The following is a 72,089-nucleotide window of genomic DNA, read 5'->3' as shown; positions in this document are numbered from 1 at the left end:
GTCTACGGAACCCAATAGTCACCAACAGATGACATTAGGTTTGCAGTCTCTAAACATGCTGGACCTTACTCTGTCGAGTTACCATGGGTGACCGCACAGTTCATTAACTGACCCCCTGCCAGTGCACACAGTTCCCCATACTCTGGGTTACCTTGCAGGAGCTCCTGCTTCACATGCTGACTCCTGTCAGTACTCTCTCTCCAAGGGAAGCTGCCGAACTGGGATCTCCATCCCGGACAATGCCTTGCTCACTAGGCCACCTTACAGTTCCAGATCTTCAGACGGACAGTAGCTCCCCAATGCAGTGTCATGCCATGTGCTCTTCAGGAAGTCCATCCCCACCTGGGACTTTCCAACACATAGACCTTCCAGGACCTGACACTCTCCCCCATGTGACCAGACCTCAGTCACATTATATAGCTGAAACTACACCCATGGGGTATATGTGTGGTTAGTCATTCCTGCCCAGCTCTCTGACTAACCCTATAAGCCCCCCTTTTATAGACTAAGCAAAACTGCTGGAACTACAAGTCCCAGCACAACAATCTTATTTGGGGCTAACAGTGCAGAGGACCTCTGCAACACATACTGTTCAAGCCATTTACAATCCTGCCAGTCACTGTCTCACTATCACAGTTATGCCTGCAACTGCCATGCACCCCCATGGCCTCAATGAGCCTCCGTGCATATCCCAGGGAGAACATACGAGCACCCCCTAGCTGTAACAGGGGTCACTGCCTCACCGGGTGATTATAGTAATGATATAATTTTTGAAGTATTGGGGTCACTGTTTATACTGCAGGTGCACACAGGATGGAGAGTTTGTATAGGTTGTGAGAAGTCAAACGTGTCTCTCATATAAATTCTGCAGATGAGCTAAGTTGGGAAAAAGTCATCATTTCAGTTTGGTCCAGAAGAAAAATGACATAAGTGAACAACTCCATCAAAAAGAATGTAATCTGTAAGTCGCTATACTGTACATAGAACAGGTATTTACAACTAGCCAACTATATGGATGTAATAGCTTTCTCCTTAACCCATTACTTGCCAAATTAAAATTTTTACAAGTACGGATTTTTCAGAAAAGGGCGTCCCAATATTCAATTAAAAATGACAATGACATGATTTCCTATTTTGAAAACATTCATTTTACAAACACAACAGAAAAATTTGGACCTAATTATAAAAATTATAAAATCTTAGTTGCTAGAAGCTAAAGATTAGGCGTCCCAAAAAAGGACATTGGTGGATAATGGGTTAAAAGTGTGGGTTTCTTTTTTTCATTTTTAGGAACAGTTTGGTGCAGTTTATTCTTTATTTAGTGATAGGTATTATTGGTAATATAGGTCTTTATAGAGTGTGTTTTGCTCTGGAGAGTTATTGAAATGTTATTTATTCACTCTAGTGGTAAGGATAGTGGTTATACTTTAGTGATATTTTTTGGCCTTATATAGTAGTATCATTGGTCTTTGTATAATGTGTTTTCTTCTGTAGAGTTATGGTAATTATATTTACTCACTATGTAGTGGTAATGATATTTGCCATCATGTAGTGACATTTTATGGGTCTTGTACAGTGTGTAAGGTGGCTGTCAGACACCTAGTGGTTGGGAGATAAGCATTGAGTAATGGTTCAGTACATATACAACCTCTGGCAAAAATTATGTTATCACTGGCCTTGGAGGATGTTCATTCAGTTGTTTAATTTTGTAGAAAAAAAGCAGATCCCAGATATGGCACAAAACTAAAGTAATTTCAAATGGCAACTTTCTGGCTTTAAGAAACACTAAAAGAAATCAAGAACAAAAAATGTGGTAGTCAGTAATGGTTACTTTTTTTAACCAAGCATAGGGGAAAAATTATGGAGTCACTCAATTATGAGGGAAAAAATTATGGAATCACCCTGCAAATTTTCATCCCCAAAACTAATACCTGCATCAAATTAGAACTGATGGTTAGTCTGCATCTATAAATGAGTGATCACACCTTGGAGAGCTGTTGCACCAAGTGGACTGACATGAATCATGGCTCCAACATGAGAGATGACAATTGAAACAAAAGAGAGGATTATCAAACTCTTAAAAGGGGGTAAATCATCACGCAATGTTGTAAAAGATGTTAGTTGTTCACAGTCAGCTGTGTCTAAAATCTGGACAAAATACAAACAACATGGGAAGGTTGTTAAAGGCAAACATACTGGTAGACCAAGGAAGACATCAAATCGTCAAGACCGGAAATTTAAAGCAATATGTCTCCAAAACAGGAAATGTACAACAAAACAAATGAGGAACGAATGGGTGGAAACTGAAGTCAACGTCTGTGACCAAACTGTAAGAAAACGCCTAAAGGAAGTGGGATTTACATTCAGAAAAGCTAAACGAAAGCCATCATTAACACCTAAACAGTAAAAAGCAAGGTTACAACGGGCTTAGGAAAAGCAATCGTGGGCTGTGGATGACTGGATGAAAGTCATATTCAGTGATGAATCGCAAATCTGCATTGGGCAAGGTGATGATGCTGGAACTTTTGTTTAGTGCCGTTCCAATGAGATTTATAAAGAAGACTGCCTGAAGAGAACATGCAAATTTCCACCATCATTGATGATATGGGGCTGCATGCCAGGTAAAAGCACTGGGGAGATGGCTGTCATTATATCTTCAATAAATGCACAAGTTTATGTTGATATTTTGGACACTTTTCTTATCCCATCAATTGAAAGGATGTTTGGGGATGATGTAATTATTTTTCAACACGATAATGCATCCTGCCATAGAGCAAAAACTGTGAAAACATTTCTTGAAAATAGACACATAAGGTCAATGTCATGACATCTCAGTACAGTCTGATTTCGTTAGACCGACACAATGGAGAAGATTGAGAATTTTGTTTCTCCATATCAGAGAGAACCAGATCACACTCTGATCACAGTTTGATCAGAGTATCATTTGCATAATCGACTTAGATGAGAGAATCTATGGTCGTCTGCACCTGCCGTTAGTCTGCAAATGCGGTATTAATCTGCAGGTTAATAGCATCATAGAGGTGCCTGACCTGTACAGAAAGTACAGCACATGGGAAACAATGAACTTTATTCCCCCCAGGAGCCCCCGGCTTTCAGTCATGCATGTGTGGCAGCGCAGCTACAGTTACTACTCACAAAACTGTGAGTGTTAGCTATAAGTTAGCCCTGGCACTGTGACTGACAGCCAGCTCTACAGTGCATCAGTCGAAAGTAGACTGTCAAAGTGTCGGGGCATAATTACAGCTGCCACTGTAAGTCTGCATGATTGAAAGGTGATGGCTTCCTGGAAAAATGATGTACATTTTTTTCCCCAGGTGCTGCACTTTCAGTACATCGGTCAGGCACCTCTATGATTCTATTAATCTGCAGATTAATCCTATATATATGATTAACCCCTTCCCGACCTCCATCATACTATTACTGCGGAGGTCGGGTCCTCTGCTTTGATGTAGGCTCCGGCGCTGAGCCCACCTCAAAGCCGGGAAATGTCAGCTGTTTTGAACAGCTGACATGTGCCTGTGATAGCAGTGGGTGAAATCACGATTCACCCACCGCTATTAACCAGTTAAATGCCGCTGTGAAACGCTGACAGTGGAATTAAAACTGGTGCTTCCGGCTGCGCGGCTGGAAATGATCGCATCACCAACCCCCGTCACATGATCGGGGGTCGGCGATGCATCAGGATGGTAACCATAGAGGTCCTTGTGGTCAGCGCTCATAGCACACCTGCATTTCAGCTGCATAGCAGCGATCTGATTATCGCTGCTATGTAGCAGAGCTGATCGAGTGGTGCCAGCTTCTAGCCTCCCATGAAGGCTATTGAAGCATGGCAAAAGTTTAAAAAAACTGTTTTAAAAAATATGAAAAAAAATATATAAAAGTTTAAATCACCCCCCCCTTTCGCCCCATCCAAAATAAAACAATAAAAAAAAAAATCAAACCTACACATATTTGGTACCGCCGCTTTCAGAATCGCCTGATCTATCAATTAAAAAGCATTACCCTGATCGCTAAACCGCGTAGCGTGAAAAAAATTAGAAACTCCAGAATTATGTTTTTTTGGTCGCCGCGTCATTGCATTAAATTAAAATGTAATAATGGGCGATTAACAGAACGTATCTGCACCAATATGGTATCATTAAAAACGCCAGCTCAGAACGCAAAAAATAAGCCTTCACCTGACCCCAGATCACGAAAAATGGAGACGCTACGGGTAACGGAAAATTAAACACTTTTTTTTAGCAAAGTTTGGAATTTTTTTTACCACTTAGATAAAACGTAACCCAGTCATGTTTGGTGTCTATGAACTCATAATGACTTGGAGAATCAAAATGGCTTGGCAGTTTTAGCATTTAGTGAACCTAGCAAAAAGCCAAATAAAAAACAAGTGTGGGATTGCACTTTTTTGCAATTTCACCGCACTTGGAATTTTTTTCCCATTTTCCAGAATACGCCATGCTAAAACCAATGATGTTCTTGAAAAGTAACTCGTCCCGCAAAAAACAAGCCCTCACATGGCCATATTGACGGAAAAATAAAATAGTTATGGCTCTGGGAAGGAGGGGAGCGAAAAACGAGAATGCAAAAATGGAAAAGGGAAAGGTCGTGAAGGGGTTAATAACATGAAACTAAATGCAATAAATGAAACTTAACAGATTCCCTCTAGGAATATCTTATTTTCTAGTTGCTATCCTTCACCATCACAATTTCACAATACATTTTGTGTCTTCATAACTCAAACAACTTCAATAATTTCTAAACATGCTTAGGATCCAGGCTTGATATCCCAGAAGAAAAATGATAATATTTCAGATTCTACATTGTTCATTAGTTGCATAATAAAAGATCATCAAAACCGAAACCATAATACTAAATACTAAAGACAGACCTAATCCTACATATCAGGATTGTTACAGGCAATAGCCATGGATACTCCTATCAAGGATGCATACAAAATAAATGGAGAATATAATCCAAAGTAGAATACAAAGAAAACTTTAACTGATAATTAAATACTGTAAATAAAAGGCAATACATAGTAAAAAACAGAGTTGTTTAAAGCAGAGATCGGTGTGAAAGACATAATGTTGTGTAGCACCACAGATATAGTGTGATCTGGGAAAGCCTAGTAATAGAATTCATCTCTATGTAAAGTGACAGTGCTATAAATTCTCAATTATACTGCTGTAAATGCATGAAACCATATCAATGAAAACCAATCATAATGCATATAGTCAAGTCACAGGTCTCATAAATAACTTTGATGATGGTAACATAAATCCAAAATTTAATGGCTCTTACCCATATTCCTATCTGTAGTGCCACACACACAGCCCCAAAGTCAGAATAATGGGAGAGAGAGAATGCTTAAGGCATTTTTATTATTTACTGCAAAGTCAAAGGTTTACATACATTTCATTAGTATTTAGTACCACTGCCCTTGAACTGAATGAATTGGGTCAACATTTGGGTATCCTCCACAAGCTTCTCACAATACTTGGTCAGAATTTGGGCCCATTCCTCCTGACAAAACTGGTGTAACTCATCCGGGTTTGTACGTCGCCTTACTCGCACCAGCCTTTTCAGCTTTGCCCATAAATTTTCAATAGGATTGAGTTCAGGGTCTTGTGATAGACACTCCAAAACATTGACTTTGTTATCCTTAAGCCACTTTGTTACCATTTTTGCAGTATGCTTTAGGTCATTGTCCATTTGGAAGACCCATTTCCGCCCAATCTTTAACTTCCTGGCTGATGTCTTGAGATGTTGCTTTAGTATTGCCACATAATATTCTTTTCTCATGATACCATCTACTTTCTGAAGTGCATCAGTCCCTCCTGCAGCAAAACAACCCCACAACAAGATACTGCCGCCCCGTGTTTCACATTTGGGATGGTATTCTTAGGCTTCCAAGCAACTCCCTCTTCCCTCCAAACGTATCGATGGTCACTATGCCCAAAAAGTTCAATTTTAGTTTCAACTGTCAGGGCAGCTACTGGTATACTGGGACTTACAGACACTAAGAAGAGCTTTGCAGCTGTTGTTAAACAGGGACCTACAGACATTAGCAGATTTTCCCCTGAGCTGCAGTGGACTACTGTTTCAGTCAGATGACACAGCCTGGATTGGATGAGGAGCGTCTTGGAGGGAGGAGCTGGGCAGAAAGTGAAAGCAAGAATTCAGAGAAAGAAAAGTGTGTGGCAACTTGCTGTGAGAGACTGAGCATGGCGGATTTGCATCCCTCTACGCTGCAGTGTTGCTGTCCCCTCGGACATACCCGCGCTGCTGGAGAGAGTGCGGCTTTTGTTTACCCTCTGAAGCAAGTTACATCAAGAACTTGGAGAGTTCTGCTGCCACTCCCACCGTATAAAGAACTGAACCCGGCCGCTCCTAGCTGGTGTCCAGAGACCCATCCGACCGTTGGAGACGCGCAGTGAGTGCCCTTCTGAGACTTGTGGTTCTACCAGCGCTATTTACAGTGAGTACACTACAGCCGAGACTATTGCCATTATTATCCATCTAAGTGCACAAACTGTTCTAATTTGCTAACATCTGCAGCAACAGGGCCCCAATTTTTGGACTGATTTAAACCAGAAGAGACAAAAAACCCTGCTATGTTATACTTGCAGGGTGGAAGTAGAATTAGAGTGTGATGTGTATATGACTTTGACAGAGCACAGTTACTTGTATTGCATGTTATTCTTTTAAATCCATCTCATTTATGCTTGAGCAATAAATCCTGTTAAACTGTTTTACTCCTGATCCCTGTGAGTGTGTACTGAGTGTGGCAGGGGCTTCCCGAGTCAGCCCCTGGCAGAAGATAATAGTCCTTCTGCAGTCCCAGAGAGAGAGCTCCAATCAAGATTCGGGTGGAGGCACTGCGCCCTGGAGACGTGAGACCCCCCATAACACCCAGTGTACCGTGGTAGCCCTAAAGGGGTGTTACATCTCCAAAAATTAAGGTCTTTGTTCCTGTGTGCATTTGCAAACATTAATCTGGCTTTTCTATGTTTCTTTTGGAGTAATGGCTTCTTCTCGGCAGAGTGGCCTTTCAGCCCATGTTGATACAGTACTTATTTCTCTGTGGATATTAACACAATCTTACCATCTTCTGCCATCATCTTCACAGGGTCTTTTACTTTTCTCCTTGGGTTGACATGCACGTGGGACCAAAATGCGTTCATCTCTGGGACATAGAACCTGTCTCCTCCAGAGCGGTATGATGGCTGAACATTCCCATCTTGTTTGTAATTGCGTATAATTGTTTGTACATGTGGAAAAAAGGGAATCCAGCTCTAAGAGATAAAATCACTTAACTTTAATAATATTCATTTAAAATATAAATAGGCTATAAGGCATACAAAAAACGGATATACCAAAAGGAGAGTGCATGTGTAAACTGTACACGTTTCGAACACACAAGTGCTCTTAGTCTCAGTTAGCTCTGGCATTAGCATTTCCCTCTTTGTTAAAAATACCCAGTCATCAGGGCCTGGATACTGAGAGGGTGCCATGAAATGGGCCCAGGCTTTGGACAGTGTAACCCTGCCTCTGCTAAATCTGGTGTGTTACCCTACATCCTTGTTTGGGCATGAAAGCTTGACCCCTGCCGCTAGTGTTTTCTGATAGGAATTTTTTGTAACTTAATTCAACATATTTTACACAATGGCCTTCTGGTATATCACCATTTTAGTAGACCTCTACTCCTCAGGAAGGAGAGTTGCAAGGCTCTCCTTGTAACATGGGTCTATCAGGGTGAACAAACAAGAACCTTTTTTGGCTAAGATGAATGGAACGCTGGGATCACGGGAAATGCAGTGGTACATAAAGTCTGTCAAATGTTGCAAGGACCCTACCATCAACACTTCCCTGTCTCCACCATGATGACTATTCTCCATCTCCTCCTCCTCCACTTTTCCTCCTCATCCCCCTCGTCAACCCATCCACTTAGGTTTGTGTGGCTACTAGCTTCTGTTGCTCCTGTCCAGCCATCTCCTGTTCCACCTCCTCTTCCTTCTCCTCAACCTCCACCATCTAAATATAATGCAATCTGCACTGAGCAGATGAGATTAGGATGGGCAGGGTAATATCTCTGTGTCTCATGTTTTCCTTCATCTCCACCTGGTCCGCATGCAAAGCTTCCTGTTTACTTGTCAGCATTGACTGTTTAAGAAGGCACAGAAGCAGGATCGTTGTGCTAATGATGGCATTATCACCGCTCATCATCTTTGTGGAGTCCTCAAAGTCTTTAAGAACCAAACAAATGTCAAGACATCCATGTCAACTGTTATGTACGGAGGCTGACCAGAACACTGAGGGGTGTGTTGGAGCTGGTATTCCACAACTGGCATGTGCTGCTCACAAAGTCTTGCCAGCTTGTTCAGTGTGGAGTTCCAGTGTGTCATCATGTTGCACACCAGTCAGGGAGCTAGCACTTGCATGCACTGCTGCAGCACTGCCTGGGTGGCGGCAGTTGTAGCTGACTTGCGAAAATGGGCACTAATGCGGCATATCTTGACCAGAAGCTCTGGCTAATCTGAGTAAATTTTCAGAAACCATTGAATTACTAACATGAGCACGTGAGCAAAGCATGGTATGTGTGTGAGCTTGCCAAGCTTTACAGCCACCACCAGGTTACAGCCATTACCACACACAACCATGGCTGGTTGTAGGTTCAGCGGCAAGAGCCACAAATCTGCTGATCTGTTATTCCTTTCAATAACTTTCCGCATTGTGCGGTCTGTATCCAAGAAAAAATAGCTTAAATAGAGTCTGTTGCTGCTTCAATAAGGCAGTGCTGAAGAGCTTTCAGCTTTCGGCTGATATGGACGACATGCTCTGAGATAGCACATCAGAGATGGAGGATGAGGAGGAGCAATATGTGGTGCAGGAACTGGTGTAGGAGGTGGAGGAAACCTTCATAGAAGTAGTTCTAGCAATCCTTGGCGTCGGTAGCACACGTGTCGTGCCAGAGTGAGACTCTGCTGCACCTCCACAATGTTCTCCAAGTATCCCATCAAGGAAATGTAACTTCCCTGGCCACAAGTATTTGTACATGTGTCTGTCATTAAGAGGAAAATCTCAGTAATCGCATTGTTAAGTGCAACAGTGATGTCCCTGGGCACATGCTGGTACAAGGCGGGAATGTCACACCAGGAAAAATAGTGGCAGCTGGTGAGTACCGAGAGACCAAATATGTATACCTGTAGCAAGCCAATTTTTGTTTTGTTTCAAACCAATGAAGTTTCACACAAACCAAGTTCTACAGTATATATGACAATAGTCAATTTTTTAACAATCAAATTTGTACACCTGTAGCTGGCCAGTTTGGAGTTTTATTTCAAACCAATGAATTTTCACACAAAGGAGGTTCTACAGTATATATGACAATAGTCAATTTATGTACAACCAACTTTTTACACCTGTTACAAGCCAGTTTGGGTTTTTATTTCAAAATGAATTTTCACACAGACGAGGTCCTACAGTATGTTTCAAATCACCAAACAAATTTAAATAATAGACACAGATAACACAAGTAAACACAAAATGCAGTTTTACTTTGAAGGTCTTAATTAGTAAGGGAAAAAATAAATCCAAACCTACAGGACCCTGTGTGGAAAAGTGATTGCCCCTTAAATCTAATAACTGGTTTGGACCACCCTTACCAGCAACAACTGCAATAAAGCGTGAATCTAGAAAATCCTGAAATGTAAAGCAAAACACGTAATACTCTATGAATGACTAATTGAATCCAGAAACATTTTTCAACTCTTTTTTTGAATGTTATATGCAAATTATATACCACCAAAATTTTACAGAAAGCATATAATAATGCACCCATAAACGATATGAAAAAACGCAATTAACCTAATTTAAAGTAATAAGTGCAGAAATGTTGCAGAAGATCTGCAACATGAAAAGCTGGTAAAACCTTATCGTGGGAATGTAGCCAAAAACTAATTTAAAAAATGCACTAAAAATAACTTGAAAAAAAAAAGCTGAAGTAACCTTATTTAGCTAATAGGTGCAGAAATACTTCAGAAAATCTGCAACATCAAAAAGTCATCAAATACTCTTCATGGCAATTAGACTCACACAGCCAGCATAGTCATTAGGCCTGATTGCTGTTTTTAACCCTTTTCTTGACAATGTTAATCTCTGACAGTGGCATTTAAGACACATGATCCTGTGGGTGTTCTGTTTCAGATGTTAAGCTCTTCATTCCACAAGATGATCATAGGGTGCTGATGGGCTACAGACCACTGTTCACCTTGATAAATTTTTTATTTTGAACTGTGGTGAATTCACTAAGCTCAGCACTGAACCATGAGACTTTTTATCATGGAGCCAGTGGTGATCTCACTTTGGTCATCTCAGTTCATCAGCTCAGCTCACAGCAAAGTGAGCTGGGAACTCAACCTCATTGACCTGTGGTAACCTTGATGACGTTACAGTGCTGTGCAAATTAATTGGGACAAAGCAAAAAAATAAAATGTTATAATGCACAATTACATACTAATTCTGAAAATTACCTTTTTCCACTGGCTAGTTAACCAAGATTTATTTATTATATATCAAAACTGGTTTGAATCACTAACTGGTAACCAACATACGATTTTACTTCAAAAATGCTTGGTCCCAATTAATTTGCACAACACTGTACCTCTAGTTACTGATGCTGTGCTCACAGCAGCTCATTCTCCCATGGTTTTAAACCTAGATGGTTACATCTTGGCACCGTCCAGGTTGAAAACCACTTATCACATACATGTATTAAGGCATGGGACAGTTTTTTTAAATTTTTATATGAGACGAGGGCTTCAATGGAATGGGAGTAAGGTGAGTATGACTATTTTTATTTGTAAATAAAAAAGTAAAATCGTGTATTTTTATTTCAAATAATTGACTTTATTCTGGTTGTGTGTTTATTGCCATAATGTTTTGCAAAAATTGGAGATTTGGCACCAAGTATAGGAGTGGACAGGGCATGTGTCAAGGGCGACGCTGAATCCGAGGTGACAGATCGTGAGACAAGGCCTGATGCAGAGTGTTGTAGCACGCCTGGAAGCAAAACCCAGGTGGTGCCAGACAAGTCCCAGAATCCAGACAATACCAGTCAAGACTCAAGGATCCGATCCACGCCAGGCAAGACCTGGATCCCAGGTTATGCCATTTAAGGCCCAAAACCCAGACCTGCGCTAGTCAAGACCTGAAGTCCAGACTACACCAGTCAAGAGCTGAGGCCCAGCCCTCATCTCACCAGGTATGAGAGACATCTGCCATAGGTCAAGCAATAAAGATCTGTGAGGAGACTCTGATCAGGGGTAGACGCCAGCCATAGTGAAACTGAGGCGCGAGTGAGCCGGGTCGTTCCTTTCAGCAGTGACGTATGTACAGGGGTTGGTATGGGCTAGTACATCTGACAGGACAGGGGCCAGTTGAACTGAAGGCTGCCCAGCAAGCCTTGATAGACTTTGTCAACAGGACTTGCAGCCTAGCAAGAAGAAATGGAGAACTCCGCCAGGGCCTGTGCTAGAAGCAGAGGTAGTACAGTGATTTTTATGGCTCCAGGATTATCATCCATGTCAGAAGTTATAAGAACATATAATAAGAGACGATTATAACAGAGTCAGTCTCTGACTGGCCCACAGGAGAATCCTTGTGCAGGAGAGGGCCACAACCCATTTATATGAGCAGTTCTTTGCAAAACCCTTCTAATTCACTATGTACAGACAAAAGCAGCATCTTTTTTTATTCAACAATCTACTCAGTTCATTGCTATAGAAATTTGTGAGTGAGGATAAAGTCATATTAGCATGTAGCAGAAAAGTGGCGCCTGGTGTTGATTACTGGTGTGCCCTTGGCACCCCAGTCCAACACTGGTTAGAGTGAACCTGAGAATTTATTATATATCTGAAACTGTCTATTTCATGCAGTAATTACCTTGTTTTGCATTATTACCATTGCTATAGTTACTGCAATTTCCTGCCACATAAGGGAAATAAATAGTTTCATTGGTTACTTCCGCTCTGACTTTGGGCATCTGCGAGTTGCATCTAGTCAGCTGCTTATAAATCCACAACACCTCTTCTTCCTATTTCCATGTAAATGCATAGCATTAATCATATTATTTTATTTTAATCTGCTCCGAGTCCTAATAGTTCTTTTCATAGATCTTCACATGTATCATAGAAAGAAGCTTTGGCTTATTATTGGAGCAGCTGCTGTTATAACGGCCATTATCTTTATTCTGAACAATAACAGAAATTAAGGGATGAACATGCACTGTGACTCATAGTCAGCCTGCTGCTACTACTGCGACTGCCAATGGCATCATGCTTTTAATGGCACAGCTTGAAAAAATAGTAATTTTCTTTTTTATTTAATGCATGCCACAATATACGTTATTACTAGGAGCAATAGAGTGTCCTATTTTCCAGGGTATATGACATTCCGTGCACTATACAATTTAATCCCATGGTCGACATGTCTCATTTTTATTACTTTTTTATTTACAAAGATGATGTTTCACAGTGACATCACAATCACAATTCATGTGAGTTAGAAACAGTCATGGCCGAAAGTGTTGGTACCCTTGAAATTTTTCCAGAAAATAAAGTCTTTCTCCTAGAATATTTTTGCAATTGATCGTGTTATGTTAAACACATATGTGGAGAAACGGGGTCAGTGGGTGCTCTCATCCACTTGCCCGGCTGTCTTTAGCAAGACTGCATGGGCCACGGCTCATACCACTGAACGCCTGCTATATCTCCCAGTGGGCAATACACTACACAGACAACACAGGGTTAAGGTAAAACAGTGTGGCAATACTTTATTGAACCACAGCACATAATAGCAAACAGAACAATCCCAACATGGCTGGAATTGCTTGATTACATGGGCGCATATAAAAGATCACTGCGTCTCTACGTATTTCCAGTATGACATGATGTCAGAGCTCCCAGGGTCGCTACTTCATCTGTGGATGCACGCACAGAGAAGCGGTAACGACAAGCATAGGGATATGACCAAGAACTGTCCATAGTGTCCATACAAGGTCCAAAGCCAGTTGACTGTTACACGGGCGCATATAAAAGATCACTGCGTTTCCACGTATTTCCAGTATGACCTGATGTCATAGCTCCCAGGGTCGCTATTCCATCTGTGATACACACACAGAGAAGAGGTAGCGACAAGCATAGGGAGATGACCAAGAACTGTCCATAGACTCCATACAAGGTCCAAAGCCAGTTAACAGTTACATGGGCGCATATAAAAGATCACTGCATCTCCACGTATTTCCAGTATGACATGGTGTCAGAGCTCCTAGGGTCACTACTTCATCTGTGGATGCACACACAGAGAAGAGGTAATAACAAGCATAGGGAGATGACCAAGAACTGTCCATAGAGTCCATAAAAGGTCCAAAGCCAGTTGACACGAGAGTAACCACCTGGCTAATCTGACCATCCCCATGGAACCAGGTGACCAGCAGCTCCCAAACCTGGCTTTCTCGAAACATATCCTTTGTTCAGAGATGGTCACTGGATCAGATCTGTGTCCTTCCAACCGGAGCCGAAAACCCCTAGGTTGTTTCCTATAGAATCATAGATCAGTGTCACTTGTGATGGTGCCATGATGAATTGGCTGCAGTCCTTTCTCTTGTCTGTTGGGTGGTTTGCAGAATGTCTGGCTGGTAGGTCTGTGTTACTTCCATCTACCAGGATGTGATCTCTGAGTCTTTTTATACCCAAGGCATGTAAGCTATTTTTAGAATTACCCAGGGTCCTTCAGTCCAACATCAAGATAAGGTAAACAATGGCGATGGGATTAAGTAGCACTTTTAGCATAAAAGCACACATCAATAAACAAAGATTAACACACCCTATGTACAGTCTCTATTACAGACCTACACAGTATGTTAGATAGTATATCAGTTGGCAAGTCTGTCTTCTTGACCCACCAGACATAAACACTTAAATTCACAAGCCAATATACTGATATAAAGCCAGTTCTTTTGGTTTGCAAAAAACATAGTTGTCTGGGAAATTAAGATACAATCTGGTTTCTTCACAACATGTTTACCTCCTTTGTGTGTATTGGAACAACAGAAAAAACACAGAAAAAGGCAAATTGGACAAAATTTCACACAAAACTACAAAAATGGGCCCGGCATACTGTAATTGTTAGCAATTTTCCAAAATTCTGGATAAACAACTTTGTTTCAAGCATGTGATGCTCATTCAAACTCACCTTTGGCAAGTCACTGATGTAGGCAATGCAAAAATAACTTCAAAAACTAGATAAAAAAGGGAGAAGTTGACTCAATTTTTGCATTGCATGTCTGTGTGTGCCACACTGACGATTGAGAACAGAAAGAGGAGAAGAGAATTGTCTGAGTACTTGAAAACCAAAATTGGTGAAAAATATCTACAATCTCAAGATTACAAGTCTTTCTCCAAAGATCTTCATGTTCCTTTGTCCATGGTGCAAAACGTAATCAAGACTTTTGCAACCCCATGGCACTGTAGTTAATCTCCCTGAATTTGGACGGCAGGAAAAAATTGATGAAAGGTTGCAACACAGGATAGTCCAGGTGATGGACAAGCAGTCCCAATCAAGTTAAAAAAAAATGCTGTTTTGCAGGCTCAGAGTGCATCAGTATCAGTGCGAACTATCTATCGACATTCGAATGAAATAAAACGCTATGGAAGGAGACCCAGGAAGATCCCACTGCAGACACTGAGATATAAAAAAGATAGACTGCAGTTTTCCAAAATATATGGGAGTGCGCCAAAATCCTTCCATGAAAGCATCCTGTGGACAGATGAGACCAAGATAGAGCTTTTTAGTAAAGAACATCCTTAAATGTTTACTGAAAACAGAATTAGGCCTACAAAGAACAAAACTAAGTACCTACAGTTGAATACGTTGGAGGTTCAGAGATGTTTTGGGGTTGTTTTGCTGCCTCTAGACTCATGAAATCTGAAGATTACAAAAGGATTTTGGGTCACAATGTAATGTTCAGTGTCAGAAAGCTGAGTTTGGGTCCTAAGTTAAGGGTCTTTCTGTAGGTCTTCCGCTTCTAAATCCCACTGAACATCTATGGAGAGATCTCAAAATTGCTGGAGAAACCTGGAGCAGTTTGCAAAGAAAGAATTTTCCAAAATTCAAGTCGATAGGTGTAAGAAGCTTGTTGATGGTTATAGGAACCGATTGATAGCAGTTATTTTTTCCAAACCGTGTGCAACCAAATATTACCTTAAGGGTGCCAACAATTTTGTTTGGCCCTTTGTTTTCGTTTTGTGGCCAATTTGCCCTTTTTTCTCTCTGTTTTTTTTTAATGCTTTTCCAATACACACCCAGGAAATAAACATGTGGTAGAAATATTTCATTTTCTGAAACAATTTCAAAGGTGCCAAGACTGTAGAAGTCAGCTTTCAGTGTCATGAATGAGATGCAACAATGTTTACCAGTTTAGTGATTACAAAAAGGGAATCAGTTTCAACAATCAAAAGTAGAAAGTGGAAACAGAGCTAACAGGAGTGATTAAGGCCAAAGGTCTAAGGGTACCGTCACATAGTGCCATTTTGATCGCTACGACGGTACGATTCGTGACGTTCCAGCGATATCGTTACGATATCGCTGTGTCTGACACGCAGCAGCGATCAGGGATCCTGCTGAGAATCGTACGTCGTAGCAGATCATTTGGAACATTCTTTCGTTGCTGGATCTCCTGCTGTCATCGCTAGATCGGTGTGTGTGACACCGATCTAGCGATGCGTTCGCTTGTAACCAGGGTAAACATTGGGTTACTAAGCGCAGGGCTGCGCTTAGTAACCAGATGTTTACCCTGGTTACCAGCGTAAATGTAAAAAAAAAAAACAGTACATACTTACATTCCGGTGTCCGTCAGGTCCCTTGCCGTCTGCTTCCCGCACTCACTGACTGCCGGCCGTAAAGTGAAAGCAGAGCACAGCGGTGACGTCACCGCTGTGCTTTCACTTTACGGCCGGCAGTCAGTGAGTGCGGGAAGCAGACGGCAAGGGACAGACACCGGAATGTAAGTATGTACTGTTTGTTTGTTTTTACTCTGGTAACCAGGATAAACATCGGGTTACTAAGCGCGGTCCTGCGCTTAGTAACCCGATGTTTACCCTGGTTACCCGGGGACCTCGGCATCATTGGTCGCTAGAGAGCTGTCTGTGTGACAGCTCTCCAGCGACCACACTACGACTTACCAACGATCACGGCCAGGTCGTATCGCTGGTCGTGATCGTTGGTAAATCGTATAGTGTGAAGGTACCCTAAAGAGGGATGTGAGAAGATTGAAGAGAGTTCAGAATTATCAAGCTCTCACTTACTGGTAACCATGATTCTAATTTATTTCACCAGCATGGTGATGGCGAATGCATAGATTTTTCTCCAGTAAAGCAATAAACTATATGCTTCCCCAACTACCCACCGATATGCCTTTTTATGGTGTTCATTAAGAGCCTTATTGTTTAGTGCTGTGAAAAGGCGGTACTGAGGAATAAAAAAATAATGCCAACTGATGGGTGAAAATGCAGTCATATCAGCTGCATACTATAGCTGATAGGTCTCGATAGTGCCTATGGTAACTTGTGGCTAAGAAATGGCTTTGGAGTGCTATGAGACCCTGTCATAAATAAGGTCTAACAGTCTGTGTTTGTATAAACTGACAAGTTTCATGTATGAGGCCAGCAACCAAAGTTAAAAGTATTCAAGTCCTATTGTGGGACTAAATAAAAATGTAAAAAAAAGTAGAATTAAAAATTGTAAAAAAAAACACACACACTAAAAAGAATAAAAAAATCACAGTAAACTATTTTGCCACTGGAAACGCAGTTTTTATGTTAAAACAAAAACAATAATAACTTTTATTTCTATAGCACAATCATATTCTGCAGCACTTTACAATTCAGAGGAAACATATACAGACAATAAAAACATTAAAGAGTAAGAAATAATTCACCAGATACATAGAGAAGTGAGGGTCCTGCTCGAAAGCTTACAATCTATGAACGAAATAAGAGGGACACAAAAGGTAAAAATAAAATACTTCTCGTGTAAGGTCCAGACATCAATATAATAAACAGGGTATTCCAGAAAACTGGTGGAGCACAAGAAAAGTCCTGGAGACAGGAGTAGGAGGTTCGGAGAATGTTAGTCTTAGGTCATGGTGGAACAGAGAAGACTGATAGGGTGATAGACAGAGATAAGAGAGGAGATGGGGACGATGCCGAACCATGGACAATTTTTAGGTAGGAGTGAGATCCAAGAAATATCGTTTCTCCTTGCGGAGAGTGACATGATAAGCATGTCGAGGTGAGGAGACTTAAAGCCCCAATGCTCCTCTGGAAAATATGCAAATTGTCTCTTCAGAGAGGAAGAGGACTAGAACTCTAGTGCCACCTATTGGGAGTAGCAATCCTAACAGTCAATGTCGACCCTTTAACCCCTTCCCGACCTGTGACACAGCGTATGCGTCATGAAAGTCGGTGCCAATCCGACCTGTGACTCATATGCTGTGTCACAGAAAGATCGCGTCCCTGCAGGCCGGGTGAAAGGGTTAACTCCCATTTCACCCGATCTGCAGGGACAGGGGGAGTGGTAGTTTAGCCCAGGGGGGGTGGCTTCACCCCCTCGTGGCTACGATCGCTCTGATTGGCTGTTGAAAGTGAAACTGCCAATCAGAGCGATTTGTAATATTTCACCTAAAAAAATGGTGAAATATTACAATCCAGCCATGGCCGATGCTGCAATATCATCGGCCATGGCTGGAAATACTAATGTGCCCCCACCCCACCCCTCCGATCGCCCCCCCAGCCCCCCGATCTGTGCAGCGCTCCCCTCCGTCCTGTGCTCCGCTCCCCCGTCCTCCTGTCCGCTCCCCCGTGCTCCAATCACACCCCCCCGTGCTCCAATCAAACCCCCCCGCACTCCGATCCCCCCCCGTGCTCCGAACCACCCCCCCTGCACACCGATCCCCCCCCCCTGCACACCGATCCACCCGCCCGCACACCGATCACTCTCCCCCATGCTCCGATCCCTCCCCCCCCGTGCTCCGACGCCCCCCCGTGCCCTGATCTCCCCCCCCCTGTGCCCTGATCTCCCCCCCTTATACTTACCGATCCTGGCGAGGTCCGTCAGTCTTCTTCCCCGAGCGCCGCCATGTTCCAAAATGGCGGGCGCATGCGCAGTGCGCCCGCCGAATCTGCCGGCCGGCAGATTCGTTCCAATGTGAATTTTGATCACTGTGATATAATCTATCACAGTGGTCAAAATAAAAAAACAGTAAATGACCCCCCCATTTGTCCCCCATAGATAGGGACAATAATAAAATAAAGAATTTTTTTTTTTTTTCACTAAGGTTGGAGTTAGAACTAGGGTTAGGGTTAGGGGTAGGGTTAGGGGTAGGGGTAGGGGTAGGGTTAGGGGTAGGGGTAGGGTTAGGGTTAGGGTTAGGGGTAGGGTTAGGGGTAGGGGTAGGGTTAGGGTTAGAACTAGGGTTAGGGTTAGGGGTAGGGTTAGGGGTAGGGGTAGGGGTAGGGTTAGGGGTAGGGGTAGGGTTAGGGTTAGGGGTAGGGTTAGGGGTAGGGGTAGGGTTAGGGGTAGGGTTAGGGTTAGGGTTAGGGTTTCGGTATGTGCACACGTATTCTGGTCCTCTGCGGATTTTTCTGCAGCGGATTTGATAAATCCGCAGTGCTAAACCGCTGCGGATTTATGGCAGATTTACCGCGGTTTTTCTGCGCATTTCACTGCGGTTTTACAACTGCGATTTTCTATTGGAGCAGTTGTAAAACCGCTGTGGAATCCGCAGAAAGAAGTGACATGCTGCGGAATGTAAACCGCTGCGTTTCCGTGCAGTTTTTCCGCAGCATGTGTACAGCGATTTTTGTTTCCCATAGGTTTACATTGAAATGTAAACTCATGGGAAACTGCTGCGGATCCGCAGCGTTTTCCAAAGCGTGTGCACATACCTTTAGAATTAGGCTATGTGCACACGGTGCGGATTTGGCTGCGGATCCGCAGCGGATTGGCCGCTACGGATCCGCAGCAGTGTTCCATCAGGTTTACAGTACCATGTAAACCTATGGAAAACCAAATCCGCTGTGCCCATGGTGCGGAAAATACCGCACGGAAACGCTGCGTTGTATTTTCCGCAGCATGTCAATTCTTTGTGCGGATTCCGCAGCGTTTTACACCTATTCCTCAATAGGAATCCGCAGGTGAAATCCGCAGTAAATCCGCAGGTAAAACGCAGTGCCTTTTACCCGCGGATTTTTCAAAAATGGTGCGGAAAAATCTCACACGAATCCGCAACGTGGGTACATAGCCTTAGGGTTAGGGTTGGGTTGGAATTAGGGTTGTGGTTAGGGTTAGGGGTGTGTTGGGGTTAGGGTTGTGGTTAGGGGTGTGTTGCGGTTAGGGTTGTGGTTAGGGTTACGGCTACAGTTGGGATAAGGGTTAGGGGTGTGTTGGCGTAAGAATTGAGGGGTTTCCACTGTTTAGGCACATCAGGGGGTCTCCAAACGCAACATGGCGCCACCATTGATTCCAGCCAATCTTTTATTCAAAAAGTCAAATGGTGCTCCTTCCCTTCCGAGCCCCGACGTGTGCCCAAACAGTGGTTTACCCCCACATATGGGGTATCAGTGTACTCAGGACAAACTGGGCAACAATTACTGGGGTCCAATTTCTCCTGTTACCCTTGAGAAAATAAAAAATTGCTTGCTAAAACATCATTTTTGAGGAAAGTAAAATGATTTTTTATTTTCACGGCTCTGCGTTGTAAACGTCTGTGAAGCACTTGGGGGTTCAAAGTGCTCACCACATATCTAGATAAGTTCCTTGGGGGGTCTAGTTTCCAAAATGGGGTCACTTGTGGGGGGTTTCTACTGTTTAGGCACACCAGGGGCTCTGCAAACGCAACGTGACGCCCGCAGACCATTCCATCAAAGTCTGCATTTCAAAACGTCACTACTTGACTTCCGAGCCCCGACATGTTCCCAAACAGTGGTTTACCCCCACATATGGGGTATCAGCGTACTCAGAACAAACTGGGCAACAATTACTGGGGTCCAATTTCTCCTGTTACCCTTGAGAAAATAAAAAATTGCTTGCTAAAACATCATTTTTGAGGAAAGAAAAATGATTTTTTATTTTCACGGCTCTGCGTTGTAAACGTCTGTGAAGCACTTGGGGGTTCAAAGTGCTCACCACATATCTAGATAAGTTCCTTGGGGGGTCTAGTTTCCAAAATGGGGTCACTTGTGGGGGGTTTCTACTGTTTAGGCACACCAGGGGCTCTGCAAACGCAACGTGACGCCCGCAGACCATTCCATCAAAGTCTGCATTTCAAAAGTCACTACTTCCCTTCTGAGCCCCGACGTGTGCCCAAACAGTGGTTTACCCCCACATATGGGGTATCAGCGTACTCAGGAGAAACTGGACAACAACTTTTGGGGTCCAATTTCTCCTGTAACCCTTGGGAAAATAAAAAATTCTGGGCTAAAAAATTATTTTTGAGGAAAGAAAACGTATTTATTATTTTCACTGCTCTGTGTTATAAACTTCTGTGAAGCACTTGGGGGTTCAAAGTGCTCACCTCACATCTAGATAAGTTCCTTTCGGGGTCTAGTTTCTAAAATGGGGTCACTTGTGGGGGGTTTCTACTGTTTAGCCACATCAGGGGCTCTGCAAACGCAACGTAATGCCCGCAGAGCATTCCATCAAAGTCTGCATTTCAAAATGTCACTACTTGACTTCCGAGCCCCGACATGTGCCCAAACTGTGGTTTACCCCCACATATGGGGTATCAGCGTACTCAGGAGAAACTGTACAACAACTTTTGGGGTCAAATTTCTCCTGTTACCCTTGGGAAAATAATAAATTGCAGGCTAAAAAATCATTTTAGAGAAAATAAAATTTTTATTTTATTTTCATGGCTCTGCGTTATAAACTTCTGTGAAGCACTTGGAAGTTCAAAGTCCTCACCACACATCTAGATTAGTTCCTTTGGGGGTCTAGTTTCCAAAATGGGGTCATATGTGGGGGATCTCCAATGTTTAGGCACACAGGGGCTCTCCAAACGTGACATGGTGTCCGCTAATGATTGGAGCTAATTTTCCATTTAAAAAGCCAATTGGCGTGCCTTCCCGTCCGAGCCCTGCCGTGCGCCCAAACAGTGGTTTACCCCCACATATGGGGTATCAGCGTACTCAGGACAAACTGGACAACAACATTTGCGGTCCAATTTCTCCTATTACCCTTGGCAAAATAGGAAATTCCAGGCTAAAAATCATTTTTGAGGAAAGAAAAATTATTTTTTATTTTCATGGCTCTGCATTATAAACTTCTGTGAAGCACCTGGGGGTTTAAAGTGCTCAATATGCATCTAGATAAGTTCCTTGGGGGGTCTAGTTTCCAAAATGGGGTCACTTGTGGGGGAGCTCCAATGCATAGGCACACAGGGGCTCTCTAAACGCGACATGGTGTCCGCTAACAATTGGAGCTAATTTTCCATTCAAAAAGTCAAATGGCGCGCCTTCCCTTCCGAGCCCTGCCGTGTGCCCAAACAGTGGTTTACCCCCACATATGAGGTATCGGCGTACTCGGGAGAAATTGCCCAACAAATTTTAGGATTCATTTTATCCTATTGCCCATGTGAAAATGAAAAACTGAGGCGAAAAGAATTTTTTTGTGAAAAAAAAAGTACTTTTTCATTTTTACAGATCAATTTGTGAAGCACCTGAGGGTTTAAAGTGCTCAATATGCATCTAGATAAGTTCCTTGGGGGGTCTAGTTTCCAAAATGGGGTTATTTGTGGGGGAGCTCCAATGTTTAGGCACACGGGGGCTCTCCAAACACGACATGGTGTCCGCTAACAATGGAGATAATTTTTCATTCAAAGAGTCAAATGGCGCTCCTTCCCTTCTGAACCTTACCATGTGCCCAAACAGTGGTTTACCTCCACATGTGAGGTATCGGTGTACTCATGAGAAATTGCCCAACAAATTTTAGGATCCATTTTATCCTGTTGCCCATGTGAAAATGAAAAAAATTGAGGCTAAAAGAATTTTTTTGTGAAAAAAAAGTACTTTTTCATTTTTACGGATCAATTTGTGAAGCCCCCGGGGGTTCAAAGTTCTCACTATGCATCTAGATAAGTTCCTTGGGGCGTCTAGTTTCCAAAATGGGGTCACGTGTGGGGGAGCTCCAATTTTTAGGCACACGGGGGCTCTCCAAACGTGACATGGTGTCCGCTAAAGAGTGGAGCCAATTTTTCATTCAAAAAGTCAAATGGCGCTCCTTCCCTTCCAAGCCCTGCCGTGCGCCCAAACAGTGGTTTACCCCCACATATGAGGTATCAGCGTACTCAGGACAAATTGGACAACAACTTTCGTGGTTCAGTTTCTCCTTGTACCATTGGGAAAATAAAAAAAATGTTGCTAAAAGATAATTTTTGTGACTAAAAAGTTAAATGTTCATTTTTTCCTTCCATGTTGCTTCTGCTGCTGTGAAGCACCTGAAGGGTTAAAAAACTTCTTGAATGTGGTTTTGAGCACCTTGAGGGGTGCATTTTTTAGAATGGTGTCACTTTTGGGTATTTTCATCCATATAGACCCCTCAAACTGACTTCAAATGTGAGGTGGTCCCTAAAAAAAATGGTTTTGTAAATTTCGTTGTAAAAATGAGAAATCGCTGGTCAAATTTTAACTCTTATAACTTCCTAGCAAAAAAAAATGTTGTTTCCAAAATTGTGCTGGTGTAAAGTAGACATGTGGGAAATGTTATTTATTAACTATTTTGTGTCACATAACTCTCTGGTTTAACAGAATAAAAATTCAAAATGTGAAAATTGCGAAATTTTCAAAATTTTCGCCAAATTTCCGTTTTTATCACAAATAAACGCAGAATTTATTGACCTAAATTTACCATTAACATGAAGCCCAATATGTCACGAAAAAACAATCTCAGAACCGCTAGGATCCGTTGAAGCGTTCCTGAGTTATTACCTCATAAAGGGACACTGGTCAGAATTGCAAAAAACGGCCAGGTCATTAAGGTCAAAATAGGCTGGGTCATGAAGGGGTTAATGAGCCTTGTCACATGACTTAGGATAATAGCCAAACCAAAATCTCAATTTGCAAACACTGTGTTTCGGGGTACTGCCCCTCGTCAGTGCAAAGCGGAGATCTGGTTTGGCTGATTGAGAGGCGTCTGACCAGGATCCAAGAAGTATCGTTTCTCCTTGCAGAGAGTGACATGATAAGCATGACGAGGTGAGGAGACTTAAATCTGCAATGCTCCTCTGGGAAATATGCAAATTGTCTCTTCAGAGAGGAAGAGGACTAGAACTCTAGTCCCACCTATTGGAAGTAGCAATCCTAACAGTCAATGTCGACCCTTTAACAGGCCTTGTCACATGACTTAGGATAATAGCCAAACCAGAATCTCAATTTGCAGACACTGTGTTTCGGGGTACTGCCCAATCAGCCAAACCAGATCTCCACTTTGCACTGACGAGGGGCAATACCCCGAAACACAGTGTCTGCAAATTGAGATTCTGGTTTGGCTATTATCCTAAGTCATGTGACAAGGCTCGTTAAAGGGTTGACATTAACTGTTAGGTTTGCTACTTCCAATAGGTGGCACTAGAATTCTAGTCCTCTTCCTCTCTGAAGAGACAATTTGCATATTTCCCAGAGGAGCATTGCGGCTTTAAGTCTCCTCACCTCGACATGCTTATCATGTCACTCTCCGCAAGGAGAAATGATACTTTTTGGATCCCAGTCAGACGCCTCTCAATCAGCCAAACCAAATCTCCACTTTGCACTGACGAGGGGCAGTACCCCGAAACACAGTATCTGCAAATTGAGATTTTGGTTTGGCTATTATCTTAAGTCATGTGACAAGGCTCGTTAAAGGGTCGACATTGACTGTTACGATTGCTACTTCCAATAGGTGGCACTAGAGTTCTAGTCCTCTTCCTCTCCGAAGAGACAATTTGTATACGTAGGAGTGATAAATTTATATTGCACTTTGTGTTTGATGGACCACCAATGCATAAACTGCCACAGAGTAGAAGAATCAATGTTGCGGTTTGACAGGAATATGATTTTTACTGCTCTATTCATGATATATTGAAGAGGTGACAGTTTATTAAGTGGGAGACTTATTAGTAGAGCATTGCAATAGTCTACAGTAGGTGATAATGAATCAGAGCTACAGTAAGGGTTTGTCTGGAGTCAAAAGTAGGAAAAGTTCGAATTCTAGAGATGTTTTAGAAGTGCAGGTAACATGAGCAAGGAAATTCAGCTTTTTGACAAATTCAATTTCAGATAGCAGGACAACATGATGTTAGAGATAGCAGAAAGACAATGTTAGGTGTCGAGTTCCCGCCTCTGCCCAGGGGGAATCTTGAACCATCTCTGCTGTGGTCTCCCATTCTTCTGCAGCCGCAGTGGAGTCTGCTCAGCGGAGACGTCGGTCCCAGCGTCTTGCTCAGTGTCACTCTGTGCATAGGGTTGCTGCTGCTTTTCCAGCTTCTGCCATTGAAGCCAGTGCTGGGCAGCGGCGAGCAGACGCTTCTGAGACTAAGTCCTACTTTGCACACACTGAGCATGCCCATGGCAAGATCTCTCAGTGGAGATCTAGGGTCACATGCTCAGGTACTGCAGCGACTTCCATTGGTCCTTCTCACGGAAGGTCCTGTAGGTACTAGGACTAAGTTCTGCTTTGCACACTGAGCATGCCCAGGGCAAGATCTCTCAGTGGAGATCTAGGGTCACATGCTCAGGTGCTGCAGCAATTCCATTGGTCCTTCTTTGAAAGGTCCTATACGTGCTGCAGCTATTTAAGGCTCGCATGGCTGCACGGCCATGCGCTAGTGTACATTTGTAAACGTGTGTGTGTTGTGAGTGAAAGTCGCTCTTTAAATAACCCTCCCTATTAGTTGACTGTTTGCGGAAGGTGTATGATTGCTATCTAGCGCCTGACTTATCCAACAGCACGTTACACACTAATACAGCGTCTAGTTGCTGCGTCCGCCAGTGCGGCGCCGTGCGCTTTCACAGCGCTTTCCTGACCCAAGCCTGGGTGGTTAGTGGTGTCCGCCAGTGTGGCACCGCAAGCACTCTCGTGCATTCCTTTGTTTTTATTTTGGTTACGCTGACACCCCAGTTGCTGTGTCGACCGCAAGTAGCGCCGTTTTACTTTTTCAATGTAGAATTGGCTGGAATTGAGATTGGACGCCATGTCGCGTTTGGAGAGCTCCTGATGTGCCTAAACAGTGGAAACCCCCCACAAGTGACACCATTTTGGAAACTAGACCCCTTAAGGAACTTATCTAGATGTGTGGAGAGCACCTTGAACCCCCATGTGCTTCACAGAAGTTTATAACGTAGAGCCGTGAAAAAAAAAAATTGCATTTTTTCTACAAAAATGATCTTTTTGCCCACAAATTTTTATTTTCACAAAGGTAACAGAAGAAATTAGACCACTAACGTTGTTGTGCAATTTCTCCTGAGTACGTCGATACCCAATATGTGGGGGTAAACCACTGTTTGGGCGCACCGCAGAGCTTGGAAGAGAAAGAGTGCCGTTTTACTTTTTCAATGTAGAATTGGCTGGAATTGAGATCGGACGCCATGTCGCGTTTGGAGAGCCCCTGATGTGCCTAAACAGTAGAAATCCCCCACAAGTGACCCCATTTTGGAAACTAGACCCCCCATGGAACTTATCTAGATGTGTGGTGAGAACCTTGAATGCCCAGGTGCTTCACAGAAGTTTAGAATGTAGAGCCGTGAAAATAAAAAATATTTTTTTTTTCCACAAAAAAGATTTTTTAGCCCCCAAGTTTTTATTTTCACAAGGGTAACAAGAGAAATTGGACCCCAGTAGTTGTTGTCCAATTTGTCCTGAGTATGCTGGTACCCCATATATGGGGGTAAACCACTGTTTGGGCGCACAGCAGAGCTCGGAAGGAAGGAGCGCCGTTTTGGAATGCAGACTTTGATAGAATGGTCTGCGGGTATTATGTTGCGTTTGCAGAGCCCCTGATGTACCTAACCAGTAGAAACCCTCCACAAGTGACCCCATTTTGGAAACCAGACCCCCCAAGGAACTTATCTAGATGTGTGGTGAGAACTTTGAATGCCCAAGTGCTTCACAGAAGTTTAGAATGCAGAGTCGTGAAAATAAAAAATATTTTTTTTTTCCACAAAAAAGATATTGTAGCCCCCAAGTTTTTATTTTCACAAGGGTAATAGGAGAAATTGGACTGCACTATTTGTTGTCCAATTTATCCTGAGTATGCTGATGTGCCATATGTGGGGGTAAACCACTGTTTGGGCGCACGGCAGAGCTCGGAAGGGAAGGAGCGCCTTTTTGGAATGCAGACTTTGACAGAATGGTCTGCGGGTATAATGTTGCGTTTGCAGAGCCCCTGATGTACCTAACCAGTAGAAACATTCCACAATTGACCCCATTTTGGAAACTAGACCCCCCAAGGAACTTATCTAGATGTGTGGTGAGAACTTTGAATGCCCAAGTGCTTCACAGAAGTTTAGAATGCAGAGTCGTGAAAATAAAAAAAAAAAATTTTTCCACAAAAAAGATATTGTAGCCCCCAAGTTTTTATTTTCACAAGGGTAACAGGAGAAATTAGACTGCACTAGTTGTTGTCCAATTTATCCCGAGTATGCTGATGTGCCATATGTGGGGGTAAACCACTGTTTGGGCGCACGGCAGAGCTCGGAAGGGAAGGAGCGCCTTTTTGGAATGCATACTTTGATAGAATGGTCTGCGGGTATTATGTTGCGTTTGCAGAGCCCCTGATGTACCTAACCAGTAGAAACATTCCACAAGTGACCCCATTTTGGAAACTAGACCCCCCAAGGAACTTATCTAGATGTGTGGTGAGAACTTTGAATGCCCAAGTGCTTTACAGAAGTTTAGAATGCAGAGTCGTGAAAATAAAAAATATTTTTTTTTTCACAAAAAAGATATTGCAGCCCCCAAGTTTTTATTTTCACAAGGGTAACAAGAGAAATTGGACCCCAGAAGTTGTTGTCCAATTTATCCCGAGTACGCTGATGCCCCATATGTGGGGGTAACCCACTGTTTGGGCGCACGGCAGAGCTCAGAAGGGAGGGAGCACCATTTGACTTTTTGAGCACAAAATTGGCTGTCGTGTTTGAAGACCCCCTGATGTACCTAAACAGTGGAAATCCCCCAATTCTAGCTCCAACCCTAACCCCAACACACCCCTAACCCTAATCCCAACCTGATCCATAATCCTAATCACTAACCCTAACCATAATCACAACCCTTACCCCAAAACAACCCTAATGTCAACCCTAACCATAACCCTAATCAAAACCCTAAATCCAACACACCCCTAATCCTAATCTCAACCCTAACCTCAAACCTAACCCTAATCCCAATACACCCCTAATCACAACCCTAACCTTAACCCTAATCCCAAACCTAACCCTAATCCCAAGCGTAACCCTAATGCCAACCCTAACCCTAATACCAACCCTAATCCAAACCCTAACCCTAATCCCAGCTCTAACCCTAACTTTAGCCCCAACCCTAACCCTAGCACTAAGGCTACTTTCACACTTGCGTCGTTTGGCATTCCGTCGCAATCCGTCGTTTTGGACAAGAAACGGATCCTGCAAATGTGCCCGCAGGATGCATTTTTTGCCCATAGACTTGTATTGCCGACGGATCTGTGACGGATGGCCACACGTTGCGTCCGTCGTGCACTGGATCAGTTGTGTTTTGGCGGACTGTCGGCACAAAAAAAGTTCAATGAAACGTTTTTTTGTACGTCGCATCCGCCATTTCTGACCGCGCATGCGTGGCCGTAACTCCGCCCCCTCCTCCCCAGGACATAGATTGGGCAGCGGATGCGTTGAAAAACTACAGCTGCTGCTCACGTTGTGCACAATTTTCACAACGTGCGTCGGTATGTCGGGCCGATGCATTGCGACGGCCCCGTACCGACGTAAGTGTGAAAGAAGCCTAACCCTAAATTTAGCCCCAACCCTAACCCTAAATTTAGCTCCAACCCTAACCCTAAATTTAGCCCCAACCCTAGCCCTAGCCCTAACCCTAGCCCTAACCCTAGCCCTAACCCTAGCCCTAACCCTACCCCTAACCCTACCCCTAACCCTAACCCTACCCCTACCCCTACCCCTAACCCTAACCCTACCCCTAATCCTACCCCTACCCCTAACCCTAACCCTAACCCTACCCCTAACCCTATTTTTAGCCCCAACTGCTGTTCTCCTGCCGGCCGGCAGATGGAGACAGATGGCGGGTGCACTGCGCATGCGCCCGCCATCTTCTTATGCCGGCGTCCAGGAGGAGCAGCAAGAGGATCCAGGGACACAGGTGAGTATTGTAGGGTCCCCGAATCCCCCTATTTCTCTGTCCTCTGATGTGCGATCACATCAGAGGACAGAGAATTACACTTTACTTTTTTTTTTTTTTTTGCGGTCGCCGGTAAACAGTTAATTACCGGCGATCGCAAAACAGGGGTCGGTAAAACCGACCCCGATCATGCTCTTTGGGGTCTCAGCTACCCCCGGCAGCCGAGACCCCAAAGACTCTCACGGGGCCGGCCGGCGGGCGCACTGCGCATGCGCCCGCCATTTTGAAGATGGCGGCGCCCACCGCGAGACACGAGGAGCATCGGGGGAGATAGGTGAGTATTGGGGGGCTACCTGTGACCCCTTTTCTCTGTCCTCCGATGTGCGATCACATCGGAGGACAGAGAAATTAAAAAGAGATCGCGTTTTTTTTTTTTGCGATCGCCGGTAAACAGTTAATTACCGGCGATCGCAAATGCGGGGTGGGTTAAAAACCCCCCAAATCATGTTCTCTGGGGTCTTGGCTACCCCGGGCAGCCGTGACCCCGGAGAAAATCGGCCTCTGGGGGGCGCTATTCACTTTTTCCACAGCGCCGTTAATTAACGGCGCTGTGGTTTAAGTACCCCTAGCGGCCGCCGTTAAAAGGCGTATCGGCGGTCGCTAAGGGGTTAACAGGGTTTGTTTCCTTCACACAGGGTGAAGTTAACCCGTGTGTATTCACATTGTACCGCCATATAGTCCGTCATTACTTGGCAGCAGGTTCCATCTCTGCACGGTGGAACCCGGGCTGCGAACGCACCTTATTCTACCTATCTTATTATTTGGTGCATTCCGCTAGCCCTAACAGACAATCACTGGTATTTTATACTAGTACTGGGGTGAGAGCAACAATAAATATCCCAAACTATAGAGAAATGTACATAACTTTTAATATTCATGAAAGCACCAAAAAAGAGAGTATAAGTACCCTAATTTTTTTTATTAAAAAAGTAATTAAAATAACCATATAGAATACACAAATATAGAACCAGAGGCTGCAAATGCCATATGCTAGTCGGGAAACCAAATCACACATGTATTTTCCCTACTAAAGTCCTACCATATGTCCACATAAATAAGTATAGATCTTAATTATAATTAATATAAATGAAAATGCACATAGTGCAAAGTGCTGCCTAATAGCATGCAAACATAATATTAAATGTTAATAAAGGGACTTACATTCAAAGACAAGGTATAGTGACGGCGCTCCCACCGCCCCAACACATGTATTGTGTGGTCACTTCCTCAGGCCGCACTATATATATATATATATATATATATACAGTGGGGCAAAAAAGTATTTAGTCAGTCAGCAATAGTGCAAGTTCCACCACTTAAAAAGGTGAGAGGCGTCTGTAATTTACATCATAGGTAGACCTCAACTATGGGAGACAAACTGAGAAAAAAAATCCAGAAAATCACATTGTCTGTTTTTCTATCATTTTTTTTGCATATTATGGTGGAAAATAAGTATTTGGTCAGAAACAAACAATCAAGATTTCTGGCTCTCACAGACCTGTAACTTCTTCTTTAAGAATCTCCTCTTTCCTCCACTCATTACCTGTAGTAATGGCACCTGTTTAAACTTGTCAGTATAAAAAGACACCTGTGCACATCCTCAAACAGTCTGACTCCAAACTCCACTATGGTGAAGACCAAAGAGCTGTCAAAGGACACCAGAAACAAAATTGTAGCCCTGCACCAGGCTGGGAAGACTGAATCTGCAATAGCCAACGAGCTTGGAGTGAAGAAATCAACAGTGGGAGCAATAATTAGAAAATGGAAGACATACAAGACCACTGATAATCTCCCTCGATCTGGGGCTCCACGCAAAATCCCACCCCGTGGGGTCAGAATGATCACAAGAACGGTGAGCAAAAATCCCAGAAACACGCGGGGGGACCTAGTGAATGAACTGCAGAGAGCTGGGACCAATGTAACAAGGCCTACCATAAGTAACACACTACGCCACCATGGACTCAGATCCTGCAGTGCCAGACGTGTCCCACTGCTTAAGCCAGTACATGTCCGGGCCCGTCTGAAGTTTGCTAGAGAGCATTTGGATGATCCAGAGGAGTTTTGGGAGAATGTCCTATGGTCTGATGAAACCAAACTGGAACTGTTTGGTAGAAACACAACTTGTCGTGTTTGGAGGAAAAAGAATACTGAGTTGCATCCATCAAACACCATACCTACTGTAAAGCATGGTGGTGGAAACATCATGCTTTGTGGCTGTTTCTCTGCAAAGGGGCCAGGACGACTGATCCGGGTACATGAAAGAATGAATGGGGCCATGTATCGTGAGATTTTGAGTGCAAACCTCCTTCCATCAGCAAGGGCATTGAAGATGAAACGTGGCTGGGTCTTTCAACATGACAATGATCCAAAGCACACCGCCAGGGCAACGAAGGAGTGGCTTAGTAAGAAGCATTTCAAGGTCCTGGAGTGGCCTAGCCAGTCTCCAGATCTCAACCCTATAGAAAACCTTTGGAGGGAGTTGAAAGTCCGTGTTGCCAAGCGAAAAGCCAAAAACATCACTGCTCTAGAGGAGATCTGCATGGAGGAATGGGCCAACATACCAACAACAGTGTGTGGCAACCTTGTGAAGACTTACAGAAAACGTTTGACCTCTGTCATTGCCAACAAAGGATATATTACAAAGTATTGAGATGAAATTTAGTTTCTGACCAAATACTTATTTTCCACCATAATATGCAAATAAAATGTTAAAAAAACAGACAATGTGATTTTCTGGATTTTTTTTTCTCAGTTTGTCTCCCATAGTTGAGGTCTACCTATGATGTAAATTACAGATGCCTCTCATCTTTTTAAGTGGTGGAACTTGCACTATTGCTGACTGACTAAATACTTTTTTGCCCCACTGTATATATATATATATATATATATATATTACATTAAACAAGTGGGGGATTGAACTTTTTTGCAATTTTATCACACTTGGAATTTTTTTCCTGTTTTCTAGTATGTGTACATGATATAGTAAAACCAATGGTGTCTTTCAAAAGTACAACTTGTCCTGGCAAAAAATAGCCCTCATATGGCCATTTTTACAAAAAATTAAAAAAAATATGGCTTTGGGAAGAAGGGGAGCAGAAAATGAAAATGCAAAACCAAAAATACCTCTGATCGTTAAGGGGTTAAAATATTTTTACACTTTGATTGCAGATCAGATACTCTGCATTGCTTATACACTGCAGGGTATCACATCAGGCTGGGAAGGAGGCATGTCACAAGCCACCTTCCGTCCAGGACCTGGAAGGACCCCGTGGCCATCTTGGCGCCAGGGATCTCCATGGAGACCATCAGTACAGTGCGATCGCATTGCGTCATCCTGATGGAAGCACGCAGGGAACCTATTCCCTGCACGATGTTTCTCTTTGTCACTGTCACTACTGACAGCAGCATCAAAGGGGTTAATTGCCCGCAATTGGTGCTAGTGTAACAAGGTGGTCCGGTGTGGTAGTCCCAGCCGAGTCAACTAAGCCACAGTGAGTATACACCTCAGTACCTTGTACAGAAATAAGCAGGACAAACGCATTCCAGACAGAGCTACAGTCCAACACAGAAACAATTTAATAAAAGGAAATGAATAAAGTACAAACACTGGCTTCCTGCTCTCTCCCTAGCTTCGTCCATGGCCGTACCCACAACAGCCACTACGGCCGAAAGAGGCAGTAGTCCTTGCGCTGGAATCTGGATGTTTGAAATCCCTTTGGCAGGGCCCTTACCAAGTCCTAGAGCCCATGTTGCAGTCCTTAGGTCCTGGGCAACAGATTCTATCCCCTCCTGGGATCTGGTAATGCCCATGTTACTGTCCTTTAGTCCAGGGCAACAGATACTTCCCTTCCTGGGATCTGGCAATGCCCCGGCTGTGGCTGAGCTACTGCCCTGGGCAAATGGGCACCAGTCTCTGAACAGGAAACCGGAACTTCCTGCTCCCTAGAGGCTGCTGGCTCAGCCCACAAAGTAACCCTTTGCTATCCCTACCTTTAACATGTACAGGGCAACCCAATACAATATAAAAATGATACATTACAAACTAAAAGAGACACCATACGCATGGGGAACTTAGCAAACACAGCATAATGCAATGAGAATGTGTACCATATACTACAAGTATTGTCATATGCAGTCAATGCACATGAAACATAACACAAAAGAAGGGTTACATAAGTCCCGTGTGGGGGAGGGGCAAACGAGGGTGTCCACCACCTTCTTACACTGCACCGATTGTGGGCGTTACTGCGGGGTGTCAGCTCTGACACAGAGCTGACACCCGCACGAGATTGCTGCGGCGCTCGGTGTGAGACCGCGCGATCGCCGCACCATACACATACTGCTGTTTGTGAGAATGCAGCTCCCGCAGAGCAGTATATCTATGGCTCAAGGTGTTAAAGGGAAACTGTCACTATGAAAATGCAGTCCAAGCTGCAGGCATCATGTTATTGAGCAAGGGGAGCTGAACAGATTGATATACACATGGGCAGCATGGCGAGTCAGTGGTTAACATTGCTTTCTAGCAAGGTCAACATCTGCAGGTTGTATGTTCTCCCTGGGTGGGTTTCCTCACATACTCCATATACTGATTAGGAATTTATATTGTGAGGCCCAAAGGTGATAGCAATGGTAATATCTGTAAAGCACCATGGATCATGATGGTGCTATATAAGCAAAGCATTATATAATATATAGTTTTATGAAAAAAGATTCCGTATACCCTGTGATTTCATATTTTAATCCTTTACTCTGTCATGGATTTTGGGTCCAGTGTGAGGTCCTTTCAGTATCTGCCAGCGATTTCTCTATGCATCCTTATACAAGGAAGGCTGTCAGTCAATGATAGGACCGGCCACTAAACTGAAAATCCCAGAAAAATCTGAGATTTAAGTGATTAAATTACAGGTTATACTGAATCTTTTCTCATAAAACAACACATAACAACCTGCTCTATAGCATGATGTCTGCAGATTGGAATTCATTTTCATGGTTCCCTATAGGAAACGTTTATCTACCAGTTAGTCAAAGATCAACCAGTAAATCAAGATTCTATATATAGGCATCACAGTATATGAATGAACTTCTATCCTAGCCCCTTGGTAGCAGAACACCTGGACTATCAGGTGTGCATAACTGGGGGCATTGAAAAAGATCCATCTTTATTTAATAAGGAAAACTCTATTCCTATTAATATAGCACAAAAATTTACACTTCCGGAACCACAATTGTCACTCTCATCCAGTTGATATTTATAATATAAGCTATTTACAACTGGATAAATTGAGATGTACAATATTAATAGAAACAAAAATGCACTTTGCAGTTTAGTACATGTATAATATGTGCCCCATCTGTAAGACCCATTAAATGGAATTTACTGTATATCTACTGGTGAACGAACAGTGCTTTTGGAACTAATAACAAACATCAGCAGATGGATTCAACAATACCAGAGCTCTTGTGTGCCAGTAAAATGCCGTTCAGTCATGGGTTATTGCTTCCCTATGCAACCTGTTGTGTCATTTTTAACGGTACATCATGACAAAAATTCTGAACCATAGCCACTAGAAGAAGAAATGATTAAAACTGAATAACAACACACTGCACAGACACCCATCTGTTCTTTTCTATTGCATACAAATATATTCTAATGGATTATTGCGTTTCTGCAAATTCATGGTTTTTACAATTAGATATGCTTTTTGTTAAAAGTTGAATTTATATTGCCTATTTAATTGCCCTTTTCTCCAACATGCAAACAAATGGGAACATGTTACTATATATATATGTTATATTATTGTGTAGTTTAGATTACAACAAAAACCTTTTTTTTTTTAAATAGTAGTTTCAAATGAGCAGTTATTGCCATATAAGAAAGCCCTCCCTATTACATAAGTTGATATTTGATGGCATTACCACATACAGTGGGGAAATAAGTATTTGATACACTGACGATTTAGCAAATTTTCCCACTAACAAAGAATGGAGAGGTCTGTAATTTTTATCTCGCTACACTTCAACTGTTAGAGACAGAATCTTAACAAATTTTGACATGATTAATTTGCATTGTATTGCATGAAATACGCATTTGATACAGCAGAAAAACAGAACTTAATATTAGGTACAGAAAACTTTATTTGCAATTATAGAGGTTAGACGTTTCCTGTAGTTTTTGACCAAGTTTGCACCCACTGCAGCAGGGATTTTGGCCCACCCCTCAATACAAATATTCTCCAGATCTTTCAGGTTTCGGGGCTGTCCTGCCTCTTCACCACTGTTTTTACATTTTTTGCTTCAGCCCTTACTCAGGCAACACATTGTTCATGAGGATCATCTCATTAATTACCAATGATAAGACATGCAGGGTTTTGTAAACTAAATGTACTGCACAGTTTGAACCTTGTCTACAACAATTTTTGTCTGACCTGTGTTGACTAAGCTATTTTTTATTATTAGTCTATGGAGACATATTGGTCTGGGCTGCACCTCTATGGGAACAGGACAATTCTATGTTTTGCTTCCATTCACCTTCCCTCCCTGCCTTCCATAAGGTGTTTGATGAGCTGGATCAGGTTCAGCATGTGATGCATCACTTCATCTGGTAATTGAGGGAAATTTTGTAGGCCAATATGCTATTCTTTTCCATACCCTGGCATCTGAATTATTCTTGGAATGTTGAACCTTAACTGTTAATTTTCTTCTTGAGATTATGAAACCATATAAAAAAATGCTACCGTGGAGGAAAGACACTTGCAAAATTTCCTGGACCATCTGACCTTATTTTCCACTAGAGAGGTCAAGAGATAACAATCAAAATCTCTCAATTCCAAGTGTCTATGTTTTCAATGTCTCCAGCATGGGAAAGAACAGTGAGTCCTATGCAACTCAACTATCATTCCTTACCATACTCTGAGAAAGATCACTAGTCTGTTGGAGGTCTTTACTTTTATTGTGGAGATAAGCAAATATTCCCCAAAAAACTGTTTTAAGATGAAGGCTAAACAGGGAAGCTCCAAAGTCTAGATGAGAATGGTGGCATCATTAAAGGGTTGACATTATCCTCCATAAAAACAGATTTATAATGTCTGCATCATTTTACTACTGGTCTTCGAAGTTTTGGGGTCATTACTAGAGTTGAGCGACCTTGACCTTTTTAGAGTCGAGCCGGGTTTCGCGAAACCCGACTATCTCAAAAGTCGGGTCGAGTGAAATCGGCCGATTATGACGTAAAGTCGGGATCGACCGAAACACGAAACCCAATGCAAGTCAATGGGGCAGCATAGTCGGCAGTGAGTGGGGGCCAGGAAAACACCTAGAGTGCCCATTTTAATGTCAAAACCATCCATTCTTCTTAATGAAGCTTGTCAAGCGTAATTTACCTTATAATAATTGGAAGGCATTTGAAATTGGGGGTCATTTGGCTAAAGTTGTGTGGGGTAGGGCTGGTTCAAGTAATTAGTGGGCCCAGGAAATCTGGACCACGTCACGGCAGTGGAGCAGGGAGAGGTAAGTATTTCAACTTTGCAAGTGCTGTGATCCTGAGCAAGCAGGGGGGGCCCACTTGTTGGCATTGGCACTGGCACAGGGCCCCTCAAAGTACAGCGGTGTGTTTGCACGGCGGGGGCGCCTCCCACCGGCAGCAACACTTTTGCGTACTATGAGAGGCCCTGTGCCAGTGACGTCGCCAACTAGTATTCCTCCCCCCACCTGATGAAGGAACCTGCACTTTCATCTGCACCTTACTCTTTGTCCCCGTGTAAGGTGGTATGGTATGCGGGAAGAGCAACCTGACTTTCAGCAGGGTCACAATGTTGTTGTGTAGCATGCACGGGGAATGTTGCGTTATGGGTCAATGTACCAGCAGACTCATCTATCACTGGCTGGGCAATGGGCACGATGAAGTGGAAACACAGATATAGGCCCAAAGAATAAAGTGGGCTAAATGCAGTTCAAAATTGGTAACACAGGAATAACCAGGGGGCATTGCAGTGGAGGACAACTGGAATGAGAGGCTGACACAGAGAGTAGGGCCAAATCAGTAAGTAGTCGAAATGCAGTTCAAAATTGGCAACCGTAGTAAACAGGCGGCACAGCTTTGTTCAGTGGAGGAGAACAGCAAGGAGTGGCAGACACCGATAGTAGGCCCCAACCCAACTAGTAGGCCAAATGCAGTCTAACATTAACAACTACTTAACGAGAGCCTGAAAATGGAATTTCAGGACAGGAAACCAGGAGAACAGCAAGGAGTGGCAGACACCGATAGTAGGCCCCAAACCAAATAGTACGCCAAATGCAGTTGTTCCATTTAACCACAATTTAATGAGAGCCTGAAGATAGAAGCTCAGGAAAGGCAACCTGGGGAACACCTTGGAGTGTAACACACCATCTCTCTCCACCCCATACCCATTTTGTAGGCCTAATGCAGTGTACTTTTCTACAACTACTAAACGAGAGTCGGAAGACCGAAGCAATGGCAAGGAAACCTGGGGAACACCTTGGAGTGTAACACACCATCTCTCTCCACCCCATACCCAATTTGTAGGCCTAATGCAGTGTAGTTTCCAAGAACTACTAAACGAGAGCCGGAAGATCGAAGCTCAGGAAAGGCAACCTGGGGAACACCTTGGAGTGTAACACACCCTCTCTCTACACCCCATACCCAATTTGAAGGCCTAATGCAGTGTAGTTTCCAAGAACTACTAAACGAGAGCCGGAAGATCGAAGCTCAGGAAAGGCAACCTGGGGAACACCTTGGAGTGGAACACACCCTCTCTCTACACCCCATACCCAATTTGTAGGCCTAATGCAGTGTAGTTTCCAAGAACTACTAAACGAGAGCCGGAAGATCGAAGCTCAGGAAAGGCAACCTGGGGAACACCTTGGAGTGTAACAAACCCTCTCTCTACACCCCATACCCAATTTGTAGGCCTAATGCAGCGTAGTTTCCGACAACTACTAAACGAGAGCATGAAGATCGAAGCTCAGGAAAGGCAACCTGGGGAACACCTTGGAGTGTAACACACCCTCTCTCTACACCCCATACCCAATTTGAAGGCCTAATGCAGTGTAGTTTCCAAGAACTACTAAACGAGAGCCGGAAGATCGAAGCTCAGGAAAGGCAACCTGGGGAACACCTTGGAGTGGAACACACCATCTCTCTACACCCCATACCCAATTTGAAGGCCTAATGCAGCGTAGTTTCCAACAACTACTAAACGAGAGCCGGAAGATCGAAGCTCAGGAAAGGCAACCTGGGGAACACCTTGGAGTGTAACACAACGTCTCTCTACACCACGGAAGGGCTGATTCTTAGGAAGGAAGGCTGTTGGAAATAAGCATTGCGCGTCCGAGGGTGATTATATTCTTATTAGGTATATACTCACCCTCGGACGCGCCCTGCTTCTTTATTTGGAATGAATGTTTATTTGCAATGTGGTGTTGACTTTCTCTATTATTTTGGTAATTAATGATTTTATTATTTTCATTGTTTTGCATCTTCTCGGCAATAATATAAAGAAGACGCGACAGGACAACACTCGGTGGATGCCATATCTGTGTTTTCAATTTAAAAAACCTTTCAGTTAACTACTTGCAGGAGAAAGTAATTGTAGCTGGTGGCCATTTTTAGTACTGTACCAGATTTTAGTTGTGTGTTTGTTTTTAATGTTAAAATGTCTGCATTTGATATCTCACCAGTATTTTCTTTTTTATAAGCAAAATACTTTTTTTTTTATTTTATGATGTTGGTTCAAGGGGTACACGGGCAGCAGTAGACAGGTCAGTGGAGGCCTAGTGGAAGGAGGGACCGCAGACAGGCTTCGAAGCCCTAACATAATAAATTGGGCTGCCTGTAGGCAATTTAAAATTGGTTCCAGGGGAACACGGGCAGCAGTAGACAGGTCAGTGGAGGCCTAGAGGAAGGAGGGACCGCAGATGCGCCAATGTTTCCCCCATACCAAATTTGTAGGCCTAATGCAGTGTAGTTTCCAACAACTACTAAACGAGAGCCGGAATATCGAAGCTCAGGAAAGGCAACCTGGGGAACACCTTGGAGTGTAACACACCCTCTCTCTACACCCCATACCCAATTTGAAGGCCTAATGCAGTGTAGTTTCCAAGAACTACTAAACGAGAGCCGGAAGATCGAAGCTCAGGAAAGGCAACCTGGGGAACACCTTGGAGTGTAACACACCCTCTCTCTACACCTCATACCCAATTTGAAGGCCTAATGCAGCGTAGTTTCCAACAACTACTAAACGAGAGCCGGAAGATCGAAGCTCAGGAAAGGCAACCTGGGGAACACCTTGGAGTGTAACAAACCCTCTCTCTACACCCCATACCCAATTTGTAGGCCTAATGCAGCGTAGTTTCCGACAACTACTAAACGAGAGCATGAAGATCGAAGCTCAGGAAAGGCAACCTGGGGAACACCTTGGAGTGTAACACACCCTCTCTCTACACCCCATACCCAATTTGAAGGCCTAATGCAGTGTAGTTTCCAAGAACTACTAAACGAGAGCCGGAAGATCGAAGCTCAGGAAAGGCAACCTGGGGAACACTTTGGAGTGGAACACACCATCTCTCTACACCCCATACCCAATTTGAAGGCCTAATGCAGTGTAGTTTCCAACAACTACTAAACGAGAGCCGGAAGATCGAAGCTCAGGAAAGGCAACCTGGAGAACACCTTGGAGTGTAACACAACGTCTCTCTACACCACGGAAGGGCTGATTCTTAGGAAGGAAGGCTGTTGGAAATAAGCATTGCGCGTCCGAGGGTGATTATATTCTTATTAGGTATATACTCACCCTCGGACGCGCCCTGCTTCTTTATTTGGAATTAATGTTTATTTGCAATGTGGTGTTGACTTTCTCTATTATTTTGGTAATTAATGATTTTATTATTTTAATTGTTTTGCATCTTCTCGGCAATAATATAAAGAAGACGCGACAGGACAACACTCGGTGGATGCCATATCTGTGTTTTCAATTTAAAAAACCTTTCAGTTAACTACTTGCAGGAGAAAGTAATTGTAGCTGGTGGCCATTTTTAGTACTGTACCAGATTTTAGTTGTGTGTTTGTTTTTAATGTTAAAATGTCTGCATTTGATATCTCACCAGTATTTTCTTTTTTATAAGCAAAATACTTTTTTTTTTATTTTATGATGTTGGTTCAAGGGGTACACGGGCAGCAGTAGACAGGTCAGTGGAGGCCTAGTGGAAGGAGGGACCGCAGACAAGCTTCGAAGCCCTAACATAATAAATTGGGCTGCCTGTAGGCAATTTAAAATTGGTTCCAGGGGAACACTGGCAGCAGTAGACTGGTCAGTGGAGGCCTAGAGGAAGGAGGGACCGCAGATGCGCCAATGTTTCCCCCATACCAAATTTGTAGGCCTAATGCAGTGTAGTTTCCAACAACTACTAAACGAGAGCCGGAATATCGAAGCTCAGGAAAGGCAACCTGGGGAACACCTTGGAGTGTAACACACCCTCTCTCTACACCCCATACCCAATTTGAAGGCCTAATGCAGCATAGTTTCCAACAACTAAACGAGAGCCGGAAGATCGAAGCTCAGGAAAGGCAACCTGGGGAACACCTTATAGTGTAACAAACCCTCTCTCTACACCCCATACCCAATTTGTAGGCCTAATGCAGCGTAGTTTCCGACAACTACTAAACGAGTGCATGAAGATCGAAGCTCAGGAAAGGCAACCTGGGGAACACCTTGGAGTGTAACACACCCTCTCTCTACACCCCATACCCAATTTGAAGGCCTAATGCAGCGTAGTTTCCAACAACTACTAAACGAGAGCCGGAAGATCGAAGCTCAGGAAAGGCAACCTGGGGAACACCTTGGAGTGGAACACACCATCTCTCTACACCCCATACCCAATTTGAAGGCCTAATGCAGCGTAGTTTCCAACAACTACTAAACGAGAGCCGGAAGATCGAAGCTCAGGAAAGGCAACCTGGGGAACACCTTGGAGTGTAACACAACGTCTCTCTACACCACGGAAGGGCTGATTCTTAGGAAGGAAGGCTGTTGGAAAGAAGCATTGCGCGTCCGAGGGTGATTATATTCTTATTAGGTATATACTCACCCTCGGACGCGCCCTGCTTCTTTATTTGGAATGAATGTTTATTTGCAATGTGGTGTTGACTTTCTCTATTATTTTGGTAATTAATGATTTTATTATTTTCATTGTTTTGCATCTTCTCGGCAATAATATAAAGAAGACGCGACAGGACAACACTCGGTGGATGCCATATCTGTGTTTTCAATTTAAAAAACCTTTCAGTTAACTACTTGCAGGAGAAAGTAATTGTAGCTGGTGGCCATTTTTAGTACTGTACCAGATTTTAGTTGTGTGTTTGTTTTTAATGTTAAAATGTCTGCATTTGATATCTCACCAGTATTTTCTTTTTTATAAGCAAAATACTTTTTTTTTTATTTTATGATGTTGGTTCAAGGGGTACACGGGCAGCAGTGCCCTGGTCAGTGTAGTAGTAGTTGAAAGAATGGACCGCAGGCAGGCATCGAAGGCCTAAAATAAAAAAATTGGGCTGGCTGTAGGCAATTTTTAAATTGGTTCCAGGGGTACACGGGCAGCAGTGGTGTGGTCAGTAGAGGCCTAGTGGAAGGAGTGACCGCAGACAGGCATCGAAGGCCTAAAATAATAACACATGGCTGTAGGCAATTTTAAATTGGTTCCAGGGGTACACGGGCAGCAGTGGTGTGGTCAGTGGAGGCCTAGTGGAAGGAGTGACCACAGACAGGCATCGAAGGCCTAACATAACAAAAATGTCAATACAATGGTATTGTCAGTGGCAGGCATTGAAGGATGTCAGCGCATAGACTAAACATTGGTGGAGCTGTGAGATAATTTTGCAAGTGGTAGAGCACTGTTTGAGCTGGGGTGGGGGGAAACTGTCTTGTGGCCGGCGGTACAGGCCCAGGGCCCCTCATATTACAACGGTGTGTCTGACGTTGGGTGCGCACCACCACCGCCAGAGACACTTTATTGTACTAGGAGGGACCCAGTGGCAGTGCCGTCGACCAAAAGCGGGCTCACCCACCTCTTCAGACAAACTGCACTCTCACGGGTGCTGTCGCCAAGTGTCGATACCACGGCCCCGTGTGGGGAGTTTGGCCATTTAGTGAGGTGTAAACATGTTGTATGCTGGACAATCAGGTGCTGAAAATTACGAGATTGGAAAAGGCATTCAGAATAGTCCACAGGCAAGACCTTTTCATAGGAAAGCTAGGTGTCAGCCGGGCAAGGTGGGGCAAAAGATTTCGAAATCCAGTTGTGGTTCATTTTAATGAAGGTTAGATCATCTACATTTTGGGTAGCCAGATGAGTCCTTTTTTCTGTTAGTATTGAACCTGCAGCACTGAATACTCTTTCTGATAGGACACTAGCTGCCGGGCAAGCAAGCTCCTGCAATGCATATTCTGCCAATTCTGGCCAGGTGTCTAATTTTGATGCCCAGTAATCAAATGGGAATGACGGTTGAGGGAGAACATCGATAAGGGATGAAAAATAGTTTGTAACCATACTGGACAAATGTTGTCTCCTGTCACTTTGAATTGATGCTGCAGTACCTGTCCTGTCTGCGGTCATAGCAAAATCACTCCACAACCTGGTCAGAAAACCCCTCTGGCCAACGCCACTTCTGATTTCTGCCCCTCTAACTCCTCTGGTCTGCTGGCCCCTGCAGCTCGTGTGAGAACGATCACGGGCGCTGTGTGCAGGGAATGCCAGAAGCAAACGGTCAACAAGAGTTGATTGTTTGGTTGCTAATATTAGTTCCAAGTTCTCATGTGGCATTATATTTTGCAATTTGCCTTTATAGCGAGGATCAAGGAGGCAGGCCAACCAGTAATCGTCATCATTCATCATTTTAGTTATGCGTGTGTCCCTTTTGAGGATACGTAAGGCATAATCCGCCATGTGGGCCAAAGTTCCAGTTCTCAAATCTGCGGTTGTGCTTGGTTGAGGGGCAGTTTCAGGCAAATCCACGTCACTTGTGTCCCTCAAAAAACCAGAACCCGGCCTTGCCGCGCCACCAATTTCCAGTGGCCCCGGAAAAGCTTCCTCATTAAAAATATAATCATCCCCATCATCCTCCTCGTCCTCCTCCTCCTCTTCGCCCGCTACCTCGTCCTGTACACTGCCCTGGCCAGACAATGGCTGACTGTCATCAAGGCTTTCCTCTTCCTCAGCTGCAGACGCCTGATCCTTTATGTGCGTCAAACTTTGCATCAGCAGACGCATTAGGGGGATGCTCATGCTTATTATGGCGTTGTCTGCACTAACCAGCCGTGTGCATTCCTCAAAACACTGAAGGACTTGACACATGTCTTGAATCTTCGACCACTGCACACCTGACAACTCCATGTCTGCCATCCTACTGCCTGCCCGTGTATGTGTATCCTCCCACAAAAACATAACAGCCCGCCTCTGTTCACACAGTCTCTGAAGCATGTGCAGTGTTGAGTTCCACCTTGTTGCAACGTCTATGATTAGGCGATGCTGGGGAAGGTTCAAAGAACGCTGATAGGTCTGCATACGGCTGGAGTGTACGGGCGAACGGCGGATATGTGAGCAAAGTCCACGCACTTTGAGGAGCAGGTCGGATAACCCCGGATAACTTTTCAGGAAGCACTGCACCACCAGGTTTAAGGTGTGAGCCAGGCAAGGAATGTGTTTCAGTTGGGAAAGGGAGATGGCAGCCATGAAATTCCTTCCGTTATCACTCACTACCTTGCCTGCCTCAAGATCTACAGTGCCCAGCCACGACTGCGTTTCTTTCTGCAAGAACTCGGACAGAACTTCCGCGGTGTGTCTGTTGTCGCCCAAACACTTCATAGCCAATACAGCCTGCTGACGTTTGCCAGTAGCTGCCCCATAATGGGAGACCTGGTGTGCAACAGTGGCAGCTGCGGATGGAGTGGTTGTGCGACTGCGGTCTGTGGACGAGCTCTCGCTTCTGCAGGAGGACGAAGAGGAGGAGAAGGGGGTGCGAACGGCTACAGCCAATTGTTTCCTAGACCGTGGGCTAGGCAGAACTGACCCAAACTTGCTGTCCCCTGTGGACCCTGCATCCACCACATTTACCCAGTGTGCCGTGATGGACACGTAATGTCCCTGGCCATGCCTACTGGTCCATGCATCTGTTGTCAGGTGCACCTTTGTGCTCACAGATTGCCTGAGTGCATGGACGATGCGCTCTTTAACATGCTGGTGGAGGGCTGGGATGGCTTTTCTGGAAAAAAAGTGTCGACTGGGTAGCTCGTAGCGTGGTACAGCGTAGTCCATCAGGGCTTTGAAAGCTTCGCTTTCAACTAATCGGTAGGGCATCATCTCTAACGAGATTAGTCTAGCTATGTGTGCGTTCAAACCCTGTGTACGCGGATGCGAGGCTAAGTACTTCCTTTTTCTAACCATAGTCTCATGTAGGGTGAGCTGGACTGGAGAGCTGGAGATCGTGGAACTAGCGGGGGTGCCGCTGGACATGGCAGACTGAGAGACGGTGGGAGATGGTATTGTTGCCACCGGTGCCCTAGATGCAGTGTTTCCTACTACGAAACTGGTGATTCCCTGACCCTGACGGCTTTGGCCTGGCAAAGAAACCTGCACAGATACTGCAGGTGGTGTGGAAAATGGTGGCCCTACACTGCCGGAAGGGATGTTGCGTTGCTGACTAGCTTCATTGGCCGAGGGTGCTACAACCTTAAGGGACGTTTGGTAGTTAGTCCAGGCTTGCAAATGCATGGTGGTTAAATGTCTATGCATGCAACTTGTATTGAGACTTTTCAGATTCTGTCCTCTGCTTAAGGTAGTTGAACATTTTTGACAGATGACTTTGCGCTGATCAATTGGATGTTGTTTAAAAAAATGCCAGACTGCACTCTTTCTAGCATCGGATACCTTTTCAGGCATTGCAGACTGAGCTTTAACCGGATGGCCACGCTGTCCTCCAACAGGTTTTAGCTTTGCCACGCGTTTTGGGCAAGATACGGGCCCGGCAGATGGAACCTGTTGCGATGTTGATGCCTGCTGCGGCTCCTCCTCCTCCGCTTCAGAACTGCTGCCGCCTGCACCCTGTTCCCCCAATGGCTGCCAATCGGGGTCAAGAACTGGGTCATCTATTACCTCTTCTTGTAGCTCGTGTGCAACTTCGTCTGTGTCACCGTGTCGGTCGGTGGTATAGCGTTCGTGATGGGGCAACATAGTCTCATCAGGGTCTGATTCTTGATCAGCACCCTGCGAGGGCAATGTTGTGGTCTGAGTCAAAGGACCAGGATAGTAGTCTGGCTGTGGCTGTGCATCAGTGCACTCCATGTCAGATTCAACTTGTAATGGGCATGGACTGTTAACTGCTTCACTTTCTAAGCCAGGGACGGTATGTGTAAAGAGCTCCATGGAGTAACCCGTTGTGTCGCCTGCTGCATTCTTCTCTGTTGTTGTTTTTGCTGAAGAGGACAAGGAAGCGACTTGTCCCTGACCGTGAACATCCACTAACGACGCGCTGCTTTGACATTTACCAGTTTCACGAGAGGAGGCAAAAGAGCTAGAGGCTGAGTCAGCAAGATAAGCCAAAACTTGCTCTTGCTGCTCCGGCTTTAAAAGCGGTTTTCCTACTCCCAGAAAAGGGAGCGTTCGAGGCCTTGTGTAGCCAGACGACGAACCTGGCTCCACAGCTCCAGACTTAGGTGCAATATTTTTTTTCCCACGACCAGCTGATGCTCCACCACTACCACTACCCTCATTACCAGCTGACAATGAACGCCCCCGGCCACGACCTCTTCCACCAGACTTCCTCATTGTTTTAAAAACGTTACCAAACGAACGGTATTTGTTGCTGTCACACAACTTACACGGTGAGCTATAACTTCAGTATGATTTAGCTACCCCTTTACAGGTGGGTGAGACCACAACGAAAATCAGCCACAATGTTACACACTCTGTTGTTGTTGGCAACAAATGAGATGGCACACACGCAGGACTGTCACTGAAGCGCAAATGTAAATATTTATCTCCCACTGATTTGTGTTTGTTTTTTTAAAAGGGAGACTTCAGAAAAAAAAAAATTAAAAAAAAATTATTTTTTACAGAAGAATTTATAAAACAAATAAAATGAAATGATTGTTTCAGGGAGAATTTAGAAAAAAAATAAAACAAAAAATAGGCTTTCTAGGGCCCACTGAGTGACAGATGACGCACACAGGAGTCAGGAGTGGCACACAAGCCCAGAGGCCAATATTAATCTCCCACTGATTGATTTAGTTATTTTTTTTGGTAGATTTTGGAACCCAAATCAAGCAAAAAAATTTATAGGCTTTCTATGGCCCACAATTGGGGAGAGAGAGATGGCACACCCAGGAGTCAAGACTGGCACACAAGCAGAAGGGGCAATATGAATCTCCCACAGATTTTTTTTTTTTTTTTTCAGGGAGACTTGAGAGAAAAAAAAATACAAAAAAAATGATTTTTTTCAGGAATAATTTAGAAACCAAAGAAAATAAAATGATTGTTTCAGGGAGAATTTAGAAAACAAATAAAACAAAAAATAGGCTTTCTAGGGCCCACTGAGTGACAGATGACGCACACAGGAGTCAGGAGTGGCACACAAGCCCAGAGGCCAATATTAATCTCCCACTGATTGATTTAGTGATTTTTTTTGGTAGATTTTGGAACCCAAATCAAGCAAAAAAATTAATAGGCTTTCTATGGCCCACAATTGGGGAGAGAGAGAGAGATGGCACACCCAGGAGTCAAGACTGGCACACAAGCAGAAGGGGCAATATGAATCTCCCACAGATTTTTTTTTTTTTTTTTTTTTTCAGGGAGACTTGAGAGAAAAAAAAATACAAAAAAAATGATTTTTTTCAGGAATAATTTAGAAACCAAAGAAAATAAAATGATTGTTTCAGGGAGAATTTAGAAAACAAATAAAACAAAAAATAGGCTTTCTAGGGCCCACTGAGTGACAGATGACGCACACAGGAGTCAGGAGTGGCACACAAGCCCAGAGGCCAATATTAATCTCCCACTGATTGATTTAGTGATTTTTTTTGGTAGATTTTGGAACCCAAATCAAGCAAAAAAATTAATAGGCTTTCTATGGCCCACTATTTGTGAGAGAGATGGCACGCTCAGGACTGGCACACAAGCCCAGAGGCCAATATTAATCTCCCGTTTTTTTTTTTTTCCAGGGAAAATTTATAAACCCAATAAAAAAAATAATAATAAATAGGCTTTCTATGGCCCACTATCTGAGAGAGAGAGATGGCACGCTTAGGACTGGCACACAAGCCCAAAGGCCAATATTAATCTCCCACTGATTGATTGATTGATTTTTTCAGGTAGAATTATGAACCCAAATCAACCAAAAAAATAAATAGGCTTTCTATGGCCCACTATTTGTGAGAGAGATGGCACGCTCAGGACTGGCACACAAGCCCAGAGGCCAATATTAATCTCCCACTTTTTTTTTTTTCCAGGGAAAATTTATAAACCCAATAAAATAATAAAAACATAGGCTTTCTATGGCCCACTATCTGAGAGAGAGAGAGATGGCACGCTTAGGACTGGCACACAAGCCCAAAGGCCAATATTAATCTCCCACTGATTGATTTATTGATTTTTTCAGGTAGAATTTAGAACCCAAATCAAGCTAAAAAATTAATAGGCTTTCTATGGCCCACTGAGTGAGAGATGGCACACACAGGAGTAAGGAGTGGCACACAAGCCCTGAGGCCAATATTTTTCTCCCACTGATTGATGTTGTGATTTTTTCTGGTAGATTTTGGAACCCAAATCAAGCAAAAAAATAAATAGGCTTTCTATGGCCCACTGAGTGAGAGATGACACAGACAGAGATGGCACGCTAGCAGAAATGTCAATCTTAATCTCCCACAAAAAAAAAAAAAAAAGGAACTGTCCTTCAATTACTATCTCCCTGCAGTAATCTCAGCCAGGTATGGCAGGCAGCAATAAGGAGTGGACTGATGCACAAATTAAATAAAAAGTGTGGACAAACAAACAAGATAGCTGTGCAGAAAGGAAGGAACAAGAGGATTTGTGCTTTGAAAAAAGCAGTTGGTTTGCACAGCGGCGTACACACAGCAATGCAGCTATCAGGGAGCCTTCTAGGGCAGCCCAATGAGCTACAGCGCTGAGGAAAAAAAAAAAAAAGGAGCTTCCACTGTCCCTGCACACCGAAGGTGGTGTTGGGCAGTGGAAATCGCTACAGCACAAGCGGTTTTGTGGTTAATGGACCCTGCCTAACGCTATCCCTGCTTCTGACGAAGCGGCAGCAACCTCTCCCTAAGCTCAGATCAGCAGCAGTAACATGGCGGTCGGCGGGAACTCCCCTTTATAGCCCCTGTGACGTCGCAGACAGCAAGCCAATCACTGCAATGCCCTTCTCTAAGATGGTGTGTACCAGGACCTATGTCATCACGCTGCCCACACTCTGCGTTTACCTTCATTGGCTGAGAAATGGAGCTTTTCGCGTCATTGAAACGCGACTTTGGCGCGAAAGTCGCGTACCGCATGGCCGACCACGCACAGGGGTCGGATCGGGTTTCATGAAACTCGACTTCGCCAAAAGTCGGCGACTTTTGAAAATGTTCGACCCGTTTCGCTCAACCCTAGTCATTACTTCTTCATGGTCCAGAAGGCTAAATATTCTTTTATTTTCTCTTCTGATACCATTTAAACTTTTTTTCTGCGATCAAATCTGCACACAGAATAGGTGCTATGACAAATTGAAGTTTTTCATTTTCAAGACTTTTCTCTTTTAGTTTTACATCTCATTGACAAGTCCATTCTTTTGGAACTCACTTGGTTTAGATAGCATCCTCCATTGATTGATTGGTTGATCAACAAGATTATTCAGGGGGTTCATTTTATTTCCAGCGCTATATTAAAGTGTTGCCTTAACCACTCAACTTTTTGCTTTGTTCTGCTTCTATTACCTCCAATATCCCTCTACCTAGTAACATTTGGCAGAAGTTTTTTCTCCCCAAAACACCAAAATTCGGAAATACACCTTTTCTATGATTGCTCAACCTTTCCTAGGTACTAAACCAAACAGACGTAGTGTTTCTTTTGTCCCTTTCAGAGACTGAAACTATATCTATGTAAATTAAAGTGGTTGTAATTTTCTTTAATCCAGAGTACACTGCTTCTTTGCCCCTCTCCCAACCTCTGCTCCTGCCTCCCTGCTTGTCAAACGCAACAAAAAATTGACAGTTTAGACCAGCAACATGGTCGTGTGTGTCAATAATCCAAGCAGTGTGTTCTCCCATGCTGCTAGCAGAGGCATTTTTGTGATCTAGTCAGGTTAAGAGTGGCACTTGTAGGTTCAAAGATCATTAAAACAGACATTTCTTAACTAGGAAAGTAGCCACATCTAATACATGTGGCCATTAAACTAGGAAAAAAGAATGAGTAATAAAGTTAAAAAAAAATCCCTTAATTTTTGAGAAAAGAGGGATTTTTAATAGGGGGTAAATTGCAAAGTTGCTTGTTTTTACATGCAGTTTAATAAAGACGAGGAAACCTTTTTGAAGAACTAGTAAATGAGCTTCAATTGTAAGGTAAACTACTGTAGTATGGGATTCTTCTTAGTAAAGAAAATCAATGGGTTTCTTAGATTTCATAGACTACTGAGTTTTAATAGGATCACGATGAAAGATCATTGCATATTGCCTCTCATTCCAGAGGTTTTGAATGGATAAATAGGGCCCATATTTTCAATAAACTAGACGTTTTTGGAACCTACAAACTAATCCATATTAAAAAAGATGATGAATGGAAGATAGCGTTTAATACTTGTCGTTATGCATCCAATCTTAACTGAGCCCGGGTGGCGCCTCTGGCTATGCTGCACATCAGGTTGCCTCGCATGGGTGAGGATGTAGACTGTCTTACCCTGTTCCTGCCTCTGGAGACAACAATCGCGCTATGTGTATAGTGTCATGTTTTTCATGCAATAGTGATGTGCGTCTTATACAATGTAATATGGTAATATACAGCATACTCTCTGAGTGATGTGAAGTGTTAATGTATAATGTGAGACGTGTATAGTGCAAGATAAGTATAAGATCAACTTAGGATAGCATAAGTTAGGTTTATATAGTAAGTGGTTTAGCAACAGTATAGGACTTAAGATAGAAAATAGATAATTAAAGAACTAACCCAGTGGATGGGAACTAGTGTTGATAAAAAGAAAAGCACTTTCTGATACTGTGTGGTTAGAGAAGAGAAGAGCTAGTCCAGGTGCAGTAGGCTGCTAGGGGCAGCATGAGCCAATCGTTCAAAGCTGTATTTAGTCCCCTGATGGAAATCCCTGTAACAGCTGGAGCCTAGAGCTTGAGCTAGGTACCAATTAGGGGGTCTGGTCTTCTGACATCACGAGGTCGGTGGACGTTGAATTATGTGGGGGCAGGTGGCAGGTGCCGGGTTCATGGCTGGAGTGGGCAAGGCATCCCTGAGGCAGATGGAGTCAGCAGGTGTGGGGATTAGTGCAGGACGAATGGGTGGCAGACCTGAAGTGGTACTGTACTAAGGAAGTATGAATTTTGAATTGCTGTGCCCTATCCCACTTGTCACTACCTGATGAACTTGAACTAACTAGTGAATGTTTGACTGTTGTAAAGAAATTGGTGTCAACTCAATTGTGTGCAGCAGCTCCTGAGAATGGAAGCCTGGAGGCAGTTGAGGCCTGCATACTACAAGTGAGTGTGATGCTCCCCACACCCAACAGCACACTGGGACACCGTTTGTCTCTAAAGTTCCAGAGAAAAACAAGGTATCAGCTCGTTCATGACTACCGCTCTTCAGCACTTTACACATATATTAGATATCATTTCCCCAGGCCTCTAGCGCCTCCAGTTTGAAGACAGTATTGTGTTCAACTGCCATTTATCCAACTTCTTATTTGCCATTATCCCCTCAGATTTTGTATTTTCTGCAACTAGGACCTATGGCTTTACTAGAATAGATTTTTAACCCCTTCACTCCACAGCCCATTTTTGTTTTTGCATTTCTGTTTTTTGCTCCTCTTCCTCCCAGAGCCAAAACTTTTTTATTTTTCCATCAATATGGCCATGTGAGGGCTTGTTTTTTGCAGGACAAGTTGTACTTTTGAGCAACACCATTGGTTTTACCATATAGTGTACTGGAAAACAGGATAACAATTCCAACTGCAGTGAAATTGCAAAAACAAAGTGCAATTCCACATTTTTTTTAACCATGTTCACCAAATGCTAAAACTGACCTGCCATTATGGTTCCCCAGGTCATTATGAGTTCATATCATAGATATCAAACATGTATAGGCTTTTTTTTATTTAATTAAAAAAAAGATTGCGTCATTTTCTGACATTCGTAGCGTCTCCATTTTTTGTGCTCTTTGCCCAGGTGATTGCTTATTTCTGTGTGCCGAGCTTACATTTTTATTGATACTATTTTGGTGCAGATACGCTGCTTTGATGGCCTGTTATTGCATTTTAATGCAATGTTGCGGTGATCCAAAAAAAGTAATTCTGGCATTTTAACTTTTTTTCTCATTACACCGTTAACCGATCAGATTAATTGTTTTTATACATTGATAAATTGGGCTATTCTGAAAATGGAGATAAAAAGTATGTGTATTTTTTATTTATTATTGTTTTATTTTGAACGGCGCAAATGGGAAGTGATTCAAAATGTTATGCATTTTTATATTTGACTTGTGTTTATTTGTGAAAAAAATGGAAATTTGGCTAAAAGTTTGAAAATTTTGCAATTTTTAAACTTTTAGTTTTTATGCCCTTAAATTAGAGAATGTATACATGTAGATCCTACTTGAGCACCATATCTCACCATCCAGCAGAGTGCCGTGTTTTGTACATTACTTAAATTAGAGAGTCATATCATACAAAAGAGTTAATAAATAGCATTACCCACATGTCTGCTTTACATTAGCACAATTTTGGAAACCTTATTTTTTTTACGAAGTTATAAGGGTTAAAAGTTGACCAGCGATTTCTCATTTTTACAACAAAATTTGCAAAACCATTTTTTTTAGGGACCACCTCACACTTGAAGTCACTTTGAGAGGTCTATATGACAGAAAATGCCCAAAAGTGACACCATTCTAAAAACTGCACCTCTCAAGGTACTCAAAACCAAAAAGTTTATTAACCCTTCAGGTGCTTCACATGAATTTTTGGAATGTTTAAAAAAATTGAACATTTAATTTTTTTTCACAAAATTTTTACTTCAGATCCAATTTGTTTTATTTTACCAAGGGTAACAGGAGAAATTGGACCACAAAGGTCATTGTACAATTTGTTCTGAGTACACCAATATCCCATATGTGGGGGTAAACCACTGTTTGGGCACATGGCAGAGCTCGGAAGGGAAGGAGCGGCATTTGACTTTTCAATGCAAAATTTGCTGGAATTGAGATCGAACACCATGTCGCGTTTGGAGTGCCTCTGATGTGCCTAAACAGTGGAAACCCCCCACAAGTGACACCATTTTGGAAAGTAGACCCCTAAGGAACTAATCTAGATGTGTGGTGAGCACTTTGTGTTAGGGCTAGCGGAACGCACCGAGTATAGCAAGGAAACAACAAGGTGCATTCGCAGCCTGGGGTCCACCGCGCAGAGATATCTGCTGCTATGTAATTGGCGGCACTATATGGCGATATAAGCGAACTCTGTTAACTTCACAGAATCGCAAAGATATGAAAACGCTGTGCCCTGTTAACCTCCCAGAGGATCACAGCTACCTAATTGGGCAAACCAAAGAGTGGTCATGCAGAAGCAAAGCACAAAAAACTCCTCACCTGAGGTGCCGATATTCTAGGGGCTCATTTCAGCCAACCCTGACCACATGCAGACATGACCACCAAGTAGCAAAGCTCATAACATAGGTTAATACTAGCGCATGGCCGAACCTTATATAGCTGCAGCAGACAAGGACCTTCCTAGTCATCCAATTGGAGCTGCTACAGGACCTGAGCGTGTGACCCCCGACCTCCAATGAGAGGCCCTCCCGTGGGCATGCTCAGTGTGTGCAAAGCAGGACTTAGTCCCAGAAAAGCCTGCTCGCTGCTGACCAGTGCTGGCTACAAAAGCAGAGCCTGGAAAGGCAGAAGTAACCTTTTGCACAGTATCAGGCTGAGCGAGACGCTGAGACTGACGTCTCCGCTGAGCAGGCTCCACTGCGGTTGATGCAGAAGGGGAGACCGCAGCAGACATGGCTCGAGATTCTGCCTGTGCAGCAGTGGAATTCAACCCCTAACACTTTGAACCTCCAAGTGCTTCACAGGAGTTTATAACGCAGAGCCGTAAAAAAAAATCATATTTTTTTCACAAAAAATGATCATTTCACCCCAAATTTTTATTTTCCCAAGGCTAACAGGACAAATTGGACCCCAAAAGTTGTTGTTCAATTTGTCCTGAGTACACTAATTCCCCATGTGTGGGGTAAAACCACTGTTTGAGTGCATGGCAGAGCGCGGAAGGGATGGAGTGCTGTTTGACATTTCAATGCAAAATTGGCTGGAATTGAGATTGGACACCATGTTGCGTTTGGAGAGCCACTGATGTGCCAAAACTGTGGAAACCCCCCAAACTGACACCATTTTGGAAAGAAGACCCCCTGAGGAACTAATCTAGATGTGTTGTGAGCACTTTGAACCCCCAAGTGCTTCACAGAAGTTTATAATGCAGAGAAGTAAAAAAAATCATATTTTTTTCACAAAAATGATTTTTTACCCCAAATTTTTTATTTTTCCAAGGGTAACAGGACAAATTGGACCCCAAAAGTTGTTGTGCAATTTGTCCTGAGTGCGCTGATACCCCATGTGTGGGGGTACACCGCTGTTTGGGCGCATGGCAGAGCTCGGAAGGGAAGAAGCGCAATTTGACTTTTCAATGCAAAATTGGCTGGAATTGAGATCGGAACCCATGTCACGTTTGGAGAGCCCCTGATGTGCCTAAGCAGTGTAAACCCCCAAAAGTGACCCCATTTTGGAAAGAAGACCTCCTAAGGAACTTATCTAGATGTGTGGTGAGCACTTTGAACCCCCAATTGTTTCACTAAAGTTTAGAATGTAGAGCCGTGAAAATTAAAAAAAATTTTTTCCACAAAATAATCTTTTAGCCAGCAATTTTTTATTTTCTCATGGGTAGCAGGAGAAATTGGACCCCAATCATTGTTGTCCAATTTGTCCTGAGTACGCTGATTCCCCATATGTGGGGGAGACCACCGTTTGAGCGCATGGCAGAGCTCGGAAAGGAAGGAGCGCTGTGTTGGAATGTAGACTTTGATGGAATGGTCTGAGGGCATCACGTTGCGTTTGCAGAGCCCCTAATGTACCTAAACAGTAGAAACTCCCACAAGTGAACTCATATTGGAAACTAGACCCCCAAGGAGCTTATCTAGATGTGTTGTGAGAGCTTTGAACCCCCAAGTGTTTCGCTAAAGTTTATAACGCAGAGCCGTGAAAATAAAAAATATATTTTTTTCCACAAAAATGATATTTTAGCCCCAAAATTTTTATTTTCCCAAGGGTAACGGGAGAAATTGGAGCCCAAAGTTGCTGTCCAATTTGTCCTGAGTACCCTGGTACCCCATATGTGGGGGAAACCACTGTTTGGGCGCACGGCAGAGCTCAGAAGGGAAGGAGCGCTATTTGGAATGCAGACTTCGTCACGTTGCATTTGCAGAGCCCCTGATGTACCTAAACAGTAGAAATCCCCCACAAGTGACCCCATATTGGAAACTAGACCCCCCCCAAGGAACTTATCTAGATGTGTTGTGAGAACTCTGAACCCCCAAGTTTTTCACTACAGTTTATAACACAGAGCCATGAAAATAAAAAATCTTTTTTTTATCCACAAAAATTATGTTTTAGCCCCCGGTTTTGTATTTTCCCAAGGGTAACAGGAGAAATTGGACTCCAAAAGTTGGTTTCCAATTTGTCCTGAATACGCTGATACCCTATATGTTGGGGTAAACCCCTGTTTGGGCACACGGGAGAGCTCGGAAGGGAAGGAGCACTGTTTTACTTTTTCAACGCAGAATTGGCTGGAATTGAGATCGGACACCATGTCGTGTTTTGAGAGCCCCTGATGTGCCTAAACAATGGAAATCCCCAATTCTAACTGAAACCCTAACCCAAACACACCCCTAACCCTAATCCCAACCATAACCCTAACCACACCCCTAACCCTAATCCCAAACATAAATGTAATCCAAACACTAACTTTAGCCCCAACCCTAACCCTAAATTTAGCCCCAACCCTAACCCTAACTTTAGCCCCAACCCAAACCCTAACTTTAGCCCCAACCCAAACCCTAACTTTAGCCCCAAACCTAACCCTAACTTTAGCCCCAACCCTAACCTCAACCCTAACCCTAACCCCAACCCTAACTTTAGCCCCAATCCTAACCCTAACTTTACCCCCAACCCTATCCCTAACTTTAGCCCCAACCCTAACCCTAACTTTAGCCCCAACCCTAACCCTAACCCTAATGGGAAAATGGAAATAAATACATTTTTTAAAATTGTATTATTTTTCTTTAACTAAGGGGGTGATGAAGGGGGGTTTGATTTACATTTATAGTTTTTTTGAGCGGATTTTTATGATTGGCAGCTGTCACACACTAAAAGATGCTTTTTATTGCAAAAAATAGTTTTGCATCACCACATTTTGAGAGCTATAATTTATCCATATTTTGGCCCACAGAGTCTTGTGAGATCTTGTTTTTTGCGGGACAATTTGACATTTTTATTTGTACCATTTTCGGGCACATGACATTTTTTGATCACTTTTTATTCCGATTTTTGGGAGGCGGAATGAACAAAAACCAGCAATTCCTGAATTTCTTTTAGGGGGGCGTTTACACCGTTCCGCGTGTGGTAAAATTGATAAAGCAGCTTTATTCTTCGGGTCAGTACAATTACAGCGATACCTCATTTATATCTTTTTTTATGTTTTGGCGGTTTTACACAAAAAAAACTATTTTATATAAAAAATAATTGTTTTTGCATCGCTTTGTTCTGAGAGCTATAACTTTTTTATTTTTCTGCTGATGATGCTTTATGACTGCTTTTTTTTTGCGGGACAAGATGATGTTTACAGCGGTACCATGGTTATTTATATCCGTCTTTTTAATCACATTTTATTGTACTTTTTGTTTGGCAGTATGATGATAAAGCATTGTTTTTTGCCTCGTTTTTTATTTATTGTTTTGGCGGTGTTCACTGAAGGGGTTAACTAGTGGGATAGTTTTATAGAGTGGGCCGTTACGGATGCGGCAATATCAAATATGTGTACTTTTATTGATTTTTTTTAATTTACATAAATAAATGGATTTATTGGAAAATATTTTTTTTTTGCCTTTTTGGGGGATTTTTTTTCTTATATACATTCTATTTTTTTTGCACTTTATAACATTGTCCCACACTTTGCATAGCACTGTGTCAGATCAGCGATCTGACAGGCAGTGCAGGAGGCTTTCCGGCTCTGAGAAGGCGCCGGCAAGCCACCTCAGTGAAGGACCCGGAAGGAGCCCCGTGGCCATTTTGGATCCTGGGACTCCTTCCAGAACGCATCACATTGTTCCGGTGGGAGAGCACATGGAGCCCCTGTCCCTGTGCGATGAGCCTCTATGTTGCTGTCACTACTGACAGCAGCATCAGAGGGGTTAAGTGCCCACGATCGGTGCTAGCCGATACATTCAGCAGACACCTGCACGTGATCGCTGCGGTGCTCACTGTGAGACCGTGCTATCGTGCCACCGTACTAGTACTGCAGTTTGCAGGAACTCAGTTCCCGCAGAGCCGTACTAGTATGGCGCATGTCGGGAAGGGGTTAAAATCTTTTTTTTTACTTTACACTTGCCTCAATAGAGAAGGTGTGTTCAAACTTTTGGTCTGTACAGTATATAGGGAAGTTCCCCTTAAACCGGGTTTAGAGCTCCCCTTTCTAGCTTGGAGTATGAACATGTTGTATGTTTGTGTTTACCTGATAGAAGAGATTTTCCCTTCCTTCCAAGCATGACATCACCCTCCCAGTGAGGAAAGCAATGCCACTGTAACAACCAGGACCCTGGGGTGTTACACATATGCATGCGCTTGATACACATGCGTACTTCACACTAATCATGTCCAGGAAATGATGTCACCACCTGCAAAATCCCTGATGTATTAAAGGGGGTCTGGAAACAGATAGTCCATAACTCTCAAGACTCTGGATGCAAGCACAAGACTCTGTATAAGACTCTGGATGTATGTATAGAAGCTTTGAAATTATCTGTTTGTATTTGCAGTCTATACTTTGTACTAATTTTTTTCTGTTCCTTGTAGACTGTTTGCTGCGCTTGTCCTGGTGCTGCCATCCTGGTACTGCCGTCCTGGTGTTGCTGCCTTCCTGGTGCTACTGCCATTTTGGTGCTGCTGCCTTACTGGTGCTGCTGCCTTCCTGCTGCTGCCATTCTCCTGGTGCTGCCGTCTTCCTAGTGCTGCCATTGTGGTTCTGCCATCCTGTTACTGCCATCCTGGTGCTGCCTTCCTGGTGCCGCCTTCCTGGTGCTACCTTCCTGGTGCTACTGCCATCCTGGTGCTGCTGCCTTCCTGGTGCTGCTGCCTTCCTGATGCTGCTCCCTTCCTGATGCTGCCGACCTTCTGCCATTCTCCTCGTGCTGCCGTCTTCCTGGTGCTGCTGTCCTGGTGCTGCCTTCCTGGTGCTGCCATCCTCCTGGTGCTGCCATCTTCCTGGTGCTGCCGTCTTGGTGCTGCCGTCCTGGTGTTGCTGTCTTCATGTTGCCTGACTGCTGTGTTATTGGACTACTGCCTGTAATGCAAGTATTGGTATCCATTGTTCTTTTTTTTGGGGGGGGGAGGGGGCTACATTGTGTTTGGCTCTTAACAAGTAATTTTTTTCTTATCTTTTCTTCTCTCTAGTGTTTCACTTGACTGCTGCCTGCTATTCCAACATGTCCTCCACTGAAGCTTCCGAAAGTGGACATGAGACTAATTATGTAATCAATAACTTGTAGAAGAAAAAAGTAACCCGCACCACCGACCACCCACTGTGGTCGTTCCAGGTCAGAGCTCCTTCACTGAACCGCAGACTTCGGGTGCTAATAGCCTGAGAGCATACCATATGGAATATAGACGAAAAAGAAAGTGGCAGCACTCACCGGTCTTCTTGCAGGTTTATTTATTTGTGAATGGAATCTTCACGGCACGGGGGTGTATGGATACAAGGACATGTGGGGGCTGAACGACGGCCGTTTCGCACCTCCCAGGTGCTTCAACGGGTTCAATGAATGGGCGGACATGACGCCTTAAGAAGCGTGCACAAAAAGTGCACCTCCCCCCAAAACGTCATACCGCCCACCCATAGTACAAAGTACATAGATAATTAAAACAGTGCAGTGACACAAACAGTTAAAAACAACAGTAGCAACTAGAGTTGAGCGACCTTGACCATTTTAGAGTCGAGCCGGGTTTAGCGAAACCCGACTATCTCAAAAGTCGGGTCGAGTGAAATCGGCCGATTATGACGTAAAGTCGGGATCGACCGAAACACGAAACCCAATGCAAGTCAATGGGGCAGCATAGTCGGCAGTGAGTGGGGGCCAGGAAAACACCTAGAGTGCCCATTTTAATGTCAAAACCATCCATTCTTCTTAATGAAGCTTGTCAAGCGTAATTTACCTTATAATAATTGGAAGGCATTTGAAATTGGGGGTCATTTGGCTAAAGTTGTGGTGGGTAGGGCTGGTTCAAGTAATTAGTGGGCCCAGGAAATCTGGACCACGTCACGGCAGTGGAGCAGGGAGAGGTAAGTATTTCAACTTTGCAAGTGCTGTGAACCTGAGCAAGCAGGGGGGGCCCACTCGTTGGCATTGGCACTGGCACAGGGCCCCTCAAAGTACAGCGGTGTGTTTGCACGGCGGGGGCGCCTCCCACCGGCAGCAACACTTTTGCGTACTATGAGAGGCCCTGTGCCAGTGACGTCGCCAACTAGTATTCCTCCCCCCACCTGATGAAGGAACCTGCACTTTCATCTGCACCTTCCTCTTTGTCCCCGTGTAAGGTGGTATGGTATGCGGGAAGAGCAACCTGACTTTCAGCAGGGTTACAATGTTGTTGTGTAGCGTGCACGGGGAATGTTGCGTTATGGGTCAATGTACCAGCAGACTCATCTATCACTGGCTGGGCAATGGGCAGGATGAGGAGGAAACACAGATATAGGCCCAAAGAATAAAGTGGGCTAAATGCAGTTCAAAATTGGTAACACAGGAATAACCAGGGGGCATTGCAGTGGAGGACAACTGGAATGAGAGGCTGACACAGAGAGTAGGCCCAAATCAGTAAGTAGTCGAAATGCAGTTCAAAATTGGCAACCGTAGTAAACAGGCGGCACAGCTTTGTTCAGTGGAGGAGAACAGCAAGGAGTGGCAGACACCGATAGTAGGCCCCAACCCAACTAGTAGGCCAAATGCAGTCTAACATTAACAACTACTTAACGAGCGCCTGAAAACGGAATTTCAGGACAGGAAACCAGGAGAACAGCAAGGAGTGGCAGACACCGATAGTAGGCCCCAAACCAACTAGTACGCCAAATGCAGTTGTTCCGTTTAACCACAATTTAATGAGAGCCTGAAGATAGGAGTTCAGGAAAGGCAACCTGGAGAACACCTTGGAGTGGAACACACCATCTCTCTACACCCCATACCGAATTTGTAGGCCTAATGCAGTGTATTTTCCAACAACTACTAAACGAGAGCCGGAAGATCGAAGCTCAGGAAAGGCAACCTGGAGAACACCTTGGAGTGGAACACACCATCTCACTACACCCCATACCCAATTTGTAGGCCTAATGCAGCGTAGTTTCCAACAACTACTAAACGAGAGCATGAAGATCGAAGCATTGGCGAGGAAACCTGGGGAACACCTTGTAGTGGAACTCACCATCTCTCTACACCCCATACCCAATTTGTAGGCCTAATGCAGCGTAGTTTCCAACAACTACTAAACGAGAGCCGGAAGATCGAAGCTCAGGAAAGGCAACCTTGAGAACACCTTGGAGTGGAACACACCATCACTCTACACCCCATACCCAATTTGTAGGCCTAATGCAGTATAGTTTCCAAGAACTACTAAACGAGAGCCGGAAGATCGAAGCTCAGGAAAGGCAACCTGGAGAACACCTTGGAGTGGAACACACCATCTCTCTACACCCCATACCCAATTTGTAGGCCTAATGCAGCGTAGTTTCCAACAACTACTAAACGAGAGCATGAAGATCGAAGCATTGGCGAGGAAACCTGGGGAACACCTTGGAGTGGAACACACCATCTCTCTACACCCCATACCCGATTTGTAGGCCTAATGCAGCGTAGTTTCCAACAACTACTAAACGAGAGCCGGAAGATCGAAGCTCAGGAAAGGCAACCTGGAGAACACCTTGGAGTGGAACACACCATCTCTCTACACCCCATACCCAATTTGTAGGCCTAATGCAGTGTAGTTTCCAAGAACTACTAAACGAGAGCCGGAAGATCGAAGCTCAGGAAAGGCAACCTGGAGAACACCTTGGAGTGGAACACACCATCTCTCTACACCCCATACCCAATTTGTAGGCCTAATGCAGCGTAGTTTCCAACAACTACTAAACGAGAGCCGGAAGATCGAAGCTCAGGAAAGGCAACCTGGAGAACACCTTGGAGTGGAACACACCATCTCTCTACACCCCATACCCAATTTGTAGGCCTAATGCAGTGTAGTTTCCAAGAATTACTAAACGAGAGCCGGAAGATCGAAGCTCAGGAAAGGCAACCTGGAGAACACCTTGGAGTGGAACACACCATCTCTCTACACCCCATACTCAATTTGTAGGCCTAATGCAGCGTAGTTTCCAACAACTACTAAACGAGAGCATGAAGATCGAAGCATTGGCGAGGAAACCTGGGGAACACCTTGGAGTGGAACACACCATCTCTCTACACCCCATACCCGATTTGTAGGCCTAATGCAGCGTAGTTTCCAACAACTACTAAACGAGAGCCGGAAGATCGAAGCTCAGGAAAGGCAACCTGGAGAACACCTTGGAGTGGAACACACCATCTCTCTACACCCCATACCCAATTTGTAGGCCTAATGCAGCGTAGTTTCCAACAACTACTAAACGAGAGCCGGAAGATCGAAGCTCAGGAAAGGCAACCTGGAGAACACCTTGGAGTGGAACACACCATCTCTCTACACCCCATACCCAATTTGTAGGCCTAATGCAGTGTAGTTTCCAAGAATTACTAAACGAGAGCCGGAAGATCGAAGCTCAGGAAAGGCAACCTGGAGAACACCTTGGAGTGGAACACACCATCTCTCTACACCCCATACCCAATTTGTAGGCCTAATGCAGCGTAGTTTCCAACAACTACTAAACGAGAGCATGAAGATCGAAGCATTGGCGAGGAAACCTGGGGAACACCTTGGAGTGGAACACACCATCTCTCTACACCCCATACCCAATTTGTAGGCCTAATGCAGCGTAGTTTCCAACAACTACTAAACGAGAGCCGGAAGATCGAAGCTCAGGAAAGGCAACCTGGAGAACACCTTGGAGTGGAACACACCATCTCTCTACACCCCATACCCAATTTGTAGGCCTAATGCAGTGTAGTTTCCAACAACTACTAAACGAGAGTCGGAAGACCGAAGCAATGGCAAGGAAACCTGGGGAACACCTTGGAGTGTAACACACCATCTCTCTCCACCCCATACCCAATTTGTAGGCCTAATGCAGCCTACTTTCCGACAACTACTAAACGAGAGCATGAAGATCGAAGCTCAGGAAAGGCAACCTGGGGAACACCTTGGAGTGTAACAAACCCTCTCTCTACACCACGGAAGGGCTGATTCTTAGGAAGGAAGGCTGTCGGAAAGAAGCAGGGCGCGTCCGAGGGTGATTATATTCTTATTAGGTATATACTCACCCTCGGAAGCGCCCTGCTTCTTTATTTGTAATGAATGTTTATTTGCAATGTGGTTTTGACTTACTCTATTTTTTTGGTAAATAATGATTTTATTATTTTCATTGTTTTGCATCTTCTTGGCAATAATATAAAGAAGACGCGACAGGACAACACTCGGTGGATGCCATATCTGTGTTTTAAATTGAAAAAAAACTTTCAGTTAACTACTTGCAGGAGAAAGTTATTGTAGCTGGTGGCCATTTTTAGTACTGTACCAGATTTTTGTTGTATGTGTTTGTTTTTAATGTTAAAATGTCTGCATTTGATATCTCTCCAGTATTTTCTTTTTTATAAGCAAAATACTTATTTTTATATTTTCTGATGTTGGTTCAAGGGGTACACGGGCAGCAGTAGACAGGTCAGTGGAGGCCTAGTGGAAGGAGGGACCGCAGACAGGCTTGGAAGCCCTAACATAATAAATTGGGCTGGCTGTAGGCAATTTAAAATTGGTTCCAGGGGAACACGGGCAGCAGTAGACAGGTCAGTGGAGGCCTAGTGGAAGGAGGGACCGCAGACAGGCTTCGAAGCCCTAACATAATAAATTGGGCTGGCTGTAGGCAATTTAAAATTGGTTCCAGGGGAACACGGGCAGCAGTAGACAGGTCAGTGGAGGCCTAGTGGAAGGAGGGACCGCAGACAGGCTTCGAAGCCCTAACATAATAAATTGGGCTGGCTGTAGGCAATTTAAAATTGCTTCCAGGGGAACACGGGCAGCAGTAGACAGGTCAGTGGAGGCCTAGTGGAAGGAGGGACCGCAGACAGGCTTCGAAGCCCTAACATAATAAATTGGGCTGGCTGTAGGCATTTTAAAATTGGTTCCAGGGGAACACGGGCAGCAGTAGACAGGTCAGTGGAGGCCTAGTGGAAGGAGGGACCGCAGACAGGCTTCGAAGCCCTAACATAATAAATTGGGCTGGCTGTAGGCAATTTAAAATTGGTTCCAGGGGAACACGGGCAGCAGTAGACAGGTCAGTGGAGGCCTAGTGGAAGGAGGGACCGCAGACAGGCTTCGAAGCCCTAACATAATAAATTGGGCTGGCTGTAGGCAATTTAAAATTGGTTCCAGGGGAACACGGGCGGCAGTAGACAGGTCAGTGGAGGCCTAGTGGAAGGAGGGACCGCAGACAGGCTTCGAAGCCCTAACATAATAAATTGGGCTGGCTGTAGGCAATTTAAAATTGGTTCCAGGGGAACACGGGCAGCAGTAGACAGGTCAGTGGAGGCCTAGTGGAAGGAGGGACCGCAGCCAGGCTTCGAAGCCCTAACATAATAAATTGGGTTGGCTGTAGGCAATTTAAAATTGGTTCCAGGGGAACACGGGCGGCAGTAGACAGGTCAGTGGAGGCCTAGTGGAAGGAGGGACCGCAGACAGGCTTCGAAGCCCTAACATAATAAATTGGGCTGGCTGTAGGCAATTTAAAATTGGTTCCAGGGGAACACGGGCGGCAGTAGACAGGTCAGTGGAGGCCTAGTGGAAGGAGGGACCGCAGACAGGCTTCGAAGCCCTAACATAATAAATTGGGCTGGCTGTAGGCAATTTAAAATTGGTTCCAGGGGAACACGGGCAGCAGTAGACAGGTCAGTGGAGGCCTAGTGGAAGGAGGGACCGCAGACAGGCTTCGAAGCCCTAACATAATAAATTGGGCTGGCTGTAGGCAATTTAAAATTGGTTCCAGGGGAACACGGGCGGCAGTAGACAGGTCAGTGGAGGCCTAGTGGAAGGAGGGACCGCAGACAGGCTTCGAAGCCCTAACATAATAAATTGGGCTGGCTGTAGGCAATTTAAAATTGGTTCCAGGGGAACACGGGCGGCAGTAGACAGGTCAGTGGAGGCCTAGTGGAAGGAGGGACCGCAGACAGGCTTCGAAGCCCTAACATAATCAATTGGGCTGGCTGTAGGCAATTTAAAATTGGTTCCAGGGGAACACGGGCAGCAGTAGACAGGTCAGTGGAGGCCTAGTGGAAGGAGGGACCGCAGACAGGCTTCGAAGCCCTAACATAATAAATTGGGCTGGCTGTAGGCAATTTAAAATTGGTTCCAGGGGAACACGGGCGGCAGTAGACAGGTCAGTGGAGGCCGAGTGGAAGGAGGGACCGCAGACAGGCTTCGAAGCCCTAACATAATAAATTGGGCTGGCTGTAGGCAATTTAAAATTGGTTCCAGGGGAACACGGGCAGCAGTAGACAGGTCAGTGGAGGCCTAGTGGAAGGAGGGACCGCAGACAGGCTTCGAAGCCCTAACATAATCAATTGGGCTGGCTGTAGGCAATTTAAAATTGGTTCCAGGGGAACACGGGCAGCAGTAGACAGGTTAGTGGAGGCCTAGTGGAAGGAGGGACCGCAGACAGGCTTCGAAGCCCTAACATAATAAATTGGGCTGGCTGTAGGCAATTTAAAATTGGTTCCAGGGGAACACGGGCGGCAGTAGACAGGTCAGTGGAGGCCTAGTGGAAGGACGGACCGCAGACAGGCTTCGAAGCCCTAACATAATAAATTGGGCTGGCTGTAGGCAATTTAAAATTGGTTCCAGGGGAACACGGGCGGCAGTAGACAGGTCAGTGGAGGCCTAGTGGAAGGAGGGACCGCAGACAGGCTTCGAAGCCCTAACATAATCAATTGGGCTGGCTGTAGGCAATTTAAAATTGGTTTCAGGGGAACACGGGCAGCAGTAGACAGGTCAGTGGAGGCCTAGTGGAAGGAGGGACCGCAGACAGGTTTCGAAGGCCTAACATAAGAAAAATGTCAATACAATGGTATTGACAGTGCCAGGCATTGAAGGATGTCAGCGCATAGACTAAACATTGGTGGAGCTGTGAGAGAAAATTTTGCAAGTCGTAGAGCACTGTTTGACCTGGGGGGGGACTGTCTTGTGGCCGGCGGTACAGGCCCAGGGCCCCTCATATTACAACGGTGTGTCTGACGTTGGGTGCGCACCACCACCGCCAGACACTTTATTGTACTATGAGGGACCTAGTGGCAGTGCCGTCGACCAAAAGCGGGCACACCCACCTCTTCAGACAAACAGTACTCTCACGGGTGCTGGCGCCAAGTGGCGATACCACGGCCCCGTGTGGGGACTTTGGCCATTTAGGGAGGTGTTAACATGTCGGATGCTGGACAATCAGGTGCTGCAAATTACGAGATTGGAAAAGTCATTCAGAATAGTCCACAGGCAAGACCTTTACATAGGAAAGCTAGGTGTCAGCCGGGCAAGGTGGGGCAAAAGATTTCGAAATCCAGTTGTGGTTCATTTTAATGAAGGTTAGATCATCTACATTTTGGGTAGCCAGACGAGTCCTTTTTTCTGTTAGTATTGAACCTGCAGCACTGAATACTCTTTCTGATAGGACACTAGCTGCCGGGCAAGCAAGCTCCTGCAATGCATATTCTGCCAATTCTGGCCAGGTGTCTAATTTTGATGCCCAGTAATCAAATGGGAATGACGGTTGAGGGAGAACATCGATAAGGGATGAAAAATAGTTTGTAACCATACTGGACAAATGTTGTCTCCTGTCACTTTGAATTGATGCTGCAGTACCTGTCCTGTCTGCGGTCATAGCAAAATCACTCCACAACCTGGTCAGAAAACCCCTCTGGCCAACGCCACTTCTGATTTCTGCCCCTCTAACTCCTCTGGTCTGCTGGCCCCTGCAGCTCGTGTGAGAACGATCACGGGCGCTGTGTGCAGGGAATGCCAGAAGCAAACGGTCAACAAGAGTTGATTGTTTGGTTGCTAATATTAGTTCCAAGTTCTCATGTTGCATTATATTTTGCAATTTGCCTTTATAGCGAGGATCAAGGAGGCAGGCCAACCAGTAATCGTCATCGTTCATCATTTTAGTTATGCGTGTGTCCCTTTTGAGGATACGTAAGGCCTAATCCGCCATGTGGGCCAAAGTTCCAGTTCTCAAATCTCCGGTTGTGCTTGGTTGAGGGGCAGTTTCAGGCAAATCCACGTCACTTGTGTCCCTCCAAAAACCAGAACCCGGCCTTGCCGCGCCACCAATTTCCAGTGGCCCCGGAAAAGCTTCCTCATTACAAATATAATCATCCCCATCATCCTCCTCGTCCTCCTCCTCCTCTTCACCCGCTAACTCGTCCTGTACACTGCCCTGGCCAGACAATGGCTGACTGTCATCAAGGTTTTCCTCTTCCTCAGCTGCAGACGCCTGATCCTTTATGTGCGTCAAACTTTGCATCAGCAGACGCATTAGGGGGATGCTCATGCTTATTATGGCGTTGTCTGCACTAACCAGCCGTGTGCATTCCTCAAAACACTGAAGGACTTGACACATGTCTTGAATCTTCGACCACTGCACACCTGACAACTCCATGTCTGCCATCCTACTGCCTGCCCGTGTATGTGTATCCTCCCACAAAAACATAACAGCCCGCCTCTGTTCGCACAGTCTCTGAAGCATGTGCAGTGTTGAGTTCCACCTTGTTGCAACGTCTATGATTAGGCGATGCTGGGGAAGGTTCAAAGAACGCTGATAGGTCTGCATACGGCTGGAGTGTACGGGCGAACGGCGGATATGTGAGCAAAGTCCACGCACTTTGAGGAGCAGGTCGGATAACCCCGGATAACTTTTCAGGAAGCACTGCACCACCAGGTTTAAGGTGTGAGCCAGGCAAGGGATGTGTTTCAGTTGGGAAAGGGAGATGGCAGCCATGAAATTCCTTCCGTTATCACTCACTACCTTGCCTGCCTCAAGATCTACAGTGCCCAGCCACGACTGCGTTTCTTTCTGCAAGAACTCGGACAGAACTTCCGCGGTGTGTCTGTTGTCGCCCAAACACTTCATAGCCAATACAGCCTGCTGACGTTTGCCAGTAGCTGCCCCATAATGGGAGACCTGGTGTGCAACAGTGGCAGCTGCGGATGGAGTGGTTGTGCGACTGCGGTCTGTGGACGAGCTCTCGCTTCTGCAGGAGGACGAAGAGGAGGAGGAGGGGGTGCGAACGGCTACAGCCAACTGTTTCCTAGACCGTGGGCTAGGCAGAACTGTCCCAAACTTGCTGTCCCCTGTGGACCCTGCATCCACCACATTTACCCAGTGTGCCGTGATGGACACGTAACGTCCCTGGCCATGCCTACTGGTCCATGCATCTGTTGTCAGGTGCACCTTTGTGCTCACAGATTGCCTGAGTGCATGGACGATGCGCTCTTTAACATGCTGGTGGAGGGCTGGGATGGCTTTTCTGGAAAAAAAGTGTCGACTGGGTAGCTCGTAGCGTGGTACAGCGTAGTCCATCAGGGCTTTGAAAGCTTCGCTTTCAACTAACCGGTAGGGCATCATCTCTAACGAGATTAGTCTAGCTATGTGGGCGTTCAAACCCTGTGTACGCGGATGCGAGGCTAAGTACTTCCTTTTTCTAACCATAGTCTCATGTAGGGTGAGCTGGACTGGAGAGCTGGAGATCGTGGAACTAGCGGGGGTGCCGGTGGACATGGCAGACTGAGAGACGGTGGGAGATGGTATTGTTGCCGCCGGTGTCCTAGATGCAGTGTTTCCTACTACGAAACTGGTGATTCCCTGACCCTGACTGCTTTGGCCTGGCAAAGAAACCTGCACAGATACTGCAGGTTGTGCGGAAAATGGTGGCCCTACACTGCCGGAAGGGATGTTGCGTTGCTGACTAGCTTCATTGGCCGAGGGTGCTACAACCTTAAGGGACGTTTGGTAGTTAGTCCAGGCTTGCAAATGCATGGTGGTTAAATGTCTATGCATGCAACTTGTATTGAGACTTTTCAGATTCTGTCCTCTGCTTAAGGTAGTTGAACATTTTTGACAGATGACTTTGCGCTGATCAATTGGATGTTGTTTAAAAAAATGCCAGACTGCACTCTTTCTAGCATCGGATACCTTTTCAGGCATTGCAGACTGAGCTTTAACCGGATGGCCACGCTGTCCTCCAACAGGTTTTGGCTTTGCCACGCGTTTTGGGCAAGATACGGGCCCGGCAGATGGAACCTGTTGCGATGTTGATGCCTGCTGCGGCCCCTCCTCCTCCGCTTCAGAACTGCTGCCGCCTGCACCCTGTTCCCCCAATGGCTGCCAATCGGGGTCAAGAACTGGGTCATCTATTACCTCTTCTTGTAGCTCGTGTGCAACTTCGTCTGTGTCACCATGTCGGTCGGTGGTATAGAGTTCGTGATGGGGCAACATAGTCTCATCAGGGTCTGATTCTTGATCATTACCCTGCGAGGGCAATGTTGTGGTCTGAGTCAAAGGACCAGCATAGTAGTCTGGCTGTGGCTGTGCATCAGTGCACTCCATGTCAGATTCAACTTGTAATGGGCATGGACTGTTAACTGCTTCACTTTCTAAGCCAGGGACGGTATGTGTAAAGAGCTCCATGGAGTAACCCGTTGTGTCGCCTGCTGCATTCTTCTCTGTTGTTGTTTTTGCTGAAGAGGACAAGGAAGCGACTTGTCCCTGACCGTGAACATCCACTAACGAAGCGCTGCTTTGACATTTACCAGTTTCACGAGAGGAGGCAAAAGAGCTAGAGGCTGAGTCAGCAAGATAAGCCAAAACTTGCTCTTGCTGCTCCGGCTTTAAAAGCGGTTTTCCTACTCCCAGAAAAGGGAGCGTTCGAGGCCTTGTGTAGCCAGACGACGAACCTGGCTCCACAGCTCCAGACTTAGGTGCAATATTTTTTTTCCCACGACCAGCTGATGCTCCACCACTACCACTACCCTCATTACCAGCTGACAATGAACGCCCCCGGCCACGACCTCTTCCACCAGACTTCCTCATTGTTTTAAAAACGTAAACAAACTAACGGTATTTGTTGCTGTCACACAAATTACACGGTGAGCTATAACTTCAGTATGATTTAGCTACCCCTTTACAGGTGAGTGAGACCACAACGAAAATCAGGCACAATGTTACACACTCTGTTGTTGGTGGCAACAAATGAGAGAGATGCCACACACGCAGGACTGTCACTGAAGCACAAATGTAAATATTAATCTCCCACTGATTTGATTTTTTTTTTTTTTCAGGGAGACTTTAGGAAAAAAAAATAATAGAATAAAATGATTTTTTCAGGAAGAATTTAGAAACCAAATAAAATAAAATGATTTTTTCAGGGAGAATTTAGAAAACAAATAAAACAAAAAAAGGCTTTCTATGGCCCACTGAGTGAGAGATGACGCACACAGGAGTCAGGAGTGGCACACAAGCCCAGAGGCCAATATTTATCTCCCACTGATTGATGTAGTGATTTTTTCAGGTAGATTTTGGAACCCAAATCAAGCTAAAAAAATAATAGGCTTTCTATGGCCCACAATTGGAGAGAGAGAGAGAGATGGCACACCCAGGAGTCAAGACTGGCACACAAGCAGAAAGGGCAATATTAATCTCCCACTGATTTGTTTTTTGTTTTTTTTTCAGGGAGACTTTAGGAAAAAAAAATAATAGAATAAAATGATTTTTTCAGGAAGAATTTAGAAACCAAATAAAATAAAATGATTTTTTCAGGGAGAATTTAGAAAAGAAATAAAACAAAAAAAGGCTTTCTATGGCCCACTGAGTGAGATATGACGCACACAGGAGTCAGGAGTGGCACACAAGCCCAGAGGCCAATATTTATCTCCCACTGATTGATGTAGTGATTTTTTCAGGTAGATTTTGGAACCCAAATCAAGCTAAAAAAATAATAGGCTTTCTATGGCCCACAATTGGAGAGAGAGAGAGAGATGGCACACCCAGGAGTCAAGACTGGCACACAAGCAGAAAGGGCAATATTAATCTCCCACTGATTTGTTTTTTGTTTTTTTTTCAGGGAGACTTTAGGAAAAAAAAATAATAGAATAAAATGATTTTTTCAGGAAGAATTTAGAAACCAAATAAAATAAAATGATTTTTTCAGGGAGAATTTAGAAAACACATAAAACAAAAAAAGGCTTTCTATGGCCCACTGAGTGAGAGATGACGCACACAGGAGTCAGGAGTGGCACACAAGCCCAGAGGCCAATATTTATCTCCCACTGATTGATGTAGTGATTTTTTCAGGTAGATTTTGGAACCCAAATCAAGCTAAAAAAAAATAGGCTTTCTATGGCCCACAATTGGAGAGAGAGAGAGAGAGATGGCACACCCAGGAGTCAAGACTGGCACACAAGCAGAAAGGGCAATATTAATCTCCCACTGATTTGTTTTTTGTTTTTTTTTCAGGGAGACTTTAGGAAAAAAAATAATAGAATAAAATGATTTTTTCAGGAAGAATTTAGAAACCAAATAAAATAAAATGATTTTTTCAGGGAGAATTTAGAAAAGAAATAAAACAAAAAAAGGCTTTCTATGGCCCACTGAGTGAGAGATGACGCACACAGGAGTCAGGAGTGGCACACAAGCCCAGAGGCCAATATTTATCTCCCACTGATTGATGTAGTGATTTTTTCAGGTAGATTTTGGAACCCAAATCAAGCTAAAAAAATAATAGGCTTTCTATGGCCCACAATTGGAGAGAGAGAGAGAGATGGCACACCCAGGAGTCAAGACTGGCACACAAGCAGAAAGGGCAATATTAATCTCCCACTGATTTGTTTTTTGTTTTTTTTTCAGGGAGACTTTAGGAAAAAAAAATAATAGAATAAAATGATTTTTTCAGGAAGAATTTAGAAACCAAATAAAATAAAATGATTTTTTCAGGGAGAATTTAGAAAACACATAAAACAAAAAAAGGCTTTCTATGGCCCACTGAGTGAGAGATGACGCACACAGGAGTCAGGAGTGGCACACAAGCCCAGGGGCCAATATTTATCTCCCACTTTTTTTTTTTTGTTCCAGGGAAAATTTATAAACCCAATAAAAAAAATAATAAATAGGCTTTCTATGGCCCACTATCTGAGAGAGAGAGAGAGATGGCACGCTTAGGACTGGCACACAAGCCCAAAGGCCAATATTAATCTCCCTTTTTTTTCAGGGAGAATTTATAAAACCAAAAAAAAATAAATAAATAGGCTTTCTATGGCCCACTATTTGTGAGAGAGATGGCACGCTCAGGACTGGCACACAAGCCCAGAGGCCAATATTAATCTCCCACTTTTTTTTTTTTGTTCCAGGGAAAATTTATAAACCCAATAAAAAAAAGTATAAATAGGCTTTCTATGGCCCACTATCTGAGAGAGAGAGATGGCACGCTTAGGACTGGCACACAAGCCCAAAGGCCAATATTAATCTCCCACTGATTGATTTATTGATTTTTTCAGGTAGAATTTAGAACCCAAATAAAGCAAAAAAAAAAAAAATGGGCTTTCTATGGCCCACTGAGTGAGTGATGATGCACACAGGAGTCAGGAGTGGCACACAAGCCCTGAGGCCAATATTTTTCTCCCACTGATTGATGTAGTGATTTTTTCAGGTAGATTTTAGAACCCAAATCAAGCAAAAAAATAAATAGGCTTTCTATGGCCCACTATTTGTGAGAGAGATGGCACGCTCAGGACTGGCACACAAGCCCAGAGGCCAATATTAATCTCCCACTTTTTTTTTTTTTGTTCCAGGGAAAATTTATAAACCCAATAAAAAAATAATAAATAGGCTTTCTATGGCCCACTATCTGAGAGAGAGAGATGGCACGCTTAGGACTGGCACACAAGCCCAAAGGCCAATATTAATCTCCCACTGATTGATTTATTGATTTTTTCAGGTTGAATTTAGAACCCAAATAAAGCAAAAAAAAAAAATGGGCTTTCTATGGCCCACTGAGTGAGTGATGATGCACACAGGAGTCAGGAGTGGCACACAAGCCCTGAGGCCAATATTTTTCTCCCACTGATTGATGTAGTGATTTTTTCAGGTAGATTTTAGAACCAAAATCAAGCAAAAAAATAAATAGGCTTTCTATGGCCCACTGACTGAGAGATGGCACACACAGGAGTCAAGAGTGGCACATAAGCCCTGAGGCCAATGTTTTTCTCCCACTGATTGATGTAGTGATTTTTTCAGGTAGATTTTATAACCCAAATCAAGCAAAAAAATAAATAGGCTTTCTATGGCCCACTGAGTGAGAGATGGCACACACAGGGATGGCACTCTAGCAGAAATGTCAATCTTAATCTCCCACAAAAAAAAAAAAAAAACAGGGAGTGTCCTTCAATTACTATCTCCCTGCTGTAATCTCAGCCAGGTATGGCAGGCAGCAATAAGGAGTGGACTGATGCACAAATTAAATAAAAAGTGTGTACAAACAAAAAAGATAGCTGTGCAGAAAGGAAGGAACAAGAGGATTTGTGCTTTGAAAAAAGCAGTTGGTTTGCACAGCGACGTACACACAGCAGTGCAGCTATCAGGGAGCCTTCTAGGGCAGCCCAATGAGCTACAGCGCTGAGGGAAAAAAAAAAAAAATGTAGCTTGCACTGTCCCTGCACACCGAAGGTGGTGTTGGGCAGTGGAAATCGCTACAGCACAAGCGGTTTGGTGGTTAATGGACCCTGCCTAACGCTATCCCTGCTTCTGACGAAGCGGCAGCAACCTCTCCCTAAGCTCAGATCAGCAGCAGTAACATGGCGGTCGGCGG

The sequence above is a fragment of the Ranitomeya imitator genome, chromosome 4 (assembly GCF_032444005.1).
Source record: "Ranitomeya imitator isolate aRanImi1 chromosome 4, aRanImi1.pri, whole genome shotgun sequence".
Lineage (NCBI taxonomy): Eukaryota > Metazoa > Chordata > Amphibia > Anura > Dendrobatidae > Ranitomeya > Ranitomeya imitator.
This window is presented reverse-complemented; position numbering follows the sequence as displayed.